Below are 71,254 nucleotides of genomic sequence, written 5' to 3' on the forward strand. Positions count from 1 at the left end.
TTTGTGTTCCAATGTAAATAAAAATACAAGGCTAATAATGGCTGGCGACTTCAACTTGCCTCACATTAATTGGGAAAAACTTTTTACGGGGCCTGTAGAGACTGTTAGTGCTGACATGTTACTTGAAGTCATGCTTTCTCATAACCTGAGCCAAGTAGTAAAAGATTATACGAGAGTTACCCTTACGTGACAGTCATTGTTGGACTTGGTTTTCATCTCTGGTAAAGTGTGTGATTATGATATAACAGTCGAAGATGGCATATCTGATCACAGATTGATTTCTATGAATGTGATGTGTGGCCCCACTGCTCGAACAAGACCCTATGTGTATGTTTATGTTAAAGATTATTGCCACGCAGATGATACGTCTATACTTGATTATCTGGAGCTATCACTTGATGATTTTCAAACTGCGTCAGAGAGAGAATCAATCGAAAATTTGTGGAGACGTTTTAAAGAAATAGTACAGCACTGCATAGACAACTTTATACCTACGCGGAGAAAAAGAAGAAAACAACGCAATCCATGGATAAATAGAAGCATCATTCACATGAAACACAAGATAAAAAGACTGCGCAAAGGAAAGGCGGCAGCAGCTGAAATTTCGATGATTAAAAGGAACTTAAAAACGGAACTCAGACAAGCTAAGGAAACATTTTTTAATAAAACGCTCGCTAGGTTTCTGCAGGATTCTCCACGAAAATTTTGGCTTTTCTTTCAGGAGAAGGGTGAGAGAATGGAGCAGATATTAGATCGAAAGCAAATCGTACAGGAGGAGAGTGAAATTTCCGAGAGGTTCAATCGTTATTTCCAGTCAGTGTTCATTAAAAGCCAAGACGATGTCGAAGAGTATCAGTTACCTTCTCCATTGCACGACCTCCTCTATAAACTTACGACCTGCTCATGCCGCCGCTCCCCGTGTTGCCAGATTTGCTTTTGCTTGTTTGCTTTTTTTTAGTTCTCCAAAGTGCCGCAGCACGCCTTGGCGCCACAACTCACCCCCATCGCTGCAGCCGCCAAGCCGCTGTTCTGCTTGGTGGGTGCGTGCGTTCGCTTGACGTTGTGGCACCCGAAGGCTATTGCTTGTCACATCTATCTTTAATAGAAAAAAAGTAGAGCTAGGCAATCCACGTAGTGCACAGGACGTATAACCAACGTGTAGCGAGAGCAACGGAGTGGATATCGAGGGATGGCTAGCGCAGCCGAGGTAAACAGCCGATTTAGGTGGCATGGTGAAATTCGAATTGATAATTAAGGGATAAAATGGAATTGGTGTGTACAAGACGGGGTAAGAGATCATTGCGAGAGGTCTTTACCCAGCAGTGGACACAGAATAGTCGGGTCATGATAATGACATCGGATATTTCACCCCTGCATTGAAATATTTGAAAGTTGTTGGATATCTGGGAGATTTTGTCTGGTCCCAAAAGCAGTGTTTACTGGATCCTCGGGCAGTACTTTGCTTTGAGCAGGGCTGAATTTTAGTTCTGCCAGTAGTTATTGCAGATGTAATGCTGTTGGACTGTAGGAAAAGCGTGGGGTGCTAGGTAGAATGTGCATATATATGTATATTCCCTTATGTTCTTGGATGTACTGCTCACTTTTTTTTACTAGAGGTATTGTTGATTGCACTGTTAATGTTTTTGTGCACTAAGAAATTGCATTTTGCAGGTCTCAACATTTTCGTTGCAGATTAGATTTTCCTGTATTGGTATCTGATGCTTCAAAAGCAATGTTTGGACTAGATTATTATTTACTACTGGTGCTGCAGTGTACCATTGATTCTGGGAATAAGACATTCGTTTGAACCATAAGCTTACTTATCTGTTTCTTGCCATTGTAAAGTGTGAATACAGCCACTTACAAATGTTTTTGAGCGTTAAAGCTTGTAGGAAAATTCAAATTTTTAGCACTGAGCAAGCAATTTATGCACATAAATTATAGCGGTCAGGGACTTGTCTGCTAAGCATTTTATTGTAAGGGTGAAGGCATCAGGTGAAATGAAATTTCGTTTTTCAACCTCATGCCACAGAGGCTTTTGATGTGGCTCAGTACAGCATCACACGCATGATGTGCATTGGCGTGCGCAGGGTTCTCTGGGGGGGGCGGAGGGGGGGGAGGTGGCGAAGGCTCATTGCGGTGCCCCCCCCCTCCCTATTAAGTCAATGTATTGGGCAGATTTTGCGTCCCCTCTTCTTAGGTGACTAGGGGGGGGGGGGGGGGGGCGCCTCCCTGCCCTCCCTCTGCGCACGCCTATGATGATGTGAAGGAAACAAGTGGCAGCTGAAGCCTCAGGCAGCATCATGGAATAGTACATTATTGGTGGGAAATACCATGTGGGTTAATGCTAAAAGTTCGTGGAATATAACTAGGGACAGTACAAAGTGATTTAGGCAGTTAAAAAGCATGCTTTAGATTATAAATGAAACTCGCGTTTCTATACATCGTTATTCCTATGATGGAAAGAAGAGCTGTTGTCTCGTAACGCTTTGTATGTGAATGCTCCAGCAGTAAAAGCGTGGTCGCATCGCCGGTGTGAGACGCGGCAATGCCAGCGACGCTCGAACAGAGGCCATAACTGCAATAAACTGTGTTTGATAATATTTGTATGTGCGAGAAATTGCTGTAACAACGTTATGATAATCCGCCGGTTTTGTCGCACGCTTCCATCGAGACGTTCGTTAGACCCAAAGCACCCTGACGATAGCACAACTGCGCCCTTCTGTCGTCATCCGTGTACGGTATGACAACGATATACTTGAAGGGCGACGGGCAGGTCATGAAAACTTACACGGGTCATCGCATGCGTCGTTCGTACCGTATGTCGTCTTCATTTGCGTCGTAGAAACTTTGGTTTCAACTTGTTACAAGCTCGCACCGTCTCGCCCACAAACGAATTATTTTTGCGGCTGCTAGACAGCGGCTAGGTAAGGCGCCGCTGCACACACAAAAAAAAAGTGAGGAAATAAGGCTTACGTACTCTGGGTTATGTGTCGCATATTGCTTTCGTTTGCCTGCACTTAGATGGGGACGCAAAAGCGCTCGCACAGAGATTGAGATCCGGTAACGAACTTCCCGGAGCCATCCAACACGGTGCGTCTCACAGCCAGAATGTTGCTTCAAGACGTTAAATCAGTGTATTGCTCGATCCACGCGTTAGAGACTAGAAAAACAATGAGAGGAACGCGCACACACGAGTGCACCACAACGGTCGTGCGTCGTCTGCTATGGGGGAAAGTTGTGGCGGCACCTGGCGGTACCTCCGGTCCCTACACGCCAATTTTTAGCTCCACACGCCTCCGTAGGGATGGCGCCGGTGAGCAGGTCGTAAGTTTATAGAGGAGGTCGTGCTCCATTGACATGCATAGCGGAAGAAATCTGCATAACTCATGAAGGAATATTTAATGCTGTTAGACACGAAAAAATCTGCCGGACCTGACGGTATACCGACCGTTTTTTTGCGACGATATGCAGAGTGGTTGTCTTATTACCTTACTTTACTGTTAAAAAAATCATTGAACTGTTGCGCATTACCCCAAGACTGGCACAGTGCAGTAGTCGTTCCAATATTTAAAAGTGGCAACCGATTGTTGGTAAACAACTATAGACCTGTATCTCTGACCTCCGTGTGCTGTAAAATGATTGAACACATTATAGAAAAACATATAAGACAGTTTCTAGAAAAAAAATAATATATTATGTCCTTTCCAGCATGGCTTCAGATCCGGTCTTTCTACTGTTACACAACTTATTGAAACAATTCATGACTTTTGTACTTCCTTGGATGCAAGTCAGCAAATGGATGAAATACATATCGATTTCGCAAAGGCATTTGATAAAGTATCTCACCATAAACTTCTTTCTAAACTCCGCAGTGTAGGAATCAGTACGCAGTTGCTTGATTGGATTGGTGCATACTTGTCACATCGTCAGCAAGCTGTTAAAGTTAAAAACTGTGTATCGAGCAATTTAGAGGTTTATTCAGGAGTACCACAGGGCTCTGTGCTAGGGCCCCTCTTGTTCCTGATATATATAAATGACATTGCTTCAGTTGTCGAATCACCTGTTAAAATTAAACTTTTTGCAGACGACTGTCTAATTTATTGCCAAGTTACATGCAGAGACGACCAGCTTAAAATCAGTCGCTGTCTTCAATCACTAAGTTCGTGGTGCAAAAAATGGGAGATGGAAATTAATTACAAAAAGTCCACTTAGTGCTCGTTCGCACAGCCGTCAAACCACCCGTCGCGTCACCGTCACGTCAAAAAAAACGTACAGCAGACGCGACGTAGCAGTGTACGAACAGACGATGGCGGTTGCAGCGTCGACAGCAGCACGTTTTTGTGCAGTGTTGACCGACTGATGCACCAAAATAGAAATTGTCCACGCAGCTCAAATGGTTCGCTGGCGCTCTCCCGACTCCGCTGCGCTCTCCTCCTCGCACCACAAACACACACACACACACACACACACACACAAAAACCAGTTGTCCCCCCGTTTTATGGCCCATTCAGTCAGGCGCGCGTTCAGTGTTCCAAGGCCACGTACCCGGGGGCCGTATGCTAGACGCGTGGCTCTTCTCAGAACTCGGAACTCCAAACGTAAACTTCTGATTGGTCCGTTTTCTAGGGGCGGGGCTCCGTCGCCGTGCCGGCGACGGAAACGTAGAGCACTGCTCTACGACGCCGTCAACCGTTTTTTCCGGAGAAAACGTCTCGGAAACCCTCTCCCCTGACGGAAATCGGCGCCGTGACGTTGACGTGACGGAGCGTTTGACGGCTGTGTGAACGAGCCCTTACACTCACATAACGAAAAAGAAAGCTATGCTTTTGTTTGAATATATGATTGAGGACAAAACTCTGGATAATGTGACTAGCTTCAAGTACTTGGGTGTAACAATTACGGATAAATTAAATTGGACTCATCATGTAGAAAGCATATGCTCGTCAGCATATCAAAAATTATGTTTTTCGAGGAAAAAAATACCGAAAGCGACGAGAGGGGTGAAATTATTGGCATATAAAACTTATATACGTCCTATTCTAGAATATGCTAGCGCAGTTTGGAGTCCGCATCAGAAGGTTCTTAAGCAAAAATTGGAGCGTATTCAGAGAATCTCTGCATGTTTTATTTGTTTGAAATACAGGCGAACAGACTCGGTAACGGACATGCTAAAGGCATGCGATTTGGAACTGTTAGAAGTAAGAAGACAGAAGTGTCGATTGAAATTATTTTTTCAGGTATTACACGAAAAGGTAAAAATAAATAAAGATACATATATAAAGCAGCAGCTTGAGAAACGGCCTCTGCAAACAACTCATTCCCTCATTGTGCAACCAATACGAACGCGTACGGATTTGTGTCGTTTTTCTTTTTTTCCTGATGCTATAAACTTGTGGAACAGTTCACCAGAGGAAGCTGTACAACAAATGATGTATCTGATTTCCAGGTATTCTTAGATAGATATTTGTGATAACAATGATGTTTCTCGTTGTTTGGCCGTTGTTAAATGTATGTATGTGAAGCGTTTTCATTGTGCCCACCCTGTAACAACCCCCAACAGAGGGTTAACAGTATGACTAAATAAATAAATAAATAAATATCTGGCGTTTAACGTCCCAAAACCAAGATATGATTATGAGAGACGCCGTAGTGGAGGGCTCCGGAAATTTCGACCACCTGGGGTTCTTATGCACCTAAAGAAAGCTAAGTATACGAGCCTCAGACATTTTCGCCTCCAGCGAAAATGCAGCCGCCGCAGCTAGGCACAATAGTGACAAGAAAACATGGTGGGAGTTCTTATAGCTACTACTTATAAGGCATGTCACTGTGTATACTGCAGCAACGATTGTTTGGAGCTTGAATGCAATTCCATATCCAGAGGGTTTAGCATTTGGGCTCACCTTTATTCCTGCACAAATTTGCAGCACAAAACAAATAAGACATTGAAGTAACACTTAAAAGCACAGCTTAGGCTGCTAGAAGCAACAGCGGCTGGGCATGCGCTAATTGACATTGATGTTCCAGGCACTAAATAAAGAGAAAATGTGGAACCATAGCATTTCAGCTATATGACATCCACTGCCACTGCCAGAAACCATGCTGACTGATGCATAGTTGCACTCACCTATACAGTAGGAAGTAAAAAAAAAGTGGTACATGTGCCAAAAAAAGCTGTACAGCTATATATCAAGTACAACAAAAGCTCTTTAATTTGGTGCCCTTGTCACTTTGTCTGTTCTCCATTATCACTGATTAATCTGCAGTGCTTCGCACTTGTTACATTTTCAGTTTGCTTAAATTGACTGGTTTGCAGGCCAGCACGTACAAACTTTAATGAGTTTTAGGGGCTGCAACATTTAAGTCAACAGTGGGTCTGAATGATGCAATTTTACAATTTAATGGCAGCCCAATTACAAGCTTTTACTGTAACCTGAAAGAAACATAAGTGAACACACACATCAGTCTTGGTATGTGCAAGAGCAATTTGCTTTCTCTGGGATACATCATACAGCATGATGCTCATTATTAAGGAAATGATGCTAATAGCACATCAAAGGAAATGGTTTGCGCAGCTTACAAATTCTGTCTGTCGCTGTCCAACTTGTCCCCTTCCCTGTAATTCGTGGCATATCATACTGGCTGCACCATATTTAACGTTTAGATATGCATCTTCAACACCAGCGAATCTCAAAGTAAGGAAACGTGCCTACACACTTTACCCACATTTCTGACATTACCACCCAGCACAACTTGTATAACAAAATGATTGAAGACAAAAATAAGGTATGCCAAAGATGGCATACTAGGCGTTACACGATTCAAGAGAGAAATGAAAAGGAATATGTGGTTGGACAAAGTCTTGTGCACATAGCAGACCAACTTGTTGCAGCTCTCGTCTTAATGACCCTTTGTTTCCACAATGTGCTTGCTGACTTGTTTTTCTAGGAAGGTCAGTGGGCCAGGATTGTCAAGGATGACCTTGTGGAATGCTCGGACATCAAATTTTGCACCTAAGAAAAGAGCAATAAATGAATATGGGCAGTCAGACCTTAGAACAAATTTAATACCAAAACAGGCATGTGCTTGCACGCATGCGTCCACTCCTACACGCACGCACGCACACACACACGCACACACTCTCATCTTTGCAACCCTGAGCCCCCAATACAAATTCAAACACCTCAACGATTGCGAGGCATAATTAAAAGGCCTGAAACAAGTTTTTTTTTTTTTTAACTGAGCAACAGGTGAAAATGAGTGCGATGGCTTTCAAGGAATACATTCCTTAACCCCTTCAGGGTTTTCGCCGTACATGTACGGCAGAAGCTTCCTGGTACCAAAGGGTTTTCGTCGTACATGTACGGCATAGCGTTTATTTTTAAAATGCGCGCCTTTTTCGATCATTTCTTTTGTTTGGCCTGTGCTTCCACACTTCGGGAATACGTGGAATTTTTTTCATGCGCCGATGTCTCTCCGTTGTATTTTTTTTCGCTTCCCAAAACGGCGCGCCGCCTATCGCTTGCCCATCCGAGCGCGTTCGCGGTGCAGCTGGTTTAAAGTGCGCCGATGTCTCTCTGTTGTTGCTTTTTTTATGCTTCGCAAAATGGCGCGCCGCGCGCCGGCTATCGCTTGCGCAACCGAGAGCGCCCGCGGCGTGGTTCGGTTTCAAACGCGTGCCTTCTCCCATTTCTCTTGCTTGGAATGTGCTGCCACGCATCGGGAATACGTGTAATTTTTTTAATACGCCAATGTCTCTCCGTCTTTTTTTTTTTCTTTCCAAAGAGGCGCGGCAGCTTGTAGTCTCGCATCAGAACGCGCGCACGCGGTCCGGCTCGTTTCGGTTTCGTCATTCGGGTGGTTTTCGCTTCTTGCGCCCGCAAAGCTGATGGCTGCTTGGTTTCTAATCTCTCAAAGGGTGACCGCTTGTTACTCTCATTTATTGCACCCCGGCGCGCGATTACATCTGTTTCCGTGCGGCGCTAAATTACACAAACGACGCCGCCGTGATTGCGTTTCCCGTTTTGGGGTCTCGGAAAAACTAACTACGTCTTGTTGGCGATAAGACGAAGTATTACTGCAGCTTTTTCACTCGTTTTGCTTTCCGGACGGGAGCAGAACCATAGTTTTCTTCCGTGCGCTCACTGACGCAGTGCGCTTACGTTATGGAAGCGCGCGCCGGTTGCACTGCTGCCGGTGAGTCGAGCAGCGATTCTTCCGATGCAGACTATTCCCCAATTGCCGAATCAGAATCTGATTCATTGGATTTCAGTTCGTCAGACGAGAATTTTTTGACGAGTTCAGACTCCGATGACGATCAAGGAGCGACATCTGAAACGCGTGCGCGGGGAGCCATGCTTCAAAGACTATCACACGCTGAAAAGTTTTTAGTGTTAGAGCACGAGCGTTTTTAACCGGAAACGTACTCTGGTGCGCTTATTTTTGTATGTTTGTGAGCTATGTTTAATACAATGCATAATTTTTATTCATAAAAAACTGTGAAGCTTTTTCTTTTAGGATTCTGCTTGATTTTACTACGAATAAGCCATATGTATGTAACAACAAAACTGATTTTTTTATGACTTTACGGTCACGAAAAAAAATTTTAGACAATTTTTTTCTTAAATAGAATCGTCTGAAGAATTTATTTCAGCAATAAAAAAATTACACATTTTTGGACTGGATTTCGCGAAAAAATTCGACCCTCAAAGGGTTAAAGAGCTCCTAACCAGGTTCGGGCATTGCAAACAAATAAGTGCAGCATGTATATCACTCAGTGGTGAAGAACCATGCTTAAAGGGAAGAGCAAAAGTCACATACACAAATGAACTGTGTAACGCACTCTGCCTAGTGCAACATTACCAAGCATGGCATGTTATTAGTTTCCCAGGGTGAAATGCACAATGTGAACATTATACAATCCCTTGGCCATCCTTGCTTCTCGCCCTCGGCTATGCTACATGGCAGAAGGCAGAAAAGTAACTAAGACCCTAGCCAAGGCAAAGAGGGATAGCGCCTTAACCCTTTGAGGGTCGATTTTTTTTACGAAATGCGTCCCAAAAATGTGTATTTTTTTATTGCTGAATTAAGTTCTTCAGACGAATCTATTTAAGAAAAAAACTAAAATTTTTTGGGGTGACCGTAAAGTGACAAAAAAAATCACCTGTGTTGTTACATACACATGGTTTATTAGTGGGTAACAGCAAGATAAATTCTAAAGAAAAACCTTATCGACTATTAAAAAATTATGCATTGAAATAAGCGTCTGCGTAGTTCACAGACATACAAAAATAACAGCACAAAGTGGCATTAAGTGGAAACACGGGGGGAGAAAATCCACTTTTGATTTAGTCAGCATCATCTCGCCGCGCGCGCTTTTGAGATGCCGCTCACTCATCATCAGAGTCTCAACTCGTAAATAACTCCACATATGACAGGCTGACATTTACTGGATCACATTCTGACTCGGCAGTCAAGCGGCGATTCCTCCGAATTGCCGCTAGACTCACTTGCGGCGGAGAAACCAGCACGCACTTCCATAGCAAAAGCAAACTGTGCGGGTGAGAGCACTAAAGAAAACTGTGTAGTTGTGAGCATGTCCAGAAAGCAAAAACAAGTCTGAAACCTATAATAATCCTTTGTCTTATCGCCAACGAGACGGAAGCAGTTTTTGTCAGTCCCCGAAACAGGAAACGCAACCACAGAGGCGTCGTTTGTGTCAGTCAGCGCCTGCATGGAAACACGCGTAATCGCGTACCGGGGAGTAATAAATGAGAGAGTAACAAATCGGTCACCTTCTGAAAGATTCTAAACCAGAAAGCCATCAGTCTTGCGGGCGCAACAAGCGGGAACCGGCGGAAGAACGAAACTGAAACTAGCCGGCGCACCGCTGTAGTAAAGCATAAAAAAAAAAAGAGACATCGGCGCAAGGAAAAAATTCCTGCTGTGTGGCGGCACACGCCAAGCAAGAGAAATGATCGAAAAAGGCGTGCGTTTTAAACATACAGGCATGACGTACATGTACGTCTTTGACCCTTAAAGGGTTAATGTCGGTAGTGAGGCTTGCTTCTTGGTGGCATGGTAACATGTCAGTTCAAGTGAACTGGTTTGAAGAATTCTTTTCACAAAAAGTTCCCTCGATGATGCCTTGCAACTTCCAGCCGATAACCAAAATTTTCTATGGGGCCTAGTGAGTGACCCTCTAAACAATTTTTGATAAGAACATAGGTATAATGAGTGCAATGTTTACTATTCACATTCCCCCACAACTCATTGGTTCTTCCTCTCAGCTGGGACACCATCGATAACAGTTCCCTGACTTTTGCTCTCTCCTTTCTTCTTTCTCATGGCAACACATCAAGTCTGGCATGTGACAAAGGTGTTCCAGAGTAAATAGGAAGCAGTGATAGGACAAGTGAAAACATTAACTGCCACTTGCCCATTTCTTAGAAAATCTGGAAGTGCGCATATGGCATATGCCACTCATCACGGATGTCTCAGTTATATAAAAAGGGAGGTCTTAAAGGGGTCATGAAGCACCCCTTGGGCTTGTTGAAAAAACACATCCTGCGGAAAGCTGACACGGCTATGAACTGCTCAGCCAAATATTGCAGTCGTGCGCGCCGTGTAAAGGCTATAAGCGGAACGCGAAGTTGCTGTTTTCTCAGGCGCCCTCTTTTCAAACAGAGGCCGGTTCTCACTCTCGTCGGTGGGCGGGGCGTCTGCCAATTGACGTCGCGATCTGCATCGCCACATCGCAAAAGACATAGCATCCTCATTGGCCGATAGACGACATAAATCGAGAGCGGAGTTCGAATCAGATGCGCTTCTTGCCACGGGGTGCCGCCACTCGCCGCTGCCGCGCACTCCTCAGTACACGGTAGCCGCACTCGCGCAAGCGAATCACAGCGGAAGAGCGATCACGTTTCATGACGCGCGCTGACGTAGCTTCTTACCCCCGTGCCATCCCTCCCCGTGTAGCTTCCCGTGCGCTCGTCGGCACGAGAAAAGAGAGAAAGCGCTGAGAGCGTGCGGCAAACCCCCGTAACTCCGCTTATTCTTGACGGATTCGAGAAATTTTTGCAGCAATCGATTCGGGAGGCAGTAAACTCCGATACTGAAGTCATTAGATCATTACATGGAAAAGTGGTTCATGACCCCTTTAAGGGGGGACATGGCATTTAAAAAAATGTTTTTTGTTTCTGGATCGATTTGATAAAACTCCCAGAGTTTATGTAAATTTGTGTGCTGATTTCAAATATGCAGTTATTTTTCTAGTGCACTGTGTAGTTTTTAAAATACAAAATATTTCATGTGCCCATTGGGGAGCAATATCTTTTCTAAACTGAGAGAGTTACAAAGTAAATCAGCATACCACAATAATATGGAATTAGAACTGAGTGCAATGCAACAAAAATGGATGTTCTAAACCCATTGGAACAAAAGTTATTGTAGGTTGAACATTCACGAGTGAAATCCCAGCTTGAGATTGACTTAATGGTGAATGTTCAACATACAATAACTTTAGTTCAAATGGGTTTAGAACATCCATTTGTGTTGCACTGCACTCAGTTTTGATTCCATATTATTGTGGTATGCTGATGTACTTTGTAACTCCCTCACCTTAGAAAAAATTGCGCTCCCCAATGGGTACATGAAATATTTTGTATCTTAAAAACTACAAATTACACTAGAAAAATAATTACATCTTTGAAATCAGCACACAAATGTACATAAACTCAGGGAGTTTCATCAGAATCGATCAAGATATAAAAAATATTTTTTAAGAGCAGTGTCCCCCTTAAAGGGGCCCAGCAACACTTTTTGAGCATGGTCAGCAAATGCTGCCGATTGGTAGTCGAGGCTCCCGAGAACACGCGAGTCAAATATTATAGTGCAGCACGCGGCCTGGAAATAACAATGAATTCTCAGTCAGCCAAAAATCGCTCCCTCTTCTCTCTACAAATGATGTCATATAGTACCCAAATTACTGCGCCATATACTCACAGTCACCGCCATTGGCTGATTTGAGCATTTTGAGCAGAATAGTTACCGTGGTTGCCGCGGGATGCCGCCACTTGCCCGCACACGCGTGCAATCACACTGAAAGTCAGTCGCGCGTTCGAAGCAAAAAAAGAAAAGAAAGTGCTCAAAGTCTTGACGTGCGCTCACGAAGGGCCGCATCTTCTTGACCCCTTGTCATCCCCCTCCCTGCGTAGCATTCAGTGCACTCGCTGATAAAAGAGGAGAGAGAAAGCGCTTGAAGCGTGCGACAAATCCCTGTAACTCTGCTTGTACTAGACGGATTCTAAAAATTTTTGCACCATGTGATTTGTGAAGCGTCATGCGCTAATAGTGAGACTATTCCATTATAATTCAGAAAAGTGTTGCAGGGCTCCTTTACAGCCACAAAAGAGGGCTAGCAATCTGTAATGTGAGATTGTAGGCTCTCTGCTGTAGAATATTTGGCTCACATGATCATGGCAGCAATATCTACAGAGATGGGGAATGTTTTCTTAGTGATTTTAAGAAGTGTTTCAGCGCCTCTTTAAAACGCTGTTGTCCTGTATTGGAATGTCAGGTTGAAGGTGGTGCTAGAAAAGCAATGATGTCAAGCTCACCCAGGGCGTCCTGCGCTTTCTGGCGTAACTGTTTGATCTTGAGTTCACCAACTTTGTAAGCACATGCCTGGAAAAAAAAAAAAAGATGTCATTAAAACAGTACAAAAGATAAAAATGAAAGGAAGCAAAAACAAAGAATGCAGCACTAACTTTCAACTGAAGTTTATTTTTAAAAATATATAAAATACATGCAACTTTTGCCTCATGGTGACTGAAAAAAAAAAAAAAAAAAGCCTACCACTAGACACAAGTGCTACTGATGGCAAGAACAAATGTAGGACATTAGTGACACCTGTCATCAAGGAAAATCAGCACTTTTGCAATTTGCCCCCATCAAAATGCAGCCAGGATCACTGGAATTGAACTCAGGACCTCAAGCTCGGCAGCCCACTAAACTACTGCAGCATGTAATTAGAGCATTGAGCATGAAGTTTATTGATGAATATCATGGAACACAACTGCTTTAGAAGGGGGGGGGGGGGAGAAAGAAAGACAAAGAAAACAAGATTACTTTGACACTTAATGCAAGGAATGTAGAAAGAGCCACTGATCAATTTTTCGTACCTGATGAAAACTGCAAATTTGTAAAAAAAAATACCGTATTTACTCGAATCTAGGCCGACCCCGATTCTAAGCCGACCGCCGAAATTCGCAAGTCCAGAAAAAAGAAAAACTTAATCATTGTACTCGAATCTAAGCCGACCCCCCCACTTTCGCACATCGTTTTTTCGAAAAAAACATCGGCTTAGATTCGAATAAATACGGTATGAGTGTCCAAAAGCAAACTCTTAAATAAAGAGAGTAGGAAAAAAATGTAAGCTTATTGCATTTCTTGCTCTACCAGCTCGACAATGGGTCGACAATGGATATTTTTGCTTGACTTGTTGCACTTGAGTACAACAAAATCTGCCAGCGCATTTGTAACTTGTGTAGTGTCCCTGATGAGCAGTAAAAAACACATAGAAACCATGATTTTGTTATGACGCACATTGTAGTGGGGGAATTCAGATTATTTTAAACACCTGAGGTTCTTCAACATATATGGTATCTCTGTTGCATCATCCAAGCACCTTCACCCACCCACTGGCATACAATTTTTTATAAGCTTCTACTAGTCAATTGTGAGCATGTGCAATCTCCAAATATCATGTCATGCAACTGACAGTTCAATACTCTCACAGCTCGCATGCTCGCTGTCATAAAAGTTTTGTTTAGAAAAGCTTGAACAAGCCTTCCAAAAAAATTTTCAAGGATCTTGTAACTGCAGATGGTGTGTCAGTTATTGAGGCTTGCCGTGTTTGGAATTGATTCAAATATATATAGAGTATTGATCTGCTCTAACACTTGATGGCCATGCTGGACACGGAAATTTGAAAAAATTACAATTTCACAAGAAATGCAGCTCGTTCCATCATTTGCACCTGCGATGTGTGCAAGGAAAGTACCAGTACGCACATTTTGTAAATATACTAAGCAAGACGGCCAAATTTTCATTTGTCACAATAGACTGTTGACGTTACAGTGCACACGTAGTGGTCAGAGCAACAAACTTCAGATAGTTGAGCGAGTTTAAAAAATGCAGCTTACAAGAATGGTCAGCCCTGCTGTGAAAAATGAGGTTCCAGTTTATGCACTGATATCAATTAGCCACATCACATTCTACAGAATTCATGCTGGCACACAGTCGCAATTGTGAAATGTTTGAAGTTCCATTATATTCATGTATGATGAATGAGGCTCAATGGGAGAAAAAGCTGCACTGAAGAAGTGTAACTGGCTTTTAGTGATTCTTGATACTTGCCTGTCCAGGCCAAGTGATGTAGCGGTCAATCTCACTTTCCACTTCAGCTTGGCTAGACGAAGTGTGCTCAAGCAAGTACTGCACTGCTCTCTCCCTGGACCAACTGGAAATTGCAAAGCAAATCAATGAGACCCAATTGTGGCAGTGTTCCTTATCATGTAGCAACTATCTCTTCCAAAGCTTCTATGTCTCTTTGATATCTGCATAGTGTACCGGAGCACATCGGTGTCAGCTCTGTGCCAGCGTGAACGAAGACGTTGACGTTCGTGTGGTTCGTGCTTGTGCGAACTTGTGCAACACACTTGTGCAACACACTTTATAATGATTGGAAATTGGCTTATTTAGCCTATCTTTGTCCGCAACTCGAATTCACTTCATCCACATGGTCACCATATCAAGACTACCTTATCCGTATGTTGGAAGCTGTCCACAATAAAGTAGCCTGATTTATCTCATATAACTACAACCATCTTTTCAGCATTAAATAAATCATGATATTTCACTTCAGCAATTGGAAAATGACTGCACGACTGCTCGTCTACATCTGTTTCATAAGTATATACATATATATCAATAAACCTCATCGTCTGCAGATTCATGCTCCTGTGTGCATGTCCCAACGTACTCGCACCTCACTCAGTTTCATGTGTATACATGATCAAAATGCAAGCATTCAACTCATCAACACTGCCTTGAGCTACCACGCACTGGAATGGTCTTCCGGACCACATAGCATCCATGTCCAACTGCGAAACTTTTCGTGATGACCTGATTATATTCTTTGATAATGTTGTATAATGATGTTCCACTGTACTATGTATTGCAACCTTTGTTTTGTTACCTTTTTATTCAATGCTAACATTTCCCATTCCCCCCCTTACTCAACATGCTTCAATGGGCCTGTAAGGTACTGTGAAAAATAAATACCATAAAACGAAGCATGTAGACTCTCTAGAATACAGAAATGATAAATGATGACTCGACAACATCAGCTTTTATTGCTGGTGGGGATTACACTGTTCCTGATGCTTTTGTCAGCAAAATATGCACAGCAACATGATTGCCGCATGATGAGTGGTACTACATAAAGTGAAATGCTGGTGTATCGGTGCTGGTCCCAAGTTCGATCCCCAGACCAGGAAGAATTTTTTGTCAACTAAGAAGCTTTCTTTCTGAGAAATCTGTATGGATTTCTTGTAGCTTTATGCTATAAAGGGGTGACTGTCAATTTTCCTTTTCATAACACTTCCACCACCTTGCGGAATTCCACAGAACTGATTTGCAATATTAAAAATAAAAGCAGTGCATGATTTTTTTTATCAAGAACAAACTGCTGCACAATAGTGATAACGTTGCAAAATAAATTTTTCTGCAGTGTTGTGCAATCTATATATAGTTTAAAGTGTCTTTCACATTGCAAGCCTCAATGATCCAGAAAGGCAGCTTGACAGATGGAAACACCCAGAAATATGAAAAATAACACAAAAGAAACGTTGACTCAACATGCCACAATCTTTGAAAATTTCGCATTATGCTCATTTAGAAGCAGCCCAGTTGAACGGACCTACAAGGAGAAATGCATGTTTTCAAGGATGAAATAAAACCATTTTCCAGACAGTCTTCATTTTACTACTACTTAGTGAAAAAAAAAAAAGAGTGGCAATAGAATTTTTTGCCATTTAATAAGAACATTTTGCTAATTGTGCACCAGCAGTTACAATTAAGGTGCTGTTTTATTGTACAGTGTACAAGTGCACCAAAATCAGTTTGCAAATCGTAACGCTCTCATAACTAAAAAGCAGTATCACTTTTCACTGCTTAAAAACATGAACGCTGAGGAAGAGAAGCAGGTGGAGACAGCTTACCCAAGTGCATGCATCCCTGTGTCAACCACAAGGCGACAGGCACGAAGCATTTCTTGGGACAGGTGTCCAAACCTGAAATATTAAAAGCAAACAAAGCAGCAGTTGTTTGTTATCCTCTACCAGCGAAGGGGAAAAAAAAGTTGCTTTTAAGGATCCCACTCACTTGTCATGGAGAGTTCTGTAGACACCCAGCTCATAGCCAAGGTATTCACTGTACAAGCCCCAGCCCTGTACACCATAGAAAAAATAAATAACTTTTAGTTCTTTTGGCACTGCTGTGCTTTCTAACGTTCATTTTAGTGTTAGCTTGTCACCAAAATACTGGCCAGTGCCACTAGGTTATAGTCGGGTACAACTTAAGAAGGCAGGAAAGACCTTGTCCAGTTGACTGAAGCATGGAAGCCAATGCCTTTGCGACTAAAGAAATAGTGATGGCATTTGCGACTTAAAAAAACAAAAAAAAAAACAAGCTATACGTTTGCGTGCACAGCGCAACTATTTCTGCTCTTTCATCACTGAAATCTTTCAGACCGATTAATATAAGATGATTGGCAGCAAGCACCGCTTTGCCTTTGACGAAACACTGCGATTCAATGCCACAGTCTGCAAACTTCAGCACAGCATTAGGTGAAAGTATAGCAAAAGCACTGCCATGATCCTAGATATCATAGCCATCTTTGTTTATTTGAGCAGTGCTAACAGCACAAGCAGCACTTTCTGAAGTTGCGAATAGTTATGCATAACACAGCGCTAGTTTTGTTGAAGCAAGTGCATATCTTTCTAATTAAGTGATAGAGGTTATGTAGCATACTTTTGACATGTGGAGATAAAAAATGTATTTAATGTATTTAATTAAACAGTTGTGAAGAATAATAACAAACACAGAACATACACTATATTTGCTCCCATAATGATGGCTTAATAACCGATAATGGCTTATACAAAAGCAATTATTTTTGAAACAGAGTACAATAATGTTAGTTTGTTCACTACACTAAAACTAAACATCCAGTGCTTTTCAAATAAACTAATTGTTCTTGATTTTTGTGTCACACACTTAAATGAAACTAACTAGAACGAAATAGAAACTAACTAGAATAAGCAGATATTCTACTGCGCTTATAAAGCTGGCATTGTCTATTTCACAGTTCTGTACACTCTAAGTGTAAACTGATTTCATGCAGTTAAAGTCTGCAGAAAGCCTGCTACTGCTGCCATGCAGACACAGTATACAACTTTTCATAAGTGCTGACAAAGGCTACTGCTAGGACCTAAGTACACTTTCTAAGTTGTAATGCATGATTCACATGTTAAACACATTTCTGGAATGGAGGTGTATGAACCTAAACTTGTATCTGTTGCAGAAGGCAACCAGGGCAGTATCACTATGATCCTGGAACTCACCTCAACATAGGCAGTGTGGAGAGGGAAGTGCACAGGTCCGTCATTGTAGCGCCGGTCTTCAATCTGGCTTCGAAACGATGGCATGCCAGGCAGCTCCATAGCGTAAGAGCCCTGTGAGCAGGTTCACAACCCATTGTTTGCAAGCTACGTAGTGTGTAGAAGTCACCCTTTTCCCAGTGTCAACAAGCTTTTTATTGAATAAGCAGATCCTTTTCTTTATGTGTTAAGAAAGCAAATGGTTATGACCATGGCAAAAATTAAATAAAGGCTGAGAAGCGCCACTGCATGCATAATATTTATGGCCAGATGTTCATATATGACAGTGGCAGCTCTTACACATCTGGCAGTAAAATACACTCAAACCTCAATATAAAGAACACGGATATAATGAATTATCGGTGATAACAAAGTAAATGAAAACTAGTCTTATCACAGAAACAGTGTTACAAATAAACGTTTATAACGAATTTTTGGATATAACAAAGTTACTTTCGTGGCAGATGTGGCTTTGTTATAATGAGGTTCGAGCGTGCCTGTTTCTGCTGGAGCTACAGTAAAAAGCTTGTTAATGAAACCCTCATAAATTATGAAAAGTGGATAAGTTAGACACATCCTCTGGTCCTGGCAAGTATATGCATCACTTAATGGCATCAACCTCTGATTAATTTGGGTATATTTGACTACACAATGGTTAACTTGGACGATTCACGAATTGCAGTGAGCAAGAAGTAAAGCAAAAGGGCGGAAACAGTGGGGAAACAGAGCGGAAACATAGTGTTGCAGCCCACACGGCCATAACCAACAGCGATAGGAAAGTCAAAACGTTTCGTGCATTTACCAGCACACAAGTCACTGCATTGGTCAGTGGCTGTGTGGTCACCACACAGCCCGCGAACTGTGTGGTCACTGTCCATGTTCCTGGTCAGCGAACTAGGTGCCATCCATAGAGGTTCTGGCAAACGGTAGTTTTGTTTTGACTCGAGCATATAGGCCGTGCTTGTGCCTTTCGAAACGAACAGACACTATTTATGATGATCGCAACTTCAATTTCATTCACAGTGGCTGCGGCAAACAGTAGATAATCCGTCGCCGGCTAGCTCACTGACATAAATTATCATGCACACATGGTGGTACTGGTGGTAAAGAGGAGTGGGGGGTGGTGGTGAAAAGCACATCTCGGATGTAGACAAAGGCGTTGTGCCAGGGCTCCATTGTGAGGAAGTCAAGAGGTGACGAGAACTGCAGCTTTTGTGCAAAATAAGAATAGGATATGGGTAATAATTCAGGCAATAAAAGTATGTTTATGTAGTAGGCTTTCATTTATTGTTTTCTTGATACTCTCAATAATTTGGGCATATTTTTTTAGATCCGAATTACTGACGAGCTACTACTGTTTTAAAGGTTTACAAGCAGGGTCTATACTACCAATTTGAAGTCATTTGGTCTTTGTACATTACTTGCTCAGTTACATAGCAAGAACCAGGAATGCACATCAACAAAATTTGCATGCACACTACTTGTGGAGTCTCTTTATTAATGGTTGCTCAACTGCATAGGGCGTCGCCTTGCTTCTCACAGATTCTACGTCATTCACAAATCATGCACCTCACACTTTAGTCAGAATTTAGTTTTGAATAGAAAAAAAAAAAAAATTTGAAGACACTGACACCACAGCTCCAAATATGCTCCAAACTGTTCATGGCACTGAGTCAATCGAATCTATCTGCAAAAGAGGCACTTATGTGCCCTTCACTGAATAAATAAAGCAGTTGAAAGTTGTTTATTTAGCAGCTATACTTTCAACCTACCTGCAAATGGTGACCAGGGTTGCCTTCATGCAATGCCAACGCAGCCATGAGGTACTTGGGCCTTGATGAAGACAAGTTGACATTAAAGCCATAAGCAGCGAGCACTTCTGACCACACCAGTGTAAATGAGCAAAAAGTAATGTCTGTCATTCTCCTATAGCCACAGCCCATAAAAGAAGCGATATTTCCAGGAATAAAATTTCACCCAATGCATTGAACTAAGAGCACATGGGAACCAGTTTTAAAGACCACATGAAGTAATAACTCTTTCGTTACCACGCCTATTGAAATCGATCATGGGTGATCAAATCGACGATTCAAAACATCAATCACCCATGATCGATGTTTTGAATCGTCGATTTTGGCATGTTGAATTCGTTTGTTGTGAACCTAGCACCTACTACTTAACTTTCTGAATCAGTTTGAATTTGCCCGTTTGGCAACATAGTGATTTTTTACAGACCTTTGCGCAAACCAATGAGCGCGTGTTGTTGGGAAAATGCGCTTGGCTGACCAACTTAAGATGAAGAAATGCGTGCCACTTGGGGTTATGCTTCGGTAACATCAAAGTTCTGTAATCAAACGAACTTTTGCAAGTCAAATACCAAATTATGATGTCAGCTTTGCAATCTGACAGTGCTGAGTGGTAATAATGACCTGAAATTTATGCCAACTATTCACTTTAGTGCTGTTGTTTGGAGTCGAGGAAGATTTTCTCGAGCAAAAATTATTTCCGAAGGTCCGCCGCATGTATAACGTGTGGATGTGGCCTTTTCAGCCAGTTTCCAGCAACTTCGATTTCGCTTCTATTGTTATATTAGACACAGGGCCGCATCCCGTGTTGCTAGTCGCTCCGATGGCGTCGTCACACGCGCATGGGTGCGCACCTGCGCCGCGACAAACGTGCGCCGCTCGAAACTATCTTTGGTGACGATGAGCTTCGAGTCCGAAGATGACAGCACCTCAGCTTCAAGCTCTGATGGCGACGATATTTTGCGTCAGCTTGGGACATCCACAGCCGTTCAGAAGTTGGTTTCGTTTACGGCCTCAAGTGGTCTCCTCCGCCGCGCGTGCGTAGCTGCTGGCCTTTGTGCACAATCTTAGAGCTACTTTGGTTACATGCAGGCCCACACGTTGCTGGGGCGCAATGTGCTGGTGCCGGCTGCAAAGCTTCTCCTCACGACACGAAGGCCGCCAGAGCAGATCTCGGCCCCGCACTACAGAGTGGCGCAAGATGTTTTAGGACTGTGCGTGATATCCTTTTTTTTCGATACTATCTGCAAAAATATGAACAGATATGCTAGGATGCATATTTTTGGAACGCCAACCTATGCGGAGAAAGGTGGTTCATGGAAAGAGGTGATGCCAGACGAACTAGTGAAGTTCATTGCACATCTGACTTATATAGGCGTTGTTCACATCGTGGGCATCCATCTATATTAGAACACCAGCAGGCTATTCTCGTGAAAAAATATACATATTATGCGAAAAGTGCATGAGAGCACCTGTGTCTCACGAAAAACCAGGAAATGCTTCACCGCATTGCACGAGCAGCGAAGCAGTACCTCGGTTTAGGTTTTTTTGTCTATTTTAATGGAAACATTGTGTAGAACATTTATTATTTTTTATACTATTCCTGGGTCATTTATCTTCAAAATATACATTCTGAATTTTCTTTGTTCCGAGTGTTTTTGCATATATGGTGTTTTTTATTGCTCTGTTTATCAGCTGACAACGAAAAAATACACTCTCAAATTTTTATACATTCCTCAATATTTTTGTTGGTTTACAACTGATATTTTTTGGGAAAGACCATTTCATTATACATAATTTGGTATGCTGTAATGCATGCTGGAGTAGTTTTCAAACTGGCAAAAACTTTCTTCCCGAGACATATGAAAAATAACCATTTTCTCGCGGTAACAAAAGAGTTAACATATGACCATGTAAAATTGAAAATGCATGTGATGGTGTGAGAGTATGGTGCTGTTGTGAATACGCATGGGCATATACAATCTCCCCACTGCCACCTTGCCAAGGGCCACTCCAGGTAGATTATATTTATGTGGCGCACCTTTTGTGGCAGAACTCAAGTACAGAAACTACAGAAACCAACAATGTTAAAGTTCAATTTTTTAGCCGTACACATTGGACACCAGTCGAAACAAGAAGTGGTTCTTTTAACAAGGTTAAAAACAAGTTTTGGATCTATCATGCATACAATCTCTTATGTTGGAAATAGCAGTTTTTGTACCTTATACAGGGATACAGGGGCAAAGTACAACTCTCACATACCAGCTTTAGACCAGAACATATATCTCTTATTTGTGTAACATTGCAGGCCGACAAATATTTTCATGGTGGTCAATTAAGCACACATAAAAATCCTAGCAAAGGAATGACTGTCAATGCTACCAGAACAACCTTTTAATGTGTAATTATACTTCAAGTATTACAAATGTAATTTAACTTGACTATAAAAATGTCCCTCTCCCCCTTCCACTTTAAATACCAGTAATCTTTACATTATCCAGAATTCTGGTTCAACACATTTAGTCCAATTAAAGCACTGTTTTACTGCATACAATATGTTCTTTTATGCCAGCTACATGGGCCGACTCAACAAACCTTCCCAAAGTGCCAAGTGACCACAGTGAGTGAAGATGTAAAAAATGGTATTCCTCATATCTTTTCATCTTTTTTTTTTTACCGTTTTGACAGATTTTTTGACATTACACTTTTAAAAGCTCACCAAATGATAAGAGTCAAAACCCTCCTTAATATTATCTGCAAAGATTTAAAACAGCTACTCACGATCTGGTCAGGTCGGCAGCATTGACATAAAATATTCCAGGGCGAGAGAAATCGGTTGTGCCTTGGATGTACATGGCACATGGCCCACCAGATTTGGAGGCATCTTGAAGCTGAATTCTGTAAACAAGTAAATTAAGTGAAAAGAAGAATTTATTTTGATAATCTGTTATTACATGACTGTCCTCTGTAAACACCCATGTACAGTACGAGCCACTGTTAAAGGGAACACTCGAACGAGCATCTTTCATATTGCTGGTCCCCTAACTGCAAGTGGATGTGGAAACATTGTTCGTGCACAGTAATAATCTGTCACAAGGAGTCAGAACTATCAACCACCAGTAGTCTTATGTAAATTTAAGCCAATATGTTTTTGCAAGAAAGCGAAATCCGGTCATGCACTGCATGCGGGTGTTCCCTTTAACAGCGTACTCCTCTGTACAAAGGTACAGAAAAGCTTTCAGCCCAACCAAAATGAAAACAGAGCCATGTAATACCGTATAAACGCGTGTAAGGGTCGCACTTTTTTTTCAAGAAATGAGGGCTAATTTTCAAGGTGCGGCCCATGCACGCGACATTTTTTTTTTTTAAGTAAAAACGCACCAGTTAGCGAACGAAGAGCGTTTATTGCAGTATACGGCATTTCTTGCGACATACGTGCTCAATCATCGTCACTCGGCGAGTCCTCAGACCTGGAGTCCGAGATGAGATGGTGTGCTGCGAAGCGCCGTCACCCCACATGCAGTCATCTTCCGTGCCATCCAAGCTGTTAGATATCCCGGCGACTTTAAAACTTCGGGACACAATGTCCGTCGACACCGAGCTCCACGCAGATGGGATCCACCCAAGTACAGTCGCCAAGGCTAGTCCCTTCACACGCAGCATGTCCGTTGTGAGTGCAAGACCATCATTCCGCACTTCAGTCACATAGCGGAGCAAGTCTTCTTCCAAATCGGGAAACTTGCACTGCTCTCCTCGGAAAGCGCGCTTAGTGCTGTTAGTGTTTCGCAAGGCTTCTTTTTTGAGCACACCAACGTCGAACACATTTCTCGTCAACGTCGAATTTTCTGCCGGCGGCACGTTTCCCATGCTCGAGAGCATACTCGATCACCTTCAACTTATAGCCAGCAGTGTAGCTATTCAGGTACTTGCCCATCTTGCCAAAACGTGAACGCCGAGTAGAAAACAAGCTAGCACGAAGGTCATCGAACAGTGCAGAAAACTACAGCAAACGGCTGGCTGAACTACTACTCTAGCTGAACTGCAAAAACCGAACAAACAACGCGAACGCCACGCAAAAGTTGGTGATGCTAATGCCGATATGGATAGCGCCGATAGCGCGTTTATATAGAGACGTGAGAAGCTAAAGATAAAATCCTGCTTTAACCTTTAGTTGGCGGGTCTATGAATACTAATAAAAAGTTAAAATTTTTAGCCCACTTCACGAACATCTTAACACGAATAAAATCCAAAAATATATATCTATATACTCTGGTGACGATGATGATGGTTGCGTTTCCTTGCGCCATCTATTGACTACGCCTAGAAGCTTAAGCGCGCGCATTTTGAATACGTATTGGTTGAGGAAAGTGTGGGTGCGGCTCTTACGCGGATTTTTTTTTTTTTTTAGAATATGCACTTCAAAAAAAAAAAAAAAAAACGGGGTGCGGCCCTTACACGCGTTTATACGGTATACAAGTTTTTTAAAAAAGCATCACAAATGAAGCGCAATGCATTGCATCAAAATACTTGCGAAAAGTAAGACTATCTAAAAAAAAGGAATGTGTACAATGGCCCCTGAAATACTTCGTTATATTTAGACAAGACAGAAGTTCTGTGAATCATCACCCAACAATTACTGTATTTGGTTATAAGGTGTTGGTGCAGTTGACGTACCCAAGTATGCACAATAACCCATATAAAACAAATATGGAGAGTGCCAGAAATACGGAGTAATCAGAAGCCCCTAAGAGAGAGAGAGAGGGAATTTCCATGGCAAAAAATTGTGCTTAATTCACAAGTGGTCAGAAAAACTTGTGAATATGGTGCTGTGGACATGTTTACATTGACCCACATTGGCGTACTTAAACTATTGTCATGCAGTCTCTATACAGGAAAGTAATGACAGAGCTTCCAGGTTACCAGCCCTGGCTTGGCTTTGTTTTCCCATTTGCTTGGCTGGCAACTACGTGGTTAACTGAGCAATATACTTCTCTGCTTTGGATTTTGAAAATGCATGGGCGATTTAGTAAAACAACGACACATTCTCCTCGCCTTCTGCTTGTAGCGATGTCGAAGTTCTCATGCCATCGCACAGGCATCAACAGAAAAAGACGGTGTGCTGCAGGGCTTCTCAAGTTGTTGTATCACGTATGTGGTGGTCATGAAAATATTTTATATTCACTGCGAGACTGGGCTACAGGTGGCAGCACCGGCACCATGTTAGTGTGGATAGGCGGTTGGCGGCACGTATCCCAGTGCACACAATGGCACTTCGCTGTGGGCGGTTTGAGCTGATTGTCGGTGAATAAACCGCACTGAATGCAGCTTAATGGTGATATATATGCCCTCCATTGCCACATTAATGCACGAAGCCGTCCTAACGTTCCTATTACATGTGAGAGAAGCGCAATCTGCCAATGAATGGGGTACTGGCCTTCGTCGACAGTCGTGTGTTATCACACTGTGCTCGGTGTTTTTTCTTGTTTTATTTGTATGTGTTTAGCTTTGTTCTGCCTATACTACGATAGCAATGCTGTTGCGCAACTAAAACCAAGTGAGTATTCTTGCTCGAGCAGTTACCAGAAAAAAAAAAAGAAAGCCTGTATTTCTGCGTAAAAAGTACAACATTATGCACTGTGCATTTCTGTTTGCATAAATATGTGTGCACATTTAAAAAATTTTTTAAAAATTATCCATAATATATAGCACAGTTAATAAGCTTAGTCAACCAAACTACAGTGCTGATAAGGCGTTAACACTATGAAGATGTTTCACACACACTTGTTCTTGTTCCAGTAACAGTATAAAAAGATGCATGGAAAAGTTCAGCACGAAGGTTTCTTTCTATCATTACTTGAAGGACAATGGCGCACCAATTCTCTGGTCATTCTGCGCGACAAAAGTATTTTTTTTTCTTCAACAAATAATGTCCACTACCTTCCTTAACTCTATAACAAGGCCACACAGAAGGCTAAGTTACAATATGTATGTAAAAGAGGTGGTATGCGTTAAAGCCACGACATGATTGTGAGGCAACCCGTCATGATTAATTTTCATCACCTGAGGTACTTCAAAGCATACCTAAATCTTAGTAAACGGGTGCTTTCGTATATTAATTTCTCCTAAGCTATAATAGCTACCGGCAACTCAGTTTTATGTCGTCCGTGTCATGCACAATCCTCATGAAATACTGTGTTTAATTTTCTGTTCTTTCTAGTGGACAAGTGCCAGATTTCACTTGCAAAGATGAATACTTCTCTGTAGTGGGACTAGGACTGTACAATAAAAGGAGATCTTAAGCACAGCTAAAGCTCTTCGCATCAGTCACGAAAAACTAATCACAAGATTATACTCCTAACAACCAGTTTACCGCTATAGAAGTGCATGGCTTGAGGTCTTTTTTATTGCTAACTGGCCTTTGCAGACGCTAGTTCATGCTTTGCGGTATCACAAGGATTTTGAAGTCTCCAACACAGCACGAGATGGTGTCGCTAAAATTCTGCATTCACACCTCGAAACTTAATACTTCTTTTGCTCAGGAAGACGCCAAATGCACTATGTGATGTGCTTGAACGACAAAGTGGCACTCACACTGAATGATTTTGGCGAATGGACGGTACAATGGTTACACCAAGTGTCATACCGACACGTGCATGCACTCATTTATTAGAATACATATAAGCCTCGGAATGCTAAATGCTTGTTTACATCGTGATAGGCATACGTACAAGCATTTGAGACTGTGCCAACACAATGGAATAAGCTGCCCTCTGAGAATGTGCATGACGTTCGCACACATGCGAACACGTTGTGGCTAGCAGACAACGCAAGGAGCCATCCACACTACGGGGTTTCGTCCGCTCGCCGCTAGGGCAGTGTCGCAGGCCCAACTGGGCATATGTTGCACTAAAGGGCAATAATGGCTATAATGATGTAATATCAGCTCCCCATTTAACTTCATTCAATCAGGTTTCAGTGTTTCATTCACTCGAAGACACTTCCCTCATTCCAAGGTGTTCTTGAGGATTAAAGGGTGAATAGCAGCCCATTTAACAGCATCGTAATTTGCTGGATGGACATATATATGTCATTCCATTTGCCCTCTTCATACATGTATTCACTAAAGATGTGCATCTTAATTTCAATTTTAAAGCTTCACTGCCAATGTAGAAAGGCTCCACAGACTTCTAGAAATGCAGAGAGACCTTCTTGCTGATCTTCGTCTCAGTAACACTGCTTCAAAATATGACAATTTATATTTCTTAATGCACAAATAAAGTAAAAAACTAACCTGAGAGGGGATTTTGGCACTGAGGAGAAAATAGTTAGCAGCTTAGGATTGATTTCTTCATCAAGCAGCTGTTCATACATCCTCACAACCTCCTCCTACAGAAAAAGAACAAAGACATTTGGGTCGAAAACTGGGTCACAAGCATTGTACAAACACACAGTAGCATTCCTGCTGAGCAGCTATACATACCCCGCAGCGAGGCATACACTGGTCTGGGTGTGAGTGGAACAAACAGTAAACATCAAGCTAAGTCTATCTAACCTTTTCCTTAGCAATGACAAGTGTTGACAGCTTTCCTTCGATCTCTTCTGAATCACTGTAGAGTAGAAATTCAACCCCTGCAATATTGCTGGTGATGCTCCCACTGCACCAGCATTCAGAAATCCCTCCCATTCGATGCTAGACCTCGTTATCGTTTGCAGTGCTTCAAGTTCCTGCAAAACATCTTTTTTTTATTTTTAGAGCATTTTTTCATTTTGCTATCATTACTTTAGATATTGAAAAAATCTGAAACAAAGAATCTGAAACTACATTTTCAGTACAAAAATTGCTGTAACCTGTACCATGTTTCTCCTTTTAATGGCATGGCTTGTCAAAGCAGAATGAGGCACGAAGCACTTAAAGTACATTAAAAGCAAAGACTTTTGTCTCATAACTGGTGTTAAATCTTTGTTAAAAATAAAGTTGACCAAAATAGAATTCATGTGAAATATAAGTATTTTTATTTTCATATAGTACATGATATCTGTTTCTCGTTATCTTATCTGGTTACTTCTCTGTGCTTCCTGGAAGTGAGAAAAAAAGGATCTATTGTGCAAGGATAGGCTTTCAAACAAGGCCTAGGACAGCTTGACGAACTATATTACTCCCTATAAACATGTACATACATATAAGAAAAAGAAAATATTTTTAAAAGAAGTTTCTAATTGTAACTATAGTTATTGAGAACATCGATGACCAGAGACCGGATATTAGGCAAATGCCTATTTAGTGCCTTGTGCTTCTACTGTGCCATTTTGATATATGAGCATGAATTAGAGGTTAAGAAGGGCTTTTACAGTGTTTTTATAGTGCCTTTAAATGCCTATAAATGCCTATATTCAAAATTGGCACTTCTATGAAGACTACTGAGCCTCAAGTTTTGCTCAGGGGTGCAGATTGAGATCATTATTCATGTTACCCCACAACAACGACTGTTTGAAACTATGGGGTTCAACCTAGTCCTCCAGTTCAACCAACTCCCGGAAACAACTGCTAGCAGCAGTGGGACACGCCGGCGAGCATTCTCCGCCGTGTCGACATGGTGTGAGCGGTTGGTGAATGCGAAACCGCGGGGAGCCGTCAGCGGAGAGTGAAGAGCAAAAAAAGAAAGAAAAATGTGATGTGCACGCGACTTTCCTTTTGTTTGCAATTTACGTTTTGAGGGTCAGTAGCGTAGCCAGAAATTTTTTTCAGGGGGGGGGGGTTCAACCATATTTTATGTATATTTGTGTGTGCGTTTGTATGTTTGCGTGTGTGTGTGTATATATATATATATATATATATATATATATATATATATATATATATATATATATATAAATATGCAAAACTGAGAGGTTTTCGGGACCCCCCACGCCCCATTTGCCTGGCTACGCCAGTGGTTCATTGTCAGGGGAGAAATTGGCTCTACGCGATTCGACCCGGCCAATAGGGGGAATCCCTCCCTTCTGGTCTTTTGACGATCTCGCTATCTGCTCCTGCTCTGCCCTTCCATTATGCTGAAAAGACACCCAAGAGTGCATTGATTTGACAGTGGACACTTGACTCACTGTGCAGAACACGGGAGAGACCGTGTGCTGCGAACCGTGCGGGACAAAGCACAATTGCACCGCCATGTCCACTGTTGGCGCCTTTGTGCCATCTTTACCAATAAAATTTTGTTTTCCTGTCATAGATAAAGGTTGCGCAAGTCTTCATTTCAAATTATTTGCATTTATGTGAAAATTTATTGTGCCTATATGTATTTACAATACTGGAGGCCTAAAACGTTGTTTTGCCTGCCTATTTTTGGCGCCTAAAACGACCTTTTTTAATGCCTAAAAATCCGGCCTCTATTGATGACCGGTTCCCAAGAATAGGCACAGATTGAACCAAGAAGGTACAACTATTCTTGTGCACGAGCAGATTTTAAAAACAATGTATGCCAAGGTCTAAAAACATGATAAAAGCATCGATGGCCAGCCCGTATGTCAGTAGCGAAGGTGCAAGGCACGAAGAATCTCAGTTACCCCTCAGTATCATTCTCTGAAAAAGCGAGCCACTACCTTGGACTTTGATCACATCTTGAGTGAAATTTTAAGAGAAAATGTCACCTTCGTCTATTTTGCTTTTGTTTTGGGTCTTGTCCATAGGTCGGCAAATAAGTTGGAGCTCACTCAGACTCACTCAACAAATATATTCTGCTCTGAAGGCTCATTCGGACTCAGACTCACCAAAATTTTCCTAAACTGAACTCAGTCAGACTCAGACTCACTAAACTTTTTCTCAACCAGACTCACTTGGACTCAAACTCACCAATACATTACTCAGTCTGACTCACTCAGACTCAGACTCACGGCTTGACTTGAGTCTGAGTGAGCCTGAGTGAGTTGACTCATGAGTCCGTAAGAGTAAAACTACCTTATTTCGATCCTGGTGTCAATGCACTTTAATGCCAATATCTCACATAATCGGTGCTCTTCGATACGCCTTTTAATCTTATACCTTCAAATACGAGTTATCAATAACCCAGTAATCCAGTAAGGACATTTTTGTGGAATACTTGGCTCAAACGAGATATTTTTACCAAGAACTTCCCGTGAAACAGTTTCCAGCGGGGGAGGCCATCGCACCCCTCCCAATTCAAGTCTCTGGCCAATAAATATTGAGGCACCGCATTAACGTGAGTGCGTTGAGATATGTGATATTTGTTGAATATTTGATATTTAATGAAGTTAAAAACTTACACTTGATTTGCACAGGAAAGATGAATCATTGCGAATCATCTCAGAAAATTCCTTTGGGCTTGCATCAGAACCCAGGGACTTGATAACCTGGAAAATGTTAAGGTCAACTAAAAGGTGCATGAATCACAAAGAAATACAGCTTAAAGTTATATGCCTGTTCTAAATTTCCAGTGGTGTTGGCTACACAGTCTGTGCAGCTAGTAACTGTAATATTTACCAAGGTTTTAACGTCAGAAGCACAGCAGCAGATTATTCCAGTGTAGAGCTCTGGAATAATTCCGTAAACCTTTTCGCATCTCAGTGCACCTTATCTGAGGACGCGTACTAACACACTTATGCATGCATGGACATATGTACAAACCATTAGCGCACCCAGGATTTCTCTCAAGGGGGGGGGGGTTGAAAATTCTGAGAAGACTACAGGAATGTGGAATGGAGAGGGGAGGGCAGGCACATTGCATAATACGCCATTCCGTTGCTTAGGCTGGAGGAATGCAACGACAAATAAAATATGTGATAACGAATAATAATAATAATAATAATAATAATAATAATAATAATAATAATAATAATATCAAATGTGATGATGACCTTTCACGTTTTACAGCAAGATTTTGAAAAAGCTTGAGGAGAGGGCCAAGAAATCGTTCAGTGAAGCCATGCACGCAGAAAATAAACGGCAAATTGAATAAACCAACACGTAATATAGTTCCAACAAAGATGTATGGCAAATACTTATTTTTGCAAATTTTTCAGCTCCATGTAGTGATAAGGGTGCTGACATGCCGGCCTGCTGGCGGTTGCACAATGCTGTTTAAAAAAAATGATTACTATGGTAGCGCAAACAAATGGCACGCAAGAAAGGCACACAAGGACACCCGGCGCCGTGTGCTTTTCTTGTCTTTTGTCTGATTACCACATTAATCAGGAAATGTCATACAAACAAGCCCCATTGGCAACTTTAGTAGTTAAAAAGCTCTGCAACTGAGAATTTTGTGCATAATGCGAACAGAATATCCTATATTATACTTCCTTCGAGCCTCGCCAAACTACAAATCTGAAAGTGCATCGTAAATATTGATTATAAACTTTGTAGCATTGATTATAAACAGTATGCACAGCTCAATGCAGCACACATATGTACAGTACAATTCTCCAATTCTCCAACTCTCCGTCTGTGTTGTCCATGTTTTTTCTTGTCCTCAACTTTGCAGCGCTAAATTTTTCTGCAGTATGTTCCAACTAGCCCCCACCCAAGCTCTTCCGAGTACAATTCTCAGCTCACGGAAACTGCATTGTAGCCACGCTTACTGATTTACCATGTCATTTGGGTGCACAGGTTCGGCGAATGAAGTATCCTCAGTGTTCTAAAAGGAAAAATACGTTCTTAGTGCGTAAAACGTTTCAGAAAAGAAGACATCTTTTTCTGAAACGTTTTGCGCACTAAGAACGTATTTTTCCTTTTAGAATGCAGTAGTACCAACCAGCCCAAGTAGCCACCTTGTTATCCTCAGTGATAAGTGACTGATCGATTGACGCATCTGAAGGCGATATGTGCTGAGTCATTGGTTCCTTTTTGGCCGTAATCGGGCATTCCGGTGCTGTTGCTGTGTCTCTTGAATCTGAACATGGAATCTTTTTCGGGAAGTAGGTGAGGATCGCGTTCGACTGGCGCTTCAGCGAGATGCCTGTGGTGTGGTAGCTCATTGTCGACGCATATTTGCGCGGCAGACACAGAAGCAAGCTCTAGCAAGTGAACTGAACGTATGTATGGGTGTACATCAAGCTTTGTAGCTTCCGTGGCTTCCGTCCGATGTACAACATACAAAAAAGAAGTGGTAAAAAGAGAGAGGGCGAGAGTTGTCTACTGAAAAAAAGAGGGAAAATGTGGCACCCCAATATACCTTTCGCACTTTGCAAAGCCCTTTTTTCTTGTCACACGTCCTTGAAAACATTTACTCATTCTGCCACGTCTCTTACTCCTCCCATCTTCGCAATGTATGGATTTCGCATAGCATTCGTGCTTGCTTGGGGTCCCTGCATGCATGCGGTACTGCGGCATGGCTGGCGACGCACACACCAGTTGCTCCAAGGCTTGCTCAGAAATGCAGGAACCACAGTGTATGTGCTTAAACTAATATCGTCATGTGCTCGTGCTGTACGGCCTCCGGGGTTTGCGGTCGCTTTGACGAACGAGCCGTGTACGAGGTTGCCTTTCTCCTCGCTGCTCCAATGCACCTCGTCCATCCGCTGTCAGCAAAGTTCAGAAGAAATACACGACCACCCCACTGGCGACACCATTTGCCTGCAGAAAACGCAAGCCCCGAAGAAAACAGAAAACACTTGTTTCGAAGCGCAGCCGATGCCCTCTTATCTTTGGAACTTTGAGTGAGCATTGTCCCTACGTTTCGGAATCCATACGGTTTTTTCTTGAGAGTTCGAGGGAGGGAAACATATGAAGAGGGCTTCTTTTCTTGTTTGGCGGGTATGAAAGGGTGAGTCAGGCGGTGGTGGTGCTCACCAACAAAAGATCAAAGGAGTGACCGGTGGGAATGAGTTGAAGAGTAAAAAGGGGTGGGGAGCTCCTTTGGCATGTGGATGTGTCAAAGTGGAGTGTTAGATGAGAGACAGGGAAAGGGGGATACTTGGAGTGCCAGACTGTGTGAGGCTGTACGCAGACATCTTTTTCTTTTTTCTTGTGCTCTGCGCAGGGAAAAGCGAAGACACTACGTGTAGGTTGCCTTGAGCGTGGTTCACGATTGGGGTCACTTGGATCTGCCAGTATTAATTTCCGGTAATTGGTTTAAGCTGCGAGGCCTATAGTTTCAAGAAACTTGATTCGGTGGTCTGCATCTTTGCAAAATTGTGGACGTCTTTTCCGTTTTTCTTGCCGGTTCTCAGTTCCGCTGATGTAGCTGGTGTCGCAGCCAATACAAACAGTTTTGTTGAAGATGCCTTGGGTTCACTCTTCCGGTGGCCAGTCTTTGGGAGAAGGCAGAGAACGCGCTATTGTATTCGTAATGCTTAAAACATTTTCACAAACCGCCTGTCCCCATTGTCGGCTGCGGGCCATGCGCTCGGAGGGGTGGGGCGTCAACAAGACCGTTTTTTTTCTTTTGTTTTTTCAGCAGCCTAGTACACCGGCGGCTTTTCGAACATGTGATTTCGCTTTGAAGTCGCGCGCGCGGCATCGTTTGCGGTTTTGAACTGGCTTCGACCCGGGCTTTATCCCTCCCGTTTCGGACTGCACGTGTGTATAGCACAAGCAGAAGGGCCATTTGCGTTCTTACTGTCAGTGACTCAGCCGTCCGCGGAAACGGGCGATGGTTTCGCTAGCGCCACGGATAGCGGAGAGTGATGTATATTTCTCTCATTATATTGATTGGGGGAGGCCTGTTGCTGGATTTCTCAGCTTGCGTCGTGTTTTTGGAAGTGAATTGCTTTCTGAATAAAATATTTTGTGTAGCCATTTTTGGCGAGTTTTCTGAATATATCATGTTTTTCTTGTTTTTCTTCAAGTGTGCTGCAGTGTGTTCTGGCTCTTCGCATTAATATCTTTACTACTGATGTATTGCAGATTTTCGGGAGGTCTAAAGTGAACTGAAAGTATTGACTTGTGTAGATGTGTTTGCACAGTTTTATTTTCAGGTTACGAAAACATCCAAAAATGACAGGGAATCCTCTGTTTCAAGGGTGAACTGAATACTCGTTCGATAAATTTAGGTGAGAGAATCATTATGACTTATGATCTCTTGACGTTCGAATGACAGTCGTTGAGACGTATCTGAGAAAGATTGTTATATTTCCCATGGCGACAGACATGGGCACAGGGTTCCAAATAGTGAAACATTTATGAGAAAGTTTGCATATTTCTATAATGCATTGTGATAAGGCAAGAAAAAGAACATTCGCACCATATGTATCTGGAAGGGCCCAAGTGCTTCAAATGCTGCTCTCTCTCTTTTTTTTTTTTCTGTTTTGGAGGATCAATAGTTACCTTGATTCGGTCCTGCCAATTTGAATTATGTCAGACCCCGTTTGCACGTCAAAAGTGGCGCTAATTGGTAAGACCTTAAACATAAAGGGCACTTCAGTGGTTTAAAGCGAGTGAATGCGAGCCAGTTGGTAAGAATCCATGGTTAAAAACAGCGCGAAGAAGACGCGGACAAGAAAGAACACAGGAATAGCGCTGACTGCCAACTGATGGTTTATTGTTAAAATGCGCAAAATATACACAGATACAGAAAAAACGGGGAAGGGAAACATAAGAGAGCTTCTAGCAGCGCATGCGTCCAGCGGCACATTGTCGTTTAGTCATAGGTGATTAGTTACGGAGATAGCAACACTCCTTGTCTGTTAGATTAATAGACGGCTCGCTTACACATCCTTCATCTTTACATTTCATTGCGAAAGCCTCGTAGACTTCACGTGCGGTCTGGTCCTTGTATGTGCGCAGCACACGGGTCTCCTTAAAAACGAGGTTGGCAGCTACACTTAGCACAGTGAATGGCCAAATTGCTGCCGCTTCTTGCCTTGAGGTTGTTGGCGTGTTCGTGCAGACGGTCGTTCAGGCAATGGCCCGTCTGCCAGATATAGGCACCCCCACACGAGGTCGGTATCTCGTACACTACTTGACACCTGCAAGGGACATAGTTGCGTGCCTTTCTACACAACCCTTGCTGACTTGCTTGTTCTCATTCACCTTCTTGCAAAGGGAGCTCAGTTTGTTGGGGGCCGACAATACTACATGGACCCCGGTATGTCGATGATTTCCTGGTTTTATTCCGGGTCCAACCGGAGGAGACCTCCTGTGAAGTGGAAAGAATACTTGGTATGTTCCGGTCCTGTTTTCCAGGCCTTACCTTCACCCGAGAGCTGCCTGTTGAAGGCAAGATTCGCTTCCTTGACATGGAAATCTACCTCGGCCTAAACCACACCTGCTGGTCTTACGCGCCACGATCAAAGAAGCTCCTCCTGCCGTTTTCATCGAATCACTCAAAGATTGTGAAACGGGCCATCGCTTGTGGAGCCCTGAGAAATGCCCTCGTTCACTCCTGCCACCACTCGATCGCAAGCAGCTATGGGTCGCAAGTTCAGAGGCTAAAGGAGAGTGGCTATCCGGAGAGCCTGCTGATTTCGTTGACTGAACTCTTTTGCGAGAAGTGAGGTCAATAAGGGAACGCATCCGGCCGAGCCTTCAGAAGTCTAAGACTGTGGTTATCCCGTATGTACACAGTGTGTCCCACCGCATCAAGAAGGCCGCTGGGCGAGCGGGGGTCCATGTAGTATTGTCGGCCCCCAACAAACTGAGCTTCCTTTGAAAGAAGGTGAATGAGAACAAGCAAGTCAGCAAGGGTTGTGTAAAAAGGCACGCAACTAACTATGTCCCTTGCAGGTGTGAAGTAGTGTACGAGATCCTGACCTCGTGTGGGGGTGCCTATATCGGGCAGACGGGCCGTTGCCTGAACGACCGTCTGCGCGAACACGCCAACAACCTCAAGGCAAGAAGCGGCAGCAATTTGGCCATTCACTGTGCTAATTGTGGCTGCCAACCTCGTTTTAAGGAGACCCGTGTGCTGCGCACATACAAGGACCAGACTGCACGTGAAGTCTACGAGGCTTTCGCAATGAAATGTAAAGATGAAGGATGTGTAAGCGAGCCGTCTATTAATCTAACAGACAAGGAGTGTTGCTATCTCCGTAACTAATCACCTATGACTAAACGACAATGTGCCGCTGGACGCATGCGCCGCTAGAAGCTCTCTTATATTTCCCTTCCCCGTTTTTAGGGACGTAGCTCCTCTTAGTCTAACCTTGTCACGTCTCCGTTGTCCGGCGTAAACGGCAGTATCTCTGTCCGGCGTAAACGGCAGATGGCACTGTCTCATAGAAGTACATACAAAGTGCAGTTCAGGGACGATATTCTAGATGGCGCTGTACACAATCTGTGTTGTCATCACCATTTCTCGTCTCATTTCCTAGATGACGTTGGTCCAATAGAATTGTGTGCAATATGGCGCTTGTGTGAATCGACACTAGATGGCGCTAGAAGTGCCGCTGCTCTCCGATTGGCTGCTGCGCGGAGATGCGTGGGGAGCGAGCGCCTCTCTCATTCTCCTGGATCGTCGCCGTACATGTCGGATCGTTGTTGGAGTATGGACGATGCGCAGCGGCGGGCGCTCGCTTGGCGGCAGCCAGGCGCATCCCGAGACGGTGCGCGCCAAGGACGCCGCTGCGAAACGGGCTCAACGAGAAGCCGATCCCTAGACCATGATTGCTTCAGGAGCTTCGCCCAAGCTCTTCATCATTCACCCGTGGATATGCTGTAATTTTTTTCTGTATCTGTGTATATTTTGCGCGTTTTAACAATAAACCATCAGTTGGCAGTCAGCGCTAGTCCTGTGTTCTTTCTTGTCCGCGTCTTCTTCGCGCTGTTTTTAACCATGACTACACGTGGCTATAGACTTTTGAGCTTGCCATCGAATGAGTGCCTTCATTCTCATTTTGTGTTTTGTAGAGCCTATCTATGATGAAAAAAGAATGTTTGTTGACAAGGAGAGCGTACATTATTGACTATTTAAATGAAAACAAAGGTGCTCCATGACGGACACAATTTGTGTTCACTATAATATCGGATTTAAGAAAAAGTAATGAGAATGCCACCAGCATCACAACAGGAAATGTTCATCACACTTAAGCGAGTTTCATTCCCACAGCGAGTAAGGCCATTGAATGCACATGAAAACGCTTGTTATTTCTATAAAATGAGTTTTATGATGTAGAATTTGAAAAAGTTGCACATTCAAGGCAAAACCAACATATATTTATTGTGCAACATCGTCATCACACCATTAGTGCCATTAAATCAAGCTATGTGACACCGACAATTTAGTGGTATTTAGGCACTTGATATCTTAATCTCTAATTGCATTAGAAGCGTCCCAATGAACCAGGTATTATTTGCATGTGTGCAGGTAAGTGCATTAGATTTGCCCGTGTGAACCAGATAATAACGTTATAAACGGTAAACAACAATGTGAACTCTTGTTCTGGACATACATGTATGTAGCACTGCGTGCACTGCTGGATGAGCTGCTATATGTAATACTTTTTGATGCCACATGCACTGTGCACCGACGTCTGTGGCTAAGTCACACGGCACATTATCATTGTACACAGCACCTTTTAGACTTCCCCCGAGAATCAAATAAATTAAAAGGAATAGCTTGTTTTGAAGATTCCGAAATATCTCCTTGCTCTGTTTCAGTAATCAGAGGGGGCAAGAAAAGAAGAGTGGTCAAACTGACGACCCGTGAAAGCATCTTTTCTTTCGTCCAAAGCTGCTTCACTGGAAGTGAACGCAGAGCCACAGAACATACGGTTTGCGCTCTTTCAGTTTTGGAGTAGATGAGTGAATACAACACATTTCTAGAGTAAATGAGGGAAATTCAACCTCAAACCACCTCTTGAATTGAAATGACGTCAACAAGGCCCGTGAACGTGTACGTTAGATTCTCGGTGACGATGACTTTGAAGCAGTTACGAGGGGGGGGGGGGGGTCAGGTAGGCCTCAGGGGGGTGTTACAACCCCTGAGGCCACTGAAAAACTACATAACTGAAACTACATAACTGAGCTGAAAAACTACATAACTGTTAAGTAAGCATTTATCTAGCTGACTGAACCACACAGCACTTCACATGCTGCAAGTTTGTGAATGTACAAAAGTGGCTGTGGCCTGTCCACTGAAATTGGTTATGCTATTGTTATTTGGATAGCAATTATATGGACATTCCAGGCACATTTTCGCATCACCAGCAGCAGCAGAGTGAGATTCTGTATGAAGTCCAAAGGCGATCACATGGCCCCGCACGTCACAAGCTCAATGTGCGAGTATTAGCGTGCGAGGAGGGCTCAAGTGGAGATGAAACACACCGGCCGTCCTCCGTCACATGACACACCCATGGGAGGTCCCACAGAGGGGGCTGCATGGCACTTGATAGGCCAGGTGTGGTTGCACGCACCCTGTTTTGACAAGGACCTGCAAATGGCTCATACCTTTGTATGTGCTGTATGCATTGAAGCGATACACAGCACAAAGGGGGCTTCGCTCACTGCAGCAGGCGTGTTTCCCTATGCTGGCATTTTGTTGAGTTACGCCAGCTCAGATGCTCAATGAGTTAGTTGCTAGCCTCACTTTGTATAGCATTCCAATTTTTTGCTACTGAATTCATTGTTTTGCCCTTGTGGCAAAAATGTGACTTTCTTATGTTGCTTACAACTATTCTTTAGTCATAGGGAGGTTTATACGATTCCAAAAATGATACACCTTGTACCTTTTGACAGATCCTGCCCTTAAGCAAAGCTGGAGACAAAAGGCACTAATGCTTCTGGTTCATGAGAGTTCATTTCAATGGGCACTTAATGCGTAAAGATTATTTTACCTGCTTCATGCTGTCCGATATTCTCTTCACTTCATCCAAACCCAACTGATGCACCTCCTCAGGAGTAAGGTCAAGCTCAAGGTGGTATCGTAGACACTCTTTGTAGTAGGTTTCGCCAGCCGGCAGTGAGGTGGCTGCTATTTCAGGCCTTAGGTGAAGCATGTACTCCTAGTGGTGGTAGAGTTACACATAATTCACACACATGCACGCACTTTTTAAAGCATAGGAAATTTCTTGTACAAAAACATTTGGCAACCATGACCTGCAAAAAGCACTTAACACCACACCCTACCACTAACACAAGAAAGAGAGAGAGAAAGGAAAAAAAAAAACAGGCACAGCCAAATATGCAGTTTGGTACTGAAAATTATCACTCTTGTTTTGAATGCAGTTATAAATGCAGATTTTCTGGCTGTTGACGGCTAAGAGAAATGCACCCCGTGAGCCAACATTTCAAGTACTGTCTAATGTACAGTATGCAGCAAAAATTACTTGAAGAAAGGAAGCATGACTGCATAAAGATTGGAACATACAATGAAAAATATTCAGAATTGAAAACGAGAACACTAAAGTAAACTTACCTCTTTAATGAACTTTCTTAGCTTATTGAAGGCAGGTAGCACTGATGCCTCTATTACTTTCAATGCATCCTGCTTGAGAAATTTTCTGAAAGCGTGAGAAGCCAATGACTGTATGAACAAAGCATCACAACTTGTTTCAGGACTGGTGCCATTAAACGCCTTCCATACCGCAGGTAATTTAAAATATTGTACCAAGTTTCCCAAAAGTGTGGAAACATGTGGGAACATTTCCAGTGCACACATCAAGCACTTGAATATAATGAGAAACTCGCAGTCTAGTAACAAAAACAGCAGCTAGAAAGGAATTGACAGATGTAATCATAACCTGTTCTCGCTAAAGGTACTTTTCACTTATGACTATACTAGTCACCGGTAAACATAGGTAGCAAGCTCACTCATGAGTAGACTCACTCAGGCTCAGATTTGGTCGTGAGTCCGAGTTTGAGTGAGTCCGGGTGAGTAACATTTTGGTGAGGTTGAGTCCGAGTGAAGAAAATATTGGTGAGTCTGAGTGAGCTCCACCTTTTCTTGCCTACTTGTGGTCTCACCTACTCATCTTCAGCATTACTATCAGCCTTACGTCAGCTTACGTTTATACTCAAGTATTTTCAAACATATCGAAACACACTAGAGTCCATGCGCCACCTCAACATTTATTAATCAAAGGCTTGAATTATAGGGGAAGGCAGTGTAATTACCTCCCTTGCAAACTGTTTCACGTGATGTTCTTGATAATAATGCCTGATGTGAGCCACGTATTTCATAAAAATAACCGTACTGGTTTGAAACCACTGACGACTCGTATTCGAAGGTACAAAATCAAAAGGTGTATCGCAGAGCATTCATTACGCGATATATTGGCGTTACCATTGACAGCACGATCGAAAAAGCTAATTTTATGCTAACGGACTCATGAGTCCACTCACTCAGGCACACTCAGACTCAGGTCAAGCCATGGGTCTGGGTGAGTATGGCACAGTAATATGTTGGTGAGCTCGAGTCTGAGTGAGTCCGGTTGAGAAAATGTTTAGTGAGTCTGAGTCCGAGAGAAAGTTCAGTTGAGGGAAATTTTGGTGAGTCTGAATCCGAGTGACCCCTCAGAGCAAAATAGATTTCTTGAGTGAGTCTGAGTGAGCTCCAATTTTTTTTGCTGACCTATGCCGGTAAAGCAAGGGTTAAGAAGTTCTCTCTTAAAATGTACGGTGCTGAGCCATGTCCCCGCAAGGGCTGCAGAAGATAGTGCCATCTTAACCCTTCCTGTTCAAGACTACATATTATAACTATGACTGCTTATTAGAACCACAATGCTGAAAGTGAAAAATGCATAAAGATATTTACAGACTTTTCAAATATTAGTTGTAAAGGCATAGTAAAAACATATGAGGCTAAAGACACAGATCAGCCCTCTAAGGTGTACAAAGCCTGGCTTTTGTCAAGAAGAGCGCCTGTACCGTCAAACCTCCTTAGTACGTACCCGCTTTAAACGTACTAACGGTTAAAACGTAATTGTGACAAATCCCCGACCGAGTCTCATAGAGCCTAGTGCATTCGCTGACTGCTTAAGCTGTAGTGGTTTGTCCCATGCCCACCGCTTAGTGCGTACCCTGCGATAACATTTTGCTCCATAGAAGTTTATTGTGCTGCTGAACTTGCCGACACCACCATGTGCTACAAAGGTTTTCCGTCTTTTCAAGAAGTGCGGAGATTAGTCGATCAATGATTCCGACTTCCGCGTGATTGCGGCGATGCCTTTACGGGTAAGAATCGGGAAAAAACAAAAGCGAGATGGCGGCCATCGACGAACACGCCTCTATGGCTTCGGCTGTCTGCTCGGGCACGTGTGTGGCGTAGCGCTACCTACTGCACGCTTCTAATAGGCGACAACCTGAACGCCCTGGGCCGCCTTGTTATGTGGCACTGTGTTCAAACAACGCACAGCCTTCTAGAAATGAAAGCAGCTCGTTGTTGCGTAGTTGAGCATTGCGGTTTGGGAGCACAGAGAAACCTCGCTGCATTGACGCTGTCACACTGAACGCATGTATAAGGTACAGCAAGCGCAGTGCTGTTGTAACCATACTGCACGCTTTTATTAGGCAATAACCCAGAGGCGCATTGCTTGAAGGAAGTTCGTCATCGCTGTGTTAACCCAACAAGCTACTCCTCGCATCTGTGCACGGTCTGGAGTGCAGTGGTTACGAAGAACATTCACACGGCAAATGCACACGTGCGGTACAGCAAGCGGCCCGGCAGTGACGGCGTGAGCCGAATAGGCGATACGATGCACTGCACGCAACTAGCCAGGAGACGATCGGCTTCATGTGGCCGTACCGTGTTCCAATGAAACTGCGACAGTTTTCACTTAGTAGCAGATCGCAGTACAGATGCGTACACATGTACGACGGAAAGCCGATACTGTCCGTTCTGTCGCTATGTCAGTAGCTGCGTATCCTGGACTCTGTAATAGTTTCGAAATGCTCCTTGGCATCGCCACCGCGCACGGATGGTCGCGTGTGAGAGTGCCAAAATCTGGTCTGCTCTTTGGTAAAAAGGAAGAAAAGGCTTTGTGGTGGGTACTTTAGGCAATATTTGCTAAGGCACTGTATTTATTTCTTTGTTGGCGGCGATGATGCATACTATTGTTTAGTGCGTAGTTATGCCGTGTTCCCGGCAGGTACGTATTAAAGGTTTCACTGTATAAGAGCCTCTATAATACTGTATATAACAGAGCCTCTATAAAATTGTATCTGTGTTCTCACAGTTACTTCATGTAATGTCATAATGACACAACACAGCCAGGATGTAGCATTCTTTTTGCTGTTTCTAAGGGCATGCAATGTGACAGGCTCAGCTGTAGCAACTGCAATTACATAATTTTTGCAAACAGCGCTGCCATGCTGCCAGATAATCTGTCCTGCCAGGCATTTTAGCAAATGTCTACACTTTTACAGCAGACAGCAATAAGGCCTATAAAAATATTTGGGTTTTTTTATGTCCCAAAACCACAATATGATTATGAGGAACACCGTAGTGGAGCACTCCGCAAATTTTGACCACCTGGGGTTTTTTAAGATGCACCTAAATCGAAATACAATGGGCCTCCAGCATTTCGCCTCCATGGAAATGTGACCACAGCATCCACACTTTCGAATCAGCAGCTGAGCACCGTAGCCACTGCACTATCGTGGCGGCTAGCAATAAGGCCTATGTGATCATCTATGGAGCTTGCTTGGAGTCTGATACATGTCTTGGGTGACATATGGATAGCCTATGGATAATTTGTGGTCATTCTTGCCACATTTGTGATTACGACTTTAGAAATTTAAAGTGCTGTAAACTCTCTACCAATTAAGAGGTTTCATGACAGGAGGCTTTGATATCATGCTCCAAAACACCACTGGACTCTATTTCCACTTCATTAGAATGCACAATACTAGATGCTTATTAGTTGTAAAACAGAATTCCAACTAGAAATGGCTTGAGAAAAACTACATGCTTATTAGTTGTAAAACACAATTCCCACTAGAAATAGTTAGAGAGAAATCAAACCCACCTGTCTTGTTCGGAAATGCCATCAGGGTACTTTTGAAAGCGTTGAAAAAACTCTGACTTCTCAGCTGGCCCTTCAAATGAGGCTAGTCTTTCCAGAACATTTTTCTAAAACAGTGAAAATGACAGGTACCTTTTTATAGCACATTGCATAGTGCATGAGGATATTGTGTATGAATAAGAGTCCACAGGCAGTCCAACACCTTTCAGCAGCTGCCAAGTAGCTATTGCAGATTTTTCATTTTGATAAAGTTTTACATGCAGAGCCATTATCTCAGACAAATGGAACAGTGACAATGAAAGTTCATGTAGTGACGACATAGTGACCATTAGTGCACGAAGAATTCCTGTATGGGTCGATGCACAAAATGCGGCTGACTGACTACGCATGTATCAGTCAAGCCACCATCACTTTGCATGGCGCTTATTTCACATACCTAGATAACTAGCATTTCTCTGCATTTTTGTATGCTTTGTAACTTTCTGTCATAGATGGTTCCGTTAATTTAACCTGTGTCTGTTTTTGTGTATGAGTAGAAAAAATGTGCAACTAGTACCTATACCAGGGGTCTAAAACACGTGGCCTGCAAACCTTTTGCTAACGGTCCGGCCCAGAGATGACTGTCTTCGTCCCATATTTTTTTTTTTCTTAATAAGTATTCATGAGCTACACAGACGTGACTGGTCGCAAGCATTTTTTTCATGAGGCACACCCGGTGACTAAACATATCTGTGGAACAAAAGCTCTATATTTCAGAATTGGTGTCCAGATTTCAGTCATTCTGGAGATCAGTAATGGCATGTTTCTCGTATTATGATGTCAAGTCCCCTTCAGAAATGACCCATATATATTAGATGTGGGAAAAGCCTTTTTTAAAATGGCAACATTAGCTGACATTTTGATCAACCCCCCCCCCCCCTCACTTTAACGTTAACATCCTGGCCCATCGGGAGATGAAATTTTGTGACTGCAGCCCTTTGGGGTTGTAGCCGCGCATGGCAGCCTCCCACACCTCCCAGCAACATAAAACTGTACAAAGTTTATGGGAAGGGAGTGGTTTTTACATTGCCACATAATGTAGTTTAGGTCCACTCTGCTGGCAGGACAAAACCTGCAGGCTGAGCTAGAATACATTCCCGGGAGCATTTTGTGACGCAAGGCAGAGGAGAGAAAAGTTCGAGCTTGTAGTTTACGCCACAGCACTTCATATGTGCGTGACGACTGATGCATTAAAAGTGGGAGGGTTCAGCGGCCTAGGCGCTAATGCCCGCAAATGTCATGATATGATCCGTCTTTGGAAGTAAATGCTGGAGGGAAACAGCCAGGGAAGCGCAGGCTAGTCTGGGGGACGGTTTAGATGCAAATAATGTTAACGTCAACTTCTTTTACCTCGCAATAAGCATAGAATAAAGTGGAGATCACCAATAATATACAGACTAATTTTAAGCACAAATTATGGCCTGCCTAAACAACAACAGATAACGTACAGCGATCCGAACAACTCCTTTGCGTAGTGCCAAGGCTTGTCCACCAGGCAGCATGACGTACAGGTTTTTGCAACTTTAAAATGCAATTTAAAAATATAAATCCTATTCAAACCGCGAAAAAAATGCTCAGTTCTGTCACTATATTTCACGAATTTTCCATTTCATTTAAGATCCAATAATACGTTCTGGCTGGTTCTTTTAACTGACTTGTCTGACTCACCATCTTGTTGCAGTATGTTCCATTCATAATTGGTGATTGGTAAATGCTAACTGTATTAAATGTCAAAATTTTACTGGTGATACTCATTGGTGTTTATATGAAGGTGTGTGGCACACTCTCACAACAGATCTCAGACTCTGGAGAAAGGGTGCCATACTGCTTCGCATAACACAGGAAATTAGATACTATTTGCTAGCTTCCTTTGGCGTTACTTTTGCAGTGGTGGCAGACATTTTATTATGGGAAGAGACATTAATTATGGTAGCAATTATAGAAATCCCAGTAATTAGCTTATTAACCAGAAGCTGCTGACGGCTGGGTGAAATGGGAGATTTTGAAGTCCTTCCAGCGAAGAGTCCATAGACACTTTGAAATTTGCAAAAAGTGGTCGTCGGTAACTTTTTTGGAGTGATGAAATTCTGACTAATTTAAGCAGTGAAACCTCACCATCGAGATGTATAAAGCCAGTAAGTTTGTACGTAATAATATTGAATGGATAAGAGAGGTGCGTATACATGCATATACACTGCCGCTGTACCTTTAAACAAAGTTTTGCGTTTTCTACTCCTTGCGCATGACGTTGGCCAAAACAGTGACTGTCTGAGCTGTATCTGTAGCTGCTGCGGCCATACTAAACAAGCAAGCGTATGTTGATCAGGAGGCACTCAATGGCAGGTGCTGTCATGTGACTATTGCAGCACCAGTGATTAAAGTGTTATAAAAGGTCTACTATACAAACGTGGCAACCAAAATGTGGCAAAAAGCTCTGTGGTGCTACAGTTGTGTCATCAAATATTACACCACCTTTCAAAGTATACTTGTACAGCTTTAGCAGCAGTTTCTTCGTAAATATATAGTAGTACTCTTGTGCCTTCTAGGCATACTCGTTAACTGAAAATTTGCTACAAAAACGTGTAATACAATCAAGGTAGTGTAAAAATGGCAGGCTCACCATGGACACAGCATGTGCGGTTTTCTTAAGTTTGATCCCTTCTTTCATCAGTTCTGTGATTTCTTCAAGCTATGAAAAAAAGAAAATAGTAAAGTCGTAGATAACCTTTATGATGACATTCTTTTCAAGCTTAATGAAAAAGGGACGGCGACGTGCAGTGCTTTTCACAAACAATGTGTCACACAGTAATGTTATGTCCATTACTGCTCACAGCCAGCTGTCACCTTAGTTTTGTAAAGGCATTACAGAAAAATGAAATTGCATATAGGATCAAATCTACTTATAACGATGCTGGCTTTAACAATATCTCGGATATAACAATGAGCAGCCACTGCAGTGTGAACTTTTGTGTGTCTTCTATGGTAACAAAGAAAAAAGAAGAAAGAAGAAAAAAGAAAGCCTTCTACGACGTTCTCAATTCTCATGCTGCATTACTGGTTACAAAAATTAAATCAGGCTCCAAGATAGCAGTGGATTCCAGCTTCTGAAAGAGACCACTACTGTTTGCTGCACGTAATAGGGGCATGTAGTTTGTCCACTAGACAGTGAGGCATAGTAGGACAAGTTGTACATCCGCTGTCACACACAAAGCAAGGTCCACTTTTCAGGATGAAAAAGCTAACACAATCTATAGTAGGAAGGGGAAGGAGGGGAGAACCAGCCACACTGCCGTTATAGTAGGAGCAGTTCAAGCCTCTCCCCCCACCCTTTTGTTTTTTCCATGTGAATAGCAAACAAATAAAAAAAAAATTACCGGTTATAACAATGAAATTTTCATAGAACCTGAACATTGTTACATATGGATTCAACTGCAATGACGGCATTACTTATTCCACACTTCCATTAGAGAATGATCAGTCCCTAGCTTAATGAAGCTGTCTTCAGGGAAAACGACACTCGGACAGATAAATTATGCAGATGTGATGCGCTTTTGAAATGTACATTAAATCGAAGCACATGTTGCACAATGCAAGTGATTAAATGTTTTCATTTTTTTGTTTGTGTGCACTTGACTTTCACAATTGGGACTCCACTAGGGGCCATAGTACATAATTTGGGACTCCACTAGGGGCCAATTGGGGCTCCACTAGGGGTCATAGGCCATAGTACATAATTACGACATGAGCTCCTCAGTGCCACATCAGTGCAACTAGATGAGGCAACACTCGCACATATGCATGCAGTGCTTAACTTAGATGCATCCACTGTTGCAGATGACAGCAAATGCTTGACGTCACTCTCAAACACAATCCTACATTTGGTTTTGTAGGTGCACAGCAGAGGCAGCAAGTGAGGGAAATCTTCTTTGACACTATCTGGCACATAAGGTACAATACATAAGTAGTATAGAGAGAAGTAAACACTTTCATGCACAATATACCACTGAAGTAGAAACAACACCTGTTGTGTACGAGAGAAAGTGACAGAATGCTTGACATCACGCTCCTGACACACTTTGCTGGTGTAGCATGCAACTTACTGAAGTCTATACACTACCACTCTTACAGCATTCATTGTATGCTACCTATTACTCTTCGCATGACTCATACTCGCCACACTCTTGCTGTTGGTTTGCTACTATGCCACTTCTCTGCAGCAATGCCACTTAAACTCTCCCTTAGTTTTTTTTTTTTTTTTTTTGAGGGGGGGGGGAGTAGTATAACCTAATATCCTACTCATGGTAACATTGCACTAAAGATGTAACTAGTAAGGAAGGCTCCACAGAGATGGTTTTTGGCAGCAATAGGTTGCGGCAGATGACCATGCAGCAGCGAAAATAATTAGCTGAACCAGAAATGTAGCTTCTTTTCAGCTTACCATTCGTAAATTAGCATAATCCACATGTCTGCATGAGTGTGAGTTTGTGCAGACACTTGTGTCAAGTTTCTCACTGTCAATCTACAAAGCTTCATGGCACAGCCAAGAACAGATGGTCCTAGATTGCCACCTGTGTACTTACCGTAAAATTCTGAGCAAGTGCCCCCTTCCTCAGCAAGTGGAAGGGGTGCGCTGTTAGAGTACTAGAATGGGGGAGTGGGCCCACTGGAGCCGGCAGCAAGTGGCAATAATGAAGCAAACAACGCTGAACATTTGCGGTGGCACTGCAGTTGCTTTTACATGAGGCTACGGTTTGCTCCAGCAGTTGAGTTGGGGTGGGGGGATAGTGACAGCGCGCTGGAGGGAGCGCCAAACTCTGGACACTGTCGTCTGATCGACGTGGCATTATCTGTCCGACACATGGCCAGTCATGCACTGTTTTCGTCATTCGTTCTCTAGCTTCTTCTTTTTACACAAAAACAAATTAAACGACATAGTTAGAACTATGATTATTAGCTACAAGCAGGATATTTAGTGAAATAAATGTTTCCTTCCCTTTTGTTCAATTGTTCTGAAACACTGTGCGACGCCATCCCCAGAACGCAGCAGCAAAGCTGCGAGACCACGTTTGACATGCGACTGCCAGAATGCTAGCTGGTGGCCACCACGTGCAACTGAGCACGGCTGTAGCCGTGGCAAACAACGGCCAAGTCTTCAAGTGAAGGAAATGGTGGCGTTGTCTGGATTTTCATTAAAAAATGTCTCAGTGCAGAGCCCGCTGTAGACCCACTGCCCCATTCTAGTACACTCTAATGCTATCCTGGAACAGCACCAAAATTCATGATGGTGGTGGCAAAGCTCTGGTAGTTCCGGCCAGGAAAAAGTGGTGTACACATGGGACTTCCTCCGAAGTCTCACTCATGGCACGGAGCATTACAACAACTCACAAATACAAGAAACGCAAAGGCAACTCTATAAGATTACGGGAAGCATGGCATGGAAGCACCTCCAATTGCAACAGGCCTGGGTAACAGACAGATCTCAGTGGCCTTCCTTTTGCTATGTGCACCAAATTACATCATGGGTACCATATTGGAACTGCAAGTACAGATTTCAGAGGCCATGTTTTTTGCTCATGGGAAACTGGAAAACATCATGGGTGCGATGTCCCAAGTTCAGGGTGCAATCATTGTACAGGAAAGAAGAAAATTAAATTCTGACAACAAATTTTAGGCACAGGCACTCAGAAATTGGACTGCTAAGCAGGAGTAAATTGGATTCAAGCAGGCCGGTGTCTGCTCGGGTGGGGCGCTTGCTGGTAATGGATGTAAAACCACTCCACTTATGCAATAAATGTAGTTATTTTTCAGTTTAACTTCTTTGACGTAGATTCCTGTGCAGGTTGCAGACTACAGGTAAGTGCTGATATTCATAAGGCTAAGCTGTCTTTAAAAGCTCATTGTTTTAATGCTGCAGCCCGATAAGATAGCCCAAAAAAGTACTGCTTTCACACAAGTCCAAAAACAGTCTTAGAAGAGGGGTTTTTAAAGTCTTCTTAGATATGAAAATAACAATAAAGTTCTTGGTTTTGTGGATGCAACCAGAAATAAATTGAAATGTGCAGGGCAGGTACCGAGATAAAAAGAAGCTGACATAATATTTGAGAAATATATTGAAAGGGAAGTGGAATGAATATTGCGAACCTGCTTAGGAAGTTTCTCATATCTGGACAATAATTTCTTGAAGTCCTCCACAGTATTGAACACCATGTAGTCAATGGTCTGGAAAATGTCCACATGAACTCCTTCAATGAAGCTGATCGGATAAAGGTGGCTGTTGGGAGAGAATCAACCGAAGTTTCAAGATCAATGAGAAAAATCAACCAGAAACAGTGCAATAATCATATGAATCACAGCCTACACATAATTTTATACTCAGTATGGCATGCAAGCTAAATATGTCAGTTGTTCAGAATATTTAATTCAAGCGTGGAAACTGAGAGCACCCTCCCCTTTGGCGCCTCGTTCCCCAGCTAGCGTGTGTGCTGGCCCTGCACGGCTGAAGTGCACGGCACACTAGAACATGCCACCGTCCACGCCTGTCCTCACTGACTGCCAGTGACAGCTCATTTCCCCATGAGCTCACCGCCAGAGATGCTTGCTTGCCTGCAACAAGGAAGCCACGTGCTGCCTTTGCAGGCAACTTCTCATTCGCGCACTTCAGTGGTCCCCCTTTGCATGGCAACCGTAGTGCTGCAGGCAAGTGTACTCGATCGGTCTTCCGGAGTTTTCCTGTACGGCCTGCAAGCCCGTGATTATTGCACTGCGCTGAATCTTGGTTTAATAAACCTGTGTTTCTCGACAACCTGCCTCGAGTGCCTTTTCTGCGCCATGTCGGTGAGTTGAAGAACCCGGCCGTAGCGTCTTTGTGTGCTGCGGCAATAGAGAATGTCGCGTCCCTTCCCGGTCACCTCGTAGGGTAAGCTTCTCGCAAACCTATCTCCACATAACTGGCGCCCAATGTGGGGAATGTGAGCATCGAGAGCACCCTCCCGTTTCGCACCTCGGTCCGTAGCTAGTGTGTGTTGGCCCCGTGCGGCTTGAGTGTACGGCACGCCAGAACATGCCACTGTCCACGCCTGTCCTCATTGGCCACCAGTGACAGCCCCCTTTTCACATGAGCTCGCTGCTGTCTGGCACTTGCTCGCCGCCAGAGATGCTCGCATACCTGCAACGAGGGAGTCACACGCTGCCTTTGCAAGCGACTACTCATTCGCGCGCTTCGGTGGTCCCCCTTTGTATGGTGACCGTAGTGCTGCAGGCAAGTGTACTCGATCGGTCTTCCGGAGTTTTCCTGTACGGCCTGCAAGCCCGTGATTATTGCACTGCGCTGAATCTTGGTTTAATAAACCTGTGTTTCTCGACAACCTGCCTCGAGTGCCTTTTCTGCGCCATGTCGGTGAGTTGAAGAACCCGGCCGTAGCGTCTTTGTGTGCTGCGGCAATAGAGAATGTCGCGTCCCTTCCCGGTCACCTCGTAGGGTAAGCTTCTCGCAAACCTATCTCCACATAACTGGCGCCCAATGTGGGAATGTGAGCATCGAGAGCACCCTCCCGTTTCGCACCTCGGTCCGTAGCTAGTGTGTGTTGGCCCCGTGCGGCTTGAGTGTACGGCACGCCAGAACATGCCACTGTCCACGCCTGTCCTCATTGGCCACCAGTGACAGCCCCCTTTTCACATGAGCTCGCTGCTGTCTGGCACTTGCTCGCCGCCAGAGATGCTCGCATACCTGCAACGAGGGAGTCACACGCTGCCTTTGCAAGCGACTACTCATTCGCGCGCTTCGGTGGTCCCCCTTTGTATGGTGACCGTAGTGCTGCAGGCAAGTGTACTCGATCGGTCTTCCGGAGTTTTCCTGTACGGCCTGCAAGCCCGTGATTATTGCACTGCGCTGAATCTTGGTTTAATAAACCTGTGTTTCTCGACAACCTGCCTCGAGTGCCTTTTCTGCGCCATGTCGGTGAGTTGAAGAACCCGGCCGTAGCGTCTTTGTGTGCTGCGGCAATAGAGAATGTCGCGTCCCTTCCCGGTCACCTCGTAGGGTAAGCTTCTCGCAAACCTATCTCCACATAACTGGCGCCCAATGTGGGGAATGTGAGCATCGAGAGCACCCTCCCGTTTCGCACCTCGGTCCGTAGCTAGTGTGTGTTGGCCCCGTGCGGCTTGAGTGTACGGCACGCCAGAACATGCCACTGTCCACGCCTGTCCTCATTGGCCACCAGTGACAGCCCCCTTTTCACATGAGCTCGCTGCTGTCTGGCACTTGCTCGCCGCCAGAGATGCTCGCATACCTGCAACGAGGGAGTCACACGCTGCCTTTGCAAGCGACTACTCATTCGCGCGCTTCGGTGGTCCCCCTTTGTATGGTGACCGTAGTGCTGCAGGCAAGTGTACTCGATCGGTCTTCCGGAGTTTTCCTGTACGGCCTGCAAGCCCGTGATTATTGCACTGCGCTGAATCTTGGTTTAATAACCTGTGTTTCTCGACAACCTGCCTCGAGTGCCTTTTCTGCGCCATGTCGGTGAGTTGAAGAACCCGGCCGTAGCGTCTTTGTGTGCTGCGGCAATAGAGAATGTCGCGTCCCTTCCCGGTCACCTCGTAGGGTAAGCTTCTCGCAAACCTATCTCCACATAACTGGCGCCCAATGTGGGGAATGTGAGCATCGAGAGCACCCTCCCGTTTCGCACCTCGGTCCGTAGCTAGTGTGTGTTGGCCCCGTGCGGCTTGAGTGTACGGCACGCCAGAACATGCCACTGTCCACGCCTGTCCTCATTGGCCACCAGTGACAGCCCCCTTTTCACATGAGCTCGCTGCTGTCTGGCACTTGCTCGCCGCCAGAGATGCTCGCATACCTGCAACGAGGGAGTCACACGCTGCCTTTGCAAGCGACTACTCATTCGCGCGCTTCGGTGGTCCCCCTTTGTATGGTGACCGTAGTGCTGCAGGCAAGTGTACTCGATCGGTCTTCCGGAGTTTTCCTGTACGGCCTGCAAGCCCGTGATTATTGCACTGCGCTGAATCTTGGTTTAATAAACCTGTGTTTCTCGACAACCTGCCTCGAGTGCCTTTTCTGCGCCATGTCGGTGAGTTGAAGAACCCGGCCGTAGCGTCTTTGTGTGCTGCGGCAATAGAGAATGTCGCGTCCCTTCCCGGTCACCTCGTAGGGTAAGCTTCTCGCAAACCTATCTCCACATAACTGGCGCCCAATGTGGGGAATGTGAGCATCGAGAGCACCCTCCCGTTTCGCACCTCGGTCCGTAGCTAGTGTGTGTTGGCCCCGTGCGGCTTGAGTGTACGGCACGCCAGAACATGCCACTGTCCACGCCTGTCCTCATTGGCCACCAGTGACAGCCCCCTTTTCACATGAGCTCGCTGCTGTCTGGCACTTGCTCGCCGCCAGAGATGCTCGCATACCTGCAACGAGGGAGTCACACGCTGCCTTTGCAAGCGACTACTCATTCGCGCGCTTCGGTGGTCCCCCTTTGTATGGTGACCGTAGTGCTGCAGGCAAGTGTACTCGATCGGTCTTCCGGAGTTTTCCTGTACGGCCTGCAAGCCCGTGATTATTGCACTGTGCTGAATCTTGGTTTAATAAACCTGTGTTTGTCGACAACCTGCCTAGAGTGCCTTTTCTGCGCCGTGTCGGTGAGTCGAAGAACCCGGCCGCAGTGTCTTTGCGCACCGCGGCGGTGGAGAACGTCGCGTCCCTTCCTGGTTGCGCTCACGGGACAAGCTTTTCGCAAACCTATCTCCACACATGGCAAACCTTCATTCAAAAAGTCGGAAAAATATATGTATCAAACTTTTAACATGACTGCCATTGAAGTTAGCTGAGCTGAAAATCATTGGAATAAGCTGTATTTACAAATGCCACAAAGAGTTCTGCATCAGTATTGACATGAACAAAATACGTACTACAGCCAAACCTCATAATGAAGCCACATCCAGCATAAAAATAGCCTATAATAATGCTATCCACTATTTATGATAAATATATATGCTAATATCAGCAAAAATTAAATAAATAAAATTGTGATAAATGTTTTGAGAGCAAGAGAAATGCAAGCGTGATGCAAGCTCATTTTTAAGACCTGTTGATGGCTTGTAGTGCCGATATGTCGAATGTGAGAAATACCCAAATCACAAACAGGCATATTAACCATCATTAACATGTAACTGAGTGATCAGAGTGCTAACACGAGATCAGCATGTTGGCCTGCAAAATGTGGACCAACTAAGACAAGCTGCTGTCCAAGACATACACTCATGTTCAAATGTGCTGTCTGAAGAAGCTCTGCCAAGAGTTTCCCATTTTCACCACTGTAATGCATATTTGCTTTGGTATGACCAATACTCTCTCTCTCGCATTTTTGGTTTCATTATTGCACTAATCACTGAAATACAGCATGGGCAACCAAACGTTACATTCACTATGATGTATCCAATAATTCATTTTATCCATATATGTTACATCACTGAAGGTACAGTGCACTGAAATATGTGAAATATGTGGTGATGCAGAAGCAGGAAGGTTGGACACTGCAGCATAACGTTTCCTTTCTTTTTTTTTTTTAAACTGATACACCAAAAACAGGCTTATATCACAATAAAATTGGTGTCATGTTTTCTTATTTTTTATATCTCAAGGTGACGTCCTCTTACGCCAACCTCAGTACATTTCAAGCCACATCGACTGCCGTAACAAGGTAGGAATTGAATCATATACTGCACTAAATCTTTCATTCCCGTACATCTGGGGAATGGAACAATCTTCCCTCAAGTTTCGCAACCAGAAATGATAACAAGCTCGCACATGAAACATTAGATGACCTTGCATAACAAGGAGAATTATTTTGCCACATGAACTGATTGCACTTGTTTGCCTATTTTTTATTAACTCGAAGTCACTGCACTTGTTTGTATAACCCGCAGAATCATTGTCAGTCCATCTCACTGCACTAATTTGTTTTGTGTATTTTATTACTTGTAACCACTCCGCTATTCAATGCCATTTGGCCGCGAGAGAATAGCAAATAAATAAATAAATAAATAAATAAATAAATAAATAAATAAATAAATAAACAAATGAGAGAAACAGACATTCAAGAAAGTATTTAAGATAATACTATGAGAACACTTCAGTACCCGTCTGTGTCAAGACCACGAAGGTATCCATCCAGACCGTCAATCAGTATGTTCAGGCTTGCTTGAGACCATTGGTCTTCCAACTTTGGCAGCAGCTCTTTTGCCTTTTTGAGGAAATACTGAACCTTCTCCTGCACAATGAAAGTTCTTGTTAATCTACTGTAATTCCTGCATAAAATTACCTGTAAAAATCATGAAACCCAGAAAAAAGCAATGCAAATGCTAATTTTCGCCCAAGGACAGTACAGTGACCGTTTTTTTAACATTTGTTTTTCTTATGTGGTGCACAATCTCTATAGATTACGAAATTTACAGCCAATGAAGCTGTATAACTTTGGCAACACTTAACAAAACACCATACAGTTGCACATGTTTTTGTTTTTTTTTTTCTAAATTCCAGCACCGAAAAGCTACAGGATATGAAAAGCCCTCCACACTTCTTCCCCCCTCCCTCCACCTAAATGCAGTAATGCTTCGAATACTGCACTGATCTCTCGCCCAAATGACAGTTCTCCCCCCCCCCCCCCCCCCAATCATACATGTACCGTAAAATCTCGAGCTAGCGCCACCCCCCCCCCCCCCCCCCCGCCCACCCTACAGTGAAAGACAATCTGGCAATATTTGGAGGGGGGCCCTTGCTCGGTCCCGGATCGAAATTCAAGATGGCGGTGGAAAAGCCTCCAAGCAGAATGCACACCAGTGTTTCTAATGAAATTCTTTATTGAATACGTATGCATTCACAGTTTTTACTCAATCAAAGGGAATCCTCTTGTGAAATTTCATGTGTTATGACAAGAGGGGAAAGACATTCTTCAAATATTCCAACAATATGCGACAACTCAAAATGCAACTCCAAGGCACCACACTGCAAAAGTACTAAGAAATCGTGCGCATAGCTAGAGACTCTCAGAACTTGGGTTCCCAGAAATCACTGCTGCAGGATTCTGCAGCGGAGGACAGGTTGGGGAAAAAATGGCGGCAGGGAAGCTTGGGAGTGGGAGGGGGGGGGGGGGACTAGCTCGGTCACTGGTGCATATTTCGAATCTCCCGAAAAATGGGAGATTTGAAATATGTGCTAAATCTTCCCTTTGCTTGGGCAGCACCCCTACCTGAGCAAGCGCCCCTACCCGAGCGCTTGCTCGAGTAGGGGTGCTTGCTCAGAATTTTACAGTGCTGCGAAAAGTTCGCATACACTTCGTGATTTACAAGACGTTCCGGTGCTAGTAAAACACTGGCCCCGTGCATGGCATTCCCCGAGGTAACTGCCTGGCAACATAGCCAATAAAACATCTAATGCACCACTTCTACTCCGCATGAGGTAAAGCTTTGGTAAGACATTTTCTGCACAGGTGGCATGATGCTTTGTTTACAAACACAACAGGAACGCCACACTTCTTCAGCCACTTCCTTAAGGTGCTGAAAAAAATTGGTGCAATTAACAAAGAAGAGTTGAGCATCTCTCTAGGCCAGGGGTCTCAAACACGCAACCCACGGATGTTTCGCTAGCGGCCCGCGGCTTCTTAAGGAATAAAACACTTGTGACTTTGTAAAAGTAAACAGTGCTAAAGTTAAAGTAAATAATGCTACTCGCATTATTTATACGCGCCTACTGCGATTAATAACACTGTGTTTGGGTAAGCTACAGAGAAGGGACTGGTCTCAAGCATTGTTTTTTGTGAGGCACCCTATGGGCTTATGGGCTCATCATGTCTGTGAAACATATTCGTGGAACAAAATATCTATATTTCAGAATCAGCATCTAGATTTGAGTCATTCTCGAGATCAGTGTCGATGTGTTTCTCAAATCCTGATGACAAATCCCGTTGAGAAATGATCCTTGTATGAGATATGGGAAATGCGTTCAGTCAAATGGCAGAGTTAGGTAACATTTTGTTCACCCCCCCCCCTTCATATTTCTTCACGGTCGGGAGCCCTTGCGGAACTAAATTTCGTGACTGCGGCCCGCTTGCTGAGGTGAGTTTCAGAACCGTGCTCTAGGCGATTGCTCACACATTCCTTCCTGTGAGCCCAGGCATTGACCTCAATGATCAGGCTCTTCAACATTGATACAACAACCTCTTGTGAATAGTCACAATTTTTCTTCGGCACTCCGCCTGTCATGTTTTACCATGAGAGCCTCTTCTACTAGCACCTCGGAGAAAATGTTACTTATGGTTTTTTTCTGTACAGTACAACCAGCACAAGTATAGAGATCGATAATGAGCAAGACACACACACTGTTTCTTCCCTGCGTCCCATTACTGTTGCACTACACTGAGAAAATTTCAAAATGTCATACCAACAAGCCCAAATTTCTACACTGATCAACAGTGTTACCCAAGTGAGATGCTGCATAGTACACATGTCACTTGGGTGGGTGGATGTATTCATTCTGATTGAATTTTGAAACAATAATGGTGCCTAAATTTACATTTCTTCCGCGAGTTGGAGAACAAGCGGGGCTGATGCTGAGTGTGACATCACTTTACTAGCTGCAAGATGCCACAATTATGCGTCGGCTCTGAACAAATGCGTTCATTAATATACCTCTCTCCTTGTCTTTCAGTGGCAGTTCTAGCACCTCAGATGGTTGAACTGGAGAGGAAACAACTGTCAAAGCACGTACGGAGAAACTGCAGAAAGCGAAAAAAAAAAAGCGACACTTACTTTTCTGTCTTGAAACGACTTTATCGAGTAGGATTCCAACAGGTGGTCGTAACCGTGAAAGCCGACCATGGTAGCGAACTCGGGGCTATCCTTCAGCCTCCACTGCCAAAACTCTTCAAACAGCTCGGTTGCCATTGCCTCCGGATTACTGGAGTAGTACCCGACAAATGCCTGGATAGGCGACAGGGCGTGAAGGGGTAATCAAAGTCACGATACCGCACGGGACATGTGGCACTGCGAAGTGTGTCACTTCCCGCCTCACGTAGAATGAGGTTGATTCAGTGAACTGGAACGCGAGCACTCAGCACAAGCGGTTAGCCAGCTACAGCCATATGATACAGGAAATTCTTTACACTACGCAGGGGTGCTAGTGGTGCTAGCTTGCTTTAATGCGAAATCGATACGAATCGGCTGTAGTACAATCGGCCACCTCGCATTTCTCGATCAAACCTCAGCGAAGAAAAGAAAAAAAGAACTAGTCCTGAAACATTCATGCAGTTACAGCAAGAAAAAAAATCATGTGGTGTAGAGGCTATCTCACGGTTTGTGGCTTCTCGTAGTCTTCAGAGTCCCAGTGCGCCGTACAGCTTGCTTGATTTTATTTCCAGCAGCTGCGCTATTTCTTAACCATCTACCCTCGACTGTAGCAACGCACGTAATACAGGTAAAACCGCTACTGTTGCAACGCAGCAATGACAATCGCGTTTGTGCGGCTTCGTGTCATGCACAAACGCACGTGCCGGGTGACGCACCTTGTAAACATATGGAGAAATTGTGGCCAGCAGAAGCCCGCAGGCCGCCGCAAACGCCACGGGAAGGAATCCACCCATAATCAGGAAAATTGTTCACAAATCGCTCACAGGGTTCATTGTAAGCTGTTTGTGAGCATACTAAAACGAAATACGTTACATGCTAAGTGACCGACTCAGCATTTTACCTGTTTTTACACTAAACCGATTGCTCGAGCCAAACTCTATGCCCTGTTACTACTGTTACTCCATGCGGATATCGGGCACTACATATGCTGGATTTCTATGCTAGAGTGTACTATCTATGCAGTAGGTTGTTGATTGCGAGGAGGTGTCACCGTTAAAAACCTAAGGCCGATGCACTGCCCAAATAAATTGATCCTTCAACCAATTTTTGAGGTGGTAAAATACACGTAAAGAGTTTTATTTTTTATTTGTAACTTTCCACACGCTGTCGCGCCCTCTGGAAAATTGAACCTCAAACAAACGATATAAATTTGTAGTACCAATGTACCAATGTACCAGACGGCTCCCGTCTGGTCCCAGTTGGGGCGCAACTAGGACCAGATGGGAGCCTTCTGGCCCCAGTTGGGGCCCAACTGGGACCAGTTGATTCCAGGCTGGGACCAATTGGGACCAGTTGATCCCAGTTCATTACCAGTTACACATTTCGTACTCGTACCATGTTAATTTAGTTGCAGTTTGTGGTTCTTGCGCCTACAAACTCTTCAGCATATCATATGCGTGTCCTCTCTTGGTCCCGAAAGAACTAGATATTTCATATACTCTATATTTATAAGAATTTGGGAGCCACTCAGGGTACGTCGTGTTCGAAATTATTTTGGAGTGTATAAACGAAAGTTGCTGAACTTTCATTTTCTGAGAGGCGTTCCATGAAGCCCTTACAAAGAGAGAGAGAGAGGTGAGCGAGAGATATTAATGAGGGGAAGGCAGGGGAGGCTAACCGAAATTGAAATAACATTGTTTGCTGCCCTGCACGCACTTAGCTAGGAGAGGTTGAAAAAAGAGCTAAAAGAAGCAGGCGTGAAAAAAAAAAATGATCAACAAAAGAGAAATTTAGGAGCGGGACTATTATAGTCTGTCCATATAATAGGCCACTGCCACTTAAATGTTTCATAATACCCCAAAAGACTGCAGTGAAACCAAGTGTGATCAATTGCCTTGGGTGAAGTTTGATGTGTTTAAGTTAATTATATTTAGCAGCATGAGTAGGAATTACCTTACTCATATATGTGTAAGCGTTCCATTGACCTGAAAGAAGTATAACGTATCACAAAGTTGATAGCAAGGTTTACTGATACAAAGTTATGTGCATTACGCGTGCACGTTCACGTTATTCAATTACATTGACCTCTTAACAAAATGGCCGGCTACCCTGTAATCGGGAGTAGATGGAAGCATAAAATGTCCACCGGCAAATCAGATTGGTTGGAGATTATAAGCCACAAGTTTGTGCATGTTCGCAAGGGCACACCCCAGCCTATGCGGCCGATGCCGCCACGACGCGACAGCAGGCTGGTGCGCCGCATAAATGGCATAAAGAATTTATGCGAAAAATAATAAACTCTCCAGCCACTTTGCTAAAGTTAAACTTTAAAAGCTATAAAACTGACCCGACGTTTCGGGACCGATTCGGTCCCTTCCACAGGGGTGTCCCTTCCTCAGGGGTGACCCCTGAATAAGGGACCGAATCGGTCCTGGAACGTCGGGTAAGTTTTATAGCTTTTAAAGTTTAACTTTAGCAAAGTGGCTGGAGAGTTTATTATTTTTCGCATGAATTTTTCGCACATATTCGACAGATCTCTGTCGAATATGTCCACATAAAGAATTGAGTACCGGGTGCGCCTGGCTGCGCCGCACGCATCAAGGTACCCTAGCACGCACCATGCCATGGCGCCATCTCCCGAAGAATACGGCAACTCGCGCCGCGAAACCAGTTCACTTGCTCACCGCTGGCGTTCTAAAGAGCACACGCTGGGCATGGTGCCCTATCTGCCTTTGGAACTTCGCTATTGTAACATGTAAATGAGGGTTCAGCGTACGAGAAGTTACAGCTTCAGTAGTATAGCAGAAAGCATTGAAGGACTCTGGTAGTAGTGTGAAGAAACGTTAAGAGGAACTGTGAACCAATATATTTTCCAACTTGTTTGGACCACTGCCAGGATATGTAATGCGGTCCCTTTAGGAAGGGGTGACTGACAAAGACCCGCTTTTTTAAACTGTGTTGGTTGCCCGGATGTCTCGTCTGAATGCCAGAATATCCGCGCTGGTATTTGGCTCAAGGTCGCTTGACGGCCGCCGACAACGGGAGCTAAACGCACTTCGTTCTTAATAAAGGAAAGAGTAGAAGAAAGCACCTGAATCAGCCAACATCCGCTATACTACGCACTGTCCCATCCACATTCAGTATAAAGTGGGGACATATTGGGATATTCAGTGGCGAAAGCTTAATGGCATGAAAATTTTAATTGTCGTTTTTCTACCTATGATGAGACGTTTCGCGACTTTTGCGCTGGGGGAGAGCGCATGCGCAGGGGCGTCGTGAAAAATGCGGATTGTGTGGGTGGTTTCCATTTCAAGTGCTGAAGGTCATCGGTACGATAATCCTTCGATTTCGCCTTCGCAGTGTGTTAAATGAACGTGCAGAATTTATCCTGCCCTCATGAAAGCATTATATAAATCGGGGACGTAGCCAGAACTTTTTTTTCGATAGGGGGGGGGGGGGGTGCGAGGGTTCAACCATCCTTTTAGTATGATCGTGTGCGTGTTTGCGTGCATGTATAAGTACACATACAAAATTGAAAAATTTCGCGGGGGGGGGGGGGGGGGTAGGGGTAACCCTCACTCCCTTGGCTACGCCAGTGATACAAATGTCACCTTGATCAAATATGCTGGAAATCATACGAACATTGTTGCAGGGGCGTAGGCAGAAATTTTTTTCCGGGGGGGGGGGGGGCACCTCCTTGATCTGTAGTGGGGACGAGCAGGCAGATGTGGTCGAGTGTCATTTTATGCTCTGTATGCTATGGCAAAAAAAAATTTCGGGGGGGGGGGGGGGGCACGGGCCCGGTGTGCCCTAACGTGGCTACGCCCCTGCATTGTTGTGCTGCCGTGTCTCAAGGGATTCCGGCCGACGGCTAGGGGCGACGGGGGAGGTGGACTTTCTCTTGATGTCCATTGACTGCTATTCTAATAAATTTACTTTTCCCTAGCTCTCCCTCCCACGCATGCGAAGTGAAATGCATGTGCGAGAATGAAAACATTCGTTAAAAAAGGAATTCATAAATGCTCAAAAACGTTATAAGCGGCCATAAACCTCCATTCTTTTCAACCAGAAAGAACTCGTCAGAGTTCATATTTGTTGAAAAATAAGGGAATGTAGAGTACAATGACAATATGGCAGTATACTTTAACCTTTTTGATTTAATTAGTAGCTTTGCGTATCATTAGTGACCCTTGTTTTCTGCCTGTTTTCGTGCGTTAAATATGGCGCCAGCTGAGATGTCATCGGTGAAATATGAGTCAGCGTATGTTTTGCGGAAATAGGGGGAAGGATATGAATCAACTGCAGGCAAAATTTGAAGAGTATGACTTAATTACCACCTCTGAATTGAGTTGCGTACACATGTAAGCTCCGGGTACGTTATGAACATGCTTTACAGGCAGCATAGATTACATCCCGATGACCTTGGCTGAGATCAAATTCCAAGTTAACATGAGAAATATTATCGCCCATATGCGAACGAAAAAGCTTAATATATACTATGTGTATAAATTACAGCCTCTTAAAAAAAAGACATACCGAGTGCTCGAAAGCCCTATACAGCCGTCATCCTCAACGCCTACCAGTGCCCCTTCCCCTACCCCCCCCTAGCCCCCCCCCCCTTCCAGAAAAAAAGAAAACTGCTCACGAGACGCCGAGGTCCCATTTGATGGGGAAACGGGAAAATGTTATAGGCTTTAGCTAACGCTCAAGGGATCACAAGCTTTGCGAGCCACTCTTAATTATCACTCTTGATTAACTTCATTCAAATTAATGCACGTTGATTTACTGTCCATTCGCAGCAATGAAAATGCAGCCTGTTTTCCCAGATGCCGACTCGTATACCACTGATACAAGTTTTTTTAGATTCAACAATGTTGTAACAACCGATCGCCTATTACAGGCCCGAGTGACGCACGCGTCCCAAAGGCGAAGCTATATTGTCCTGAGGTAAATTAATCGGCGCGTTGTGTTAACGTTGGAGCTGCAATATGCAGTTTTGCCTTATGAATAATTTTTCTCGTCCCAGCCCAGTACTCTCACGCAGTTCGAAAGCTATATGGGTGCAAGTTATTTGTAATGCTTCCTAAGCTCGGTGCATGAATACGACCTAATTTTTAATTTATTTATTGACTCGACGGCTGTAAGTACGCAGAACAGGTAACGAGTGAGGTCGTGGGTTCTGTTAGACACCTCTGCATGGATCGCAGCAATACAAGTTCGGACAGGGATTCGAATGACAGCAAGTCACCATGCGAGCAAAAGCATGCGATGTTAAAGGCCACGACATAGCGGCAAGAAAACGGCTACTACAACAGCGGTATCTATTGACGTGCTTTAGGTATGACGAACCTGCATTGCCAGGAACGCCGCGAGCATTCTGCTGCTGGTGATGTCGTGGCTCAGGTTCTGTAGCGCCGCGGTCCGCCGTTGATCATCTAGCGCGAGCTCTTGTCTGTGGTTGGTGACGTAGTAAAATATGAGACTCACTGCATGCCAGGTGAAAACGTAAAAGCGCGCCGAAGCTGGATGAACGGGTGCACCGGGCGGGACAGCCTACCACAGGTCGAGGTCGTGTGTTGCGCAGAGGCAAAGCTCTCGTATAGTTCCAGATGGTCCGAGAAAGAAAGCGCTCAGAACGCGTAGGCGCACATACATATATATTAGCAGCTGACCCACTGCGATCGGGTGGTACGGATCATGGCTGCAAGGCTGCGCAAAACATACCAGAAGACAGACGTCAGGGCCGGGTGTCCCGGGGATCCTCTTACTGACGATATTCTCTGTTGCTGGAGCGTGCGCTCTCGCTTGCAGCGTGGGCTCTGTAGGAGAAAGTGTTCGAGTAGAGTAGATCCTAGAAACTCTGGCACACACCCACGCTCGGGGATTGGCCATTGATTATCTAAGCAGCTTCGTAGACGGAACGAGAAGCACCGTCAACGGCGCCATTGTCTCAAAAAAAAAAAAAGAAGAAGAAGAACATCGTTCGAAAAAAGAGCAACGTCTTCTTAGGTCGCCTCCACTCACTTTCTTTAGCGAGGTATGATGTGCGATATCCGATTTCTGACAGAAATAATTAAGCAGCAAGAAAAGCAAAATAATTAAACAAAAAAAAAGGTAGTAGAAGTAAAGAAACAACACATAAACAAAACATAACAAAATGCAAAAAAATACACAAACGAAAAAAATAAATAAAATTAAGTGAAAAGTATACGACGTGGCAGCCAATGCTTACAAAACACTGAAAAATGCAAACTCGTCTTCATGCAATATCAGTGTAACAATTGAGTCGTCTGCCAAATGTTTGTGAAGTACCTGGGTAAAAACATCGAATCCTCTATAAAGAGGAATTAGAGGAAGACGACCAAGCTAGGGTCGGGGATATATGAACGAAAAAGGTTAATAAAACAGCGAACAGAACAGACTGTCTCGCTTATAAAATGTAAGATTTCATTTAAATACTTTTAGAAGATTTTAACGCGTTATGGCGCTCGACTGCTGACCCGAAGGTCGCGGGATCAAATCCCGGCCGCGGCGGCTGCATTTCCGATAGAGGCGAAAATGTTTGAGGCCCGTGTATTTAGATTTAGGTGCACGTTAAAGAACCGGTGGTCGAAATTTCCACAGCCCGGCTCCACTACGGCGTCTCCATAATCATATCGTGGTGCAGGGCTAGCACGTGCGCTGCGGCTGGCTTCGCTTGTCGTAATGCGGCTGTCGGCATTTCGCTTGGTTCGCGACGCCTGCAATGCACAGAGTGGTGTGCGTAGCACTCGAACGCTGTCGGCATTTCGCTTGGTTCGCGACGCCTGTAGCGGCTAGTGAGTGCATTTCAAAAACAAGTGTGCATAGGCGTGCGCGGTGTTCTCCACTAGGGGGAGCCAAGTTTCACCGCAGCCCCCCCCCCCCCTTCCCCCCAGTCTAATCCAAAAGAAAACGAGCTGCTGCAATGGATGCAAAAATGAAGATGAAGCGATGATGTGCTTATCAGAAATGCCTGCCACTGGTTCCCGGCTTTCTGGGGTAAAAGTGCGAAGTAAACAGTTTTTAATGCAACATCGCAGGAATCCTAGGTCGCTATTATAGTAAAAAAACAAAAAAACATGCGTATTCACAACACTGTGCGTAAAAAATGACGTGAATGGTCCGACCGAGTGAAGGTATGGGGCAGAATTGGCACCCCCCCCTCCTTTAGATGATCAGGGGCGGCCGCCCTCTCTGCCCCCCTCGTGCGCATGACTGCAAGTGTGCACTATGCAAGTGTGCACCAGCTTGCTGTGGGCTGACCCCAATGGCAGAAGTGGCTTATTCGCCCGTGGTTCGTACTTCCAACACAACTGGTTACCAGAAAGGGTTGACTTTAGGTATGAAAAACGCAACGAACCATCTTCCGGGACGGCGTGGGTCATCACCAAAGGACTCGGGCACTCTTTGAACATGGCAACGTGTCCTGAACAGAGGAACCGAAAGCAACATCATCACAGTCTATTAAAACGAGGTAGTCATCTACTGTTACGTTTGGCCTAAAAATTCATCGAGGCCGACGCCATTGAGCGTACAGCTGTCTACCGGAATGCTGTCTTCTCCCCCCGTATCGGCGCTTAGACGGAGGCAGGAATGCCGATTCTTCCTGTAGGAGCTTTTGCCGGGCGGGCGGACATGTCGCTGTGGACGGATTTCCCAGAAAAAGGACGTCGGAATTCGGAGACCCCTTTTTGGCTTGTTCTCTGCGTGAGATAGCACCGCGGGAGAGTTTCTCACCCAGCCACATCTGCCTTCTACCCTACCGCAGCAGGGAAAATTAACCTGCGCCGGAGGGAGCGGTCTGCGTGTTTTCCGGAATTCGACACACCCGCTTTGTCGTGCGTTTTGGTCAGCGTGGGACTGCGCCGTTGAAGACGCTCCCATCAACCCAGGTGGGGCCTTCACCCGAGGCAGCCATCATTCAACACTTCTTCCAAGTATTACTGGCAGTGGAAACGGAGGTCATCGGCCCTTTCCCCTTTGGACTGAAACTCCTCGCCGACCTTCTCACCTACGAGTCTTCGGGGCGTGGCGAGTGTATTGTGTGACTCTTTGCCTCCTTTCGGGAGGCCGGACGCCAGGACGACAGGTCACCGGATTGGCGGGAGACGTTGGACACCGGTTTGCCAGTGCTTATGCAGTGACAGTCTCGGGGCTATAAAAGCCGAAGACTTTTTGCTGTTATTTCTCTTCTTTTCACCTCCTGACTTCATCATGTAAATAACACGTTCCTTCTTGAAAGAACGCGTCTCTTCCCTGGGAGCTACCGTAACGAGTCCCGCCGAACCCCACACCTTACAACTGGTTGGCAGCGGTGAGATGGACCTTGCGACATGGTGCTGCGTTGTGGTGAGTGCTTGGTCTTTGCTATGACTTTCCAGGCTTCATTTTGTGTGTACACTTAAGTAGTGTAGAAGCTAGATTGTTTTTTGTGTGGGTTAGGTAGATCACCTCTTTATGAGTATTGAGTGAGTTATAGGGATCACCTAACAATTAGCGAGCAGGACCAAAGCAAAACAGCAGTCATGGAGTTAAAGACAATGCTAAAAGACGAACTTTTGTTTGTATGTGAGGATCTAAGCATTGAGGTTGAGGAAGGAATGGGCAGGTCTCAAATTGTGAAGCTGATTATGGAAAGTGCCAGTAAGGGGGAGATTGAAACCGCGTTAAACGCTTTCAAAAGGTTTGAGGAGCAAGAAAGAAAAAGAGAGGAAAGAGAAAGAGAGAAACAAGAGAGGGAAAGAGAGGAACGGGAGAAGGAAAGAGAGTTGCGGAGAATTGAACTTGAGATGAAAGCAGACGTTTGGCTCAAACGAGTGGAGGGGCTCCTGAGAGAGTGAGCGAGATAGATTCATACCGCATGGACAAATATCTAAACCCTTTTCAAGTCGGGAAAGATATAGGAATATTCCTCGGGAGTTTTGAACGGACTTGCGAGAGGATGAACTTTGCTCCAAGTACATGGTCGCAGCGGTTGCTTTCGCTGTTACCGTATGAAGCGGCTGAAGTAATTACCAGACTCAGCGCGCAAGAGGCAGATGTTTACGCGAAGGTTAAGGCTGCCTTATTAAAGAAGTACCGCCTTTCAGCCGAGGCATTTCGTCAAAGGTTTCGAAACACAGAAAAGAAGGATAGTGAGGGATATCCGGACTTTGCCTACGGCATGAAGAGAACCTAATAGAGTGGTTGAAAAGTGCGGAAACCTACGAGAGTAGAGACAGGGTCATCGAGACCATCTGTCTAGAGCAATTTTACAGGAGCATTCCACAGAACGTGAGGCTATGGGTGCAAGACAGAGATAACGTAAAACACTGTGGAAAGGGCGGCCGAGTTAGCCGAAGATTACGCAATGCGTAGAAAACTGAGCATCGAGGGTGGAGGACCGGACGGGCGAAAGGGATCGCGGAAAGAGTTTTCGTTCAGAAAGGGCTCACAGGCGAAAAAGCTAGACAATCCGAGGGGAGAAACAAGTACGCCAGAGAACAAGGGTGAAAGCGCGAGTGGTGGACATTCCCAAAGAAAAGAGTTCGAGGCTTTCAGACCCATTCGCTGTTATAACTGTCAGAAGACCGGACATATCGCGGCAAACTGCAGAAGTCCTAAGGTGGTTTTTTCCTACGCGGACGAAAGTGACGAGAACATAGAGCTGTTACGCCCGTATCTCCATGACCTGGAGGTTAACGGCAAACCTTGCAAAGTGCTCAGGGACAGCGGCGCCACCATGGACATTGTCCACCCATCGTACATTACTGTAGATGACTTTACGGGAAGTGGCGTGGATCAAACAGGTTGTAGAGGAAAACAGCGTCTGCCTTCCTATGGCTAAAGTAACGATCACTGGGCCGTTTGGAGAAATTGTGACTGAGGCAGCGGTCTCGACATCTCTGTCGTTGCAGTACCCGATATATTTTCAAATCGGTCAGACAGGATACTGCGCGAGCGGGGTCAGAAACTTGGAGAAGGAACTGTTCAAGCGCTGACTCGGTCCAAGGCGCGAGAGCTCGCCTCTGTGGCACCAGAAGAACCAATCGCAGCGTCAACAGAGACGGAGTTAGGTAACCCTACAGGCGCGCAGATAGAGCCAGCTGATAAGCAAAATGAGGCTTTATTGACGGAGTTAGATCATGACCTAGAGGGAGAGTCAACTGATCAGCAAAATGAGGCTTTATCAACGGAACTAGATCAGGGAGAACTAGCTGACACTCGCACAAGCAAAATGGGGTCAGTACTGTCGCCGGCCTCGAAAAACTTTGATCGGCTTGTACGAGTAAACAGAGAGTCGCTGGCAGCCCAGCAAGAGAACGATCCTAGCTTAACTAGATTACAGTTTAACGCTAAAGAAGGGATCGCTAGGGGCAACGTGACGTTGCATAAGAAAGGAGGTTTGTTGTATCGGCACTACAGGGATAAAAGAGGCCGGATTCTAGATCAATTGGTCGTTCCTAGAGAATACCGGGAGGATCTTTTGAACCTCTGCCATGGAAACGGGTGGTCCGGCCACCTAGGAATAAAGAAATCCAAAGAGAGATTGCTAATGGAATACTATTGGCCTGGGTGCTTCAAAGATGTGGAGGAATTTGTAAGATCCTGTGACACGTGCCAACGCACGGGTAAGCCTGGGGAAAAGTGGAAAGCTCCGCTAAAATTGGTACCTATAATATCAGAACCATTTCGACGTCTGGTGATAGACATAGTGGGTCCCCTACCAGCAACTAAGTCGGGTTATAGGTATTTGTTCACCATGCTGTGCCCAGCCACGAAGTTTCCAGAGGCAATCCCTCTGAAGGAGCCCACTTCGACAGAAATAGTAGACGCGCTTCTGTCAGTTTTCACACGCGTCGGCTTTCCGGCAGAAATACAGGCTGATCAAGGGTCGGTTTTCACGAGCTCGTTAACTACAACTTTTTTACAGAAGTTTGGGATAAGGTTGATACACAGTTCTGTCTACCATCCTCAATCAAACAGCGTCGAGAGATGGCATTCACCCCCATATTCACAAACGCTCCTCGACTCGCATTTCGTCCTTCACTTGAACAAGTCGAGCACAACGCCGCTGTTCGACCGAAAATGACGCCGCTCTTCTCAAGAATCGCTGCAGATATTCGCTGATATGCAGTGATTTGTTCCGCCTAGAAACGGCGCTCCCATCGACTTTCTCAAGTCAAGGTGGAGCGTTGAGTGAAGGGACGTTCTAGAATACGGGGGTCAGTCTTGAAGCGAGTGTTGCGCGCTCTTTGTTATGAGCATAAGGAAGACTGGGAAAGCTGTCTTCCAGCTACTTTGTTCGCTTTGCGTACGGTCCCACATGAGGCCACGGGGTTCTCACCGGCAGAGTTAGTGTATGGCAGAACGCTGCGTTCCCCACTTAGAATGTTGAGAGAAATGTGGGAAGAAAGAGGGGATAGTCAAACAGTGGTAGAATACGTGCTAAATCTGCTAGAACGACTAAGTACGACACAAGGGCTTGTCGAAAAGAACATGGACAAGGCTCAAAGGAATGCCAAGCTTTATTACGACAGGAATGCCAGACTTCGAACATTTAGCATGGGGATCAAGTAATGATTCTCAGACCATCGCGAAAGAACAAACTAGAAGTACACTTGGGACGGGCCAGTCGAAGTGTTGCATAGGCTTTCTGAACACTAACTACGCGTTGAAAGGCCAGGTCGAAGGAAGGAAGTTGAGGATCTACCACTGTAACCTGATGAAGCCTTACGTAGAACGACATGGGGTTGGTGAATCTCGCCCTAAAGGAGCCCGAAGAAATTCAATCCGAGTTCGACGGATTCACCAAAACTTCCGACTCAGAAATGCCTTGAAGAGGTTGTAGCTTTCTCGGTAGGCGCGGAAGCGCTTAAGCCTGAACAGGTACAGGACTAAAGGAGCTACTGAGGCAGTATCTCGATAGGTTCAGTCATCGCCGGTAGAACCGAACTGATAACCCACGAAATAGAACTCACATCAGCCGAACCGGTAAGGTCCAAACCTTACCGCGTGTCCCCACGACAGAAGGAGATTATGGAGGCCGAGATACGGCGCATGCTGGAGCTGGGGTGATCGAGCCTGCTGAGAGTGACTACACGTCACCACTAATTCGCAACTCCAGGTACCGTGGCGCCGCTGGTGGCCGCCGGAATCTCTTGATATGAAATGTTGGACCCGCTTGAGTCAGCGAATGTTGCCACTTGTTTTTGCCTCGTTTGGGGTCGTTTGCGACGGTGTGCACGGTCTCGATACGTGACATTTCGTTCCTCAATGTGAACGGAAAATAAAAGAAAAAGGCAACTGATTTTACTGCGGGCCTCGGTGCTCACAGCGTACAGCGGAGGCAGAGCAAAAAGCCTCCCCTTCAGATTAGCGCCTCGAAAACCCGTGAGTGGTTAAGTGGGTTAAACTTCGCAAGCAAATAACCAAGGCCCATGAAGTATGTAAATCCCATTTTGTGTTTGCTTATATGTCTACTACTCATATCACCTTTCTCGCGCTTCGTTCCTCCGCTCGACACAGTCGCTGTGCAGACAGTACCAGAACTGATAAGGAATGCGTTCCGCCTCTAGAATATAATGAAAAGTCCGCTTCAAGCGTCCATCGCACCATTCCACGTCTGAAGTGACTGTGAAGTGCCTCCGTGACCTTCACATCTCCAGCTTTTTTTGTTCGGTATTACTTGCTGATGGCGCTGTTTTTTTCGTCCCTGTCCCTACGATGTTACTATTGCACTTCTCATAAACACCGAAAGCGTAGGATGATAACAGGAACGTCACATCTTAAACGTGAAAATTGCGTCTTGCGCTGAGTTCATTCGCTGCTTGTCAACCTATTGTGGCATTCCGCTGTTTATTTTTTCTCTTTTACCAAGAAGCGCAATAAATCGTATTTCCGATAATCGCACATGCCTCAAGTGGTTCTTGTGCTTCGGTCTCGAAGGGCAACACATCTTTTTTTTTCGTTTACTAATATTACGTGCTTTGAAGGGAGCTGAGCTAGCTACGCGCAGAATGCAATGCAAGCAGAAATGAGATAAATCATGTCTCCGAGAATGTCTCTGATATACTGAGACATCTTTACTGAATCTCCTACTACCATATCGTGCTAACAACACAGCGGGGGTTGCAACGCGCGATTAAGCGCCGCAAGCGACACGACTAGTGTTTTGCTTTATTTACAATTGTGTGCATACTTAACTTCCTAATGAGGTTCCAATCACGTACGCGACATTCCTTTACTTATTATAATATGTCACCGCAACCCTGCTTTCACTAAAACAATAAATCGGAGTGCAGCCGAAGCGCAAAGAACTGAACTCTTCGCCAAACATGTACGTTCCTAAATCGTCTGCAGCGGGCCGATAATCTCAACGACCGCCATGTTGGATGTACAGTCGCGCCACCTATAGGCCGTGAAAGTTGCGAATACTTGTGGAGGCCCCAACAAGGACCCTCGTCCATGTGTTCTACAGGAGGTTGAATGCCATCACTAGGGATCAGTTGTACCCGATCCCAAATATTGAGGAGCGAATCGAAAGGGTCAGCGCTGCTAAATACATTTCAACGCTAGATCTCGTGAGAGGATACTGGCAGGTTCCTCTTTCAGAAAGTGCCAGCCGCTATGGCCGCATTCATTTCACCTGTAGGCACTTTTAGACCTTTGGTTCTAAGCTTCGGGCTAAATGCGCCTTTCAGTTTCTCCAAGTTGATGGACATCGTACTGAAAGACCTACAGGAGTTCGCACTCCCGTACCTTGACGATGTCGCGATATTTTCAGACAGCTGGAAGATCACCTAAAGCATCTGAGGGAAGTATTTTCGAGGTTGAGAGGGGCGGGTTTGACAATGAAAGCGGAAAAATGGAGTTTTGCTGCTCTCAAGGACCTACCTCGGCCATGTGTTGGGCAGGGAACGAGACAGCCGGCCGAACTGAAAACAGCTGCGATTGCCGGTTTTTCACAGCCACGCACAAAGACCGACATCGGTTCATTCTTGGGACTTGTCGGCTACTACCAGCGTTACATTCCCAATTTTTCGCAACTGGCAAGTCCGCTTACAGACGCACTGAGAAAAGGGGAGCCCACTAACTTGCATTGGGATCGGGTAAAGAAGCCGCCTTTCAGGGTTTAAAAGCATTGTTAGTTTCACGACCTGTGCTAGGCGCACCGGACTATAGTAAAGAGTTTATAGTTCAATGCGACGCAAGCGACAGAGGCATGGGCGTTGTGCTTACCAAGTTGGTGATGATCATGAGGAACATCCCATTCTCTATGCCAGCCGCAAACTAACGGTCCGGGAGGAGCCTATATGCTTCCGAAAAGGAATGTGCCTGTTTGGTTTGGGCACCCAGAAGTTGTCATGTTATTTGTACGGAGCGAGGTTCATCTTGAGACAGATCACTGTCCTCTGACATGGCTCAATCAAATGTCACACAAAAATGGTCGCTTCCGATGGAGCTCACCCTCCAGCAGTACAACTTCGAGGTTCGTTATAAAACAGGGAAATTGCACGGCAATGCGGATGGTCTGAGCAGACTAATCTGAAAAGTGTTGTTGATGAATCAAGGGCCACTTATATGTATCTTTTGTTGTTATCTTATGTGACAAAACTGTTCTTTTTTTTTTTATTTCTCTTTGACATGCCTTCTTCCATGAATGCTGTAGCTTTGGCGGCACGAAATTCCGTCAATATTTAGAGTAGCGGGTTTTTCATTTATTTATGTCTTGAGAAGCCTGGAGAGTTTTTAGCGAGTCCAAGGCGCTTGATCACGGCATGGCATTGTGTTGTATGGTTCACTTTGCTGCGTCGATCATTGTGAGGTGGATTGGGAGTTTGTTGCGAGTTCGCAGTTGCGGTTCCAAGACAGGACGTCGGCCTCGTCACCAACCATTCTCTTCGTGCCCAGCGTTGTGAGCGCTGGGCCAGCCGAGATTTTCCGGGCGGCGGAGGAGCTGTTACGTTTGGCCTAAAAATTCATCGAGGA

At 44.5% G+C, this 71,254-nt stretch overlaps 1 protein-coding gene across 2 annotated transcripts; it reads right to left on the minus strand.

The window, feature by feature from the left end:
* Nucleotides 1-6,879: 6,879 nt before the first annotated feature.
* On the minus strand, nt 6,880-57,218 carry LOC119399155 (uncharacterized). Of its 2 annotated transcripts, none has more exons than XM_037665973.2 (18): nt 56,980-57,218; nt 56,228-56,398; nt 53,561-53,691; nt 48,560-48,689; nt 45,039-45,107; nt 42,383-42,486; nt 38,833-38,917; nt 38,252-38,419; nt 29,810-29,896; nt 26,823-26,917; nt 22,313-22,429; nt 19,499-19,559; nt 17,691-17,801; nt 16,450-16,514; nt 16,287-16,358; nt 14,422-14,524; nt 12,621-12,687; nt 6,880-7,013 (listed from the first exon to the last, which is right to left on the minus strand). In XM_037665973.2, the coding sequence occupies exons 1-18, from the start codon at nt 57,055-57,057 to the stop codon at nt 6,901-6,903; spliced, it is 1,827 nt and encodes a 608-aa protein (XP_037521901.1). In that variant the 5' UTR covers nt 57,058-57,218; the 3' UTR covers nt 6,880-6,900. The 2 variants fall into 2 exon arrangements, with proteins under 2 accessions (XP_037521901.1, XP_037521908.1); XM_037665980.2 differs by having other exon boundaries at nt 56,769-56,982.
* Nucleotides 57,219-71,254: the final 14,036 nt, after the last annotated feature.

This window comes from Rhipicephalus sanguineus, chromosome 1 (assembly GCF_013339695.2).
Source record: "Rhipicephalus sanguineus isolate Rsan-2018 chromosome 1, BIME_Rsan_1.4, whole genome shotgun sequence".
In the NCBI taxonomy this organism is placed as follows: domain Eukaryota; kingdom Metazoa; phylum Arthropoda; class Arachnida; order Ixodida; family Ixodidae; genus Rhipicephalus; species Rhipicephalus sanguineus.

Excerpts from the sequence above, each read along its gene's own strand:
- LOC119399155 (XM_037665973.2), bottom strand. The coding sequence starts at position 57,057 with ATGGGTGGATTCCTTCCCGTGGCGTTTGCGGCGGCCTGCGGGCTTCTG. Across the intron at positions 42,487-45,038 it reads CCGCACATGCTGTGTCCATG|AAAAATGTTCTGGAAAGACT; the intron begins GTGAGCCTGCCA and ends TCACTGTTTTAG. Across the intron at positions 16,359-16,449 it reads TACAGAACTCTCCATGACAA|GTTTGGACACCTGTCCCAAG; the intron begins GTGAGTGGGATC and ends TTAATATTTCAG.